Source organism: Quercus lobata, chromosome 2 (assembly GCF_001633185.2).
Source record: "Quercus lobata isolate SW786 chromosome 2, ValleyOak3.0 Primary Assembly, whole genome shotgun sequence".
Lineage (NCBI taxonomy): Eukaryota > Viridiplantae > Streptophyta > Magnoliopsida > Fagales > Fagaceae > Quercus > Quercus lobata.
Genome location: NC_044905.1, coordinates 66,237,798 through 66,309,886, shown reverse-complemented (window position 1 = coordinate 66,309,886; position 72,089 = coordinate 66,237,798). Strand labels below are relative to the sequence as shown.

Below are 72,089 nucleotides of genomic sequence, written 5' to 3'. Positions count from 1 at the left end.
TTACACATAAGGACTTCTTGGGACCAAATTTCATCATGGTTCTGTTGATACTTCAAAGATTGACTCCCCTCTCTCTCTCTCTCTCTCTCTCTCTCTCTCTCAATTTAAAGCCTATTTGGATTGAGGGAGGGAGGGGAAGTGGAAGAAAGTAAAATAGAGTTAGATGAAAATAGACTAATTTTAGGTCAATTATTCTCTACTCTACTCTAGGGATTTAGTGCTGATTTGGGATTTTGACCCGTTTTCTAACAGGTTTGATATGTATAACACATATATAGAACCCAAATAACCCATTTTTTATGTGTAATTTGTGACATGTAATTTTTTAATATAAAAGGATTGTCACTTCACTTAAAGCATGCCATATTACTATATCATTAGAAACAGGCACAAAATCTAATAGATGAACTAATTATGCTCATTTTTTAAATTTCACAGACCAATAGTACTCACTTGAGACTTTAGGGTAGACATGGAAAAACGGACGGGTCGGGTCGGATTCGGGTTAGGTCAATCAGGTTTGCGGGTCAAACGGGTCACAAATCAAAACGAGTCATTTTTAAATGGGTTAATCAGGTCATGGGTCAATCGAGTTGCGAGTCGGGTCAGTTGACCCATATTTTTCAAACAAGTTTTTTTTTTTTTTTTTGAAATAGATGCAATTTGTCAATTGTTTATGAGTTCCTCAACTGTGATTAGATTCTCACTGGTGATACTGTTACCAATTACCACTAGACGCTTGATACCTAAATTTGGTTCAACTCTTGTTCCAGTTTTCTAGAAACTAATCTTGGTATAATTTTCAATTTGTTTAAAGGAAGAAGATAAAATGAAGGTTGACCCGTATTTTTCAAACAAGTTTCTTTTTTTTTGAAATAGATACAATTTGTCAATTGTTTATGAATTCCTCAACTATGATTAGATTCTCATAGTTTGAGACTGAAAAAGTGTGGAAGTGTGAAATGAAGGGCAGAGGGCCAGAGGCGCAGCGCAAGAGACGAGTAGAGGAAGTGAGGAACTAACTCACTGAGGAGGCTTTGACGCTTTGGCCCTTGTGGATGTGGCTGTCACGTTTCAGACTTCAGTGTTTCACACTTTCACTCTTTCATGTTTGTGAGTCTATGACTGAATTGTGCCTTTGGTAGTTCCGTAATTGGCTTTGGAAGTTTGGACTACAGCTAAGCTAGTCAAGCTCATTAGATTTTTTTCTTTTTTTTAATGGTTGTGTTGTGTAACACTGTAACTTGTGTTGTCTTGTCTAGAGACTAGTTGTCTCATTCTCTCTTGTCAATTTGTCATGGCTGTGGAGGCAGTGGAGAGCTGAAGCTTTAATGCTTTTATTGGTTGTGATTCGTGAAGCTTTAATGCTTTGTTGACTATTGCATTGGTTTGGTTCTAGTGTTTTGTGCTTTATGTACTTAGTATTAGTATCAGGGCGTAATTTAAATATTTTTTTAGCAAAATTTTTTTAACGGGTCGAGTCGGATTAACTCGTTAAAAATCAGGTTGGGTCAGAAAATTCTGACCCGTTTTATCATGTCTACTTTAGGAGACCAAAAGCAATCAATAGACAAACTATAAGTACTAATAGTGTAGTTTTGCCTTTTTTTCATTTGCAAAATCACAACTTTAGCGAATTTCTAACAAAAGAATTTAATAAAAAGAGAGAATATTTTCTTAAACTCATTTTATCTCTATTGTTTTATGTAAAAACAAGAATGGGGTTTTCTTTTCCAACATCCAACTCATTAGGTGAAAGTTTATAAAACTATTCATGTGTATCATGAAGGCTTGGTGGGTATTGGTGTAGTGATCTGTGATCATGAAGGCTTCATGATAGCAGCTATGAGTCCCTGGGTCCATTGGAGGTTAAGATGAAAGCTATGGATGAAGCAATGCTTTTTGCATAGGATATGGGGGTCCATGATGTTATCTTTGAAGGTGATTCATGCATTGTCTCCCATGCTCTCTCTGGCTCTACCTCCCCACCGAGCTCTATTGCCAACATTATCTTAGATACCCACCATAAATTCCATGGGTTTAAATCTCTTCAGATCGCTCATGTGAAGCGCCTAGGAAATAATCCAGCACATACCTTGGCAAAATATGCTAAATGAATTGATTCTTTGTAACTTAGATAGAGGAAAATCCATCCATAATTGAATCTCTAGTGATTCAAAACGTTATGTATTTATCTTCTTCTTAATAAAGTTACTATATTTCCCATAAAAGGAAAAAAAAAAAAAAAAAACATAGAAAATCATTTTTAAATGGACATCTTTTTTTTTTTCGATACTCACAATCGATCACTTCAAAATTTGAGGTCCCTAAACTTATTGTACTATATAAGCACAGTGCACAGATTCCTCATGGGTCCCTTTGCCTCCCATTTTTCTCAAAATTGTAAGAAAATGGCAAGATTTAAATACAATACCTTAGGTATAGTATCTTAGGCACCCCTTTTAAAATTAAAACACCTATCCACTTACTTAACAATGAAACTACCGTTTTCTTCTCCGTTTATTTCTTTTTCTTTCCCTTGTTTTTGTCTTTCTGACTCTTGAACTCCCGCCAAAAACTCTTTGCTAGTTGCTGGGTTTGTGATATTTTGAAGTTTGGTAAAGTTTTTCTTTGTTGATTATGATCTAGGTATCAATTTTTGTTATTGGGTCTATGTTATTAATGCTTTGGTTTGTTTTGATTTGGGTTTTCAATTCTAGCTACTCTTGGTTTTCAATTTTCTAGTTAAATTAGGATTTTAATAGTTTTTGTTTAATAGTTAAATTATCTTTCCTTTCTCAAGTAAAAGTAGGTTTATTATTTTTTTTCCTAAAAGGATTAGGGTAAGTTTTATTCATATATATAAATATATATATATATATATATATATATATATATTTATATAAAAGGAGGTGGATTATTGTTATGTGTTTCCTCTATTATTTTGCTTATTAATTACTAGCTTCTACACGCCTAGGCCGTGTCAGTTTTTCTCTATATCTATATATGTGAGAGTGGTATTTGGGTTTGGAATAGGGTTAGGATTAGGGTTATTAATTATTGTGAGAGTACATATAATAACCACAACCACAACAACTAAGTCTAAGTGGTGAAATTTGAATCAATGTCTTCAAGTCCAAAGTCGGCAATGGGAGCACTAAAGTCTCTTTGGAGGCTAGAGAAGGCATTTGCTAAATATTTCATCAAGAGGGTGCTTTTGGATCTCTTGCTCTCTCTTTTTTGCTGGACAGAGCTAAACTACGCCTTTGGTTGGTTCGACCGTGTCCCTGATGATGTTAATGTTGGGGTTCTACTTTGTCGTGCTTCATTGTGGCCGCTTATGTTTTACCTCATCAGGTGGTTAAGGTTGCGGATTTTTAAGCTTGGCGTTCCAAACAAAAATATTGACGACAAGGATTATTTGCCCAGAATATATCAATTGGTTTAATAGAGATTATTATCTTCCGCATGCACGTCTTTTTTCATAGATTTATGAACGACTGACTTTGTGTCTAGTTCATGTATATTGTTCGAGGTCAACATATTTAATTATTATATTCATTCTGAATTTCTTTTGGATAGTGTTATTCCTTTTTTTCTTTTTCTTTTTCTTTTTTAATTTTAATTTCTTCTTCATTGCTTTCGTTTTATGTATTCTTAATTCCTTGCATTCAGTGAACGGTAAAAATAGAGACAGTTTATGTTTAACGAATGCGATGAAGCAGGCGTGGGCATTGTGATTTGAGATTCAGGAGGTATGGTGGTGGCTGCGATGGCAGAAAAAATCAAAAAACCCCATTCAGTGTAGTGTTTAGAGTTGTTGGAAGCAAGGTGTGTTGTACTTTTCGCAAAGGAAATCGGGTTACAACAGTCCCACTTCGAAGGAGACTCCTAAATGGTTACGAATAGGGGTGTCAATTCAGGTTAGCGTGTCGGGTTCGTGTCGTGTCGAGGTAGGAGTATTCGACTAAATGACTCAACTCTAACCCGACCTGTTAATAAGGCGGATTGACCTGACCCAACCCATTTGACATACTTAACAAACGAGTCGTGTTGGGTTGACACAAATGTAACACAAACCATTTCAACCTACATAATATTAAATATAATATCTATCTAGAAATAATTTTTTTTACATCCTAAAAGCAATGCATACACTTCAAGTCTTCAACCCACATTCAAAATAATATAGTTCAACAGAAATATAACATTCATCTAGAAATAAGTTCTTTACACTCCAAAAGAAGTGTATACACTTCAATCCAAATTCAAAATAACAAAGTTTAACAAAAATAAAATAACATAGTTTAACAAAAATATAATATCCTTGAAACTCGTCAAATGCTAAGTACCAATTTTAAAAGAATTTGAGTAAACAGTAGACTAATCCTGACTATGACCACAATTATAATCTATAGATTCTTTATTGATGTTCAAATTCATAACATTTTCCACATGCTCATCCAATTTTATTTGTGCAAGTTTTATGCCAAAAAAAAAAAAAAAGTATTAGTAGTTCTAGGGTTTGAAGGTTTCAATTTTCAATTATATCCCTTGTAAATTTTTATAATTACTCACTTTTCTTTCTAAATTTAAAATATATGTTGGATATAAAAGGTATTTGACAAATCTAAAATAAAATAAATATTTATTTGTTATACGAGTTAAACGGATTGTGTTAAGTAAGTCATTTCAGGTTACACAAATAAATTGGTGTGTCAAATGTGTCTATTGCAGGTTACGCAGGTTGACCTGCTTATGACACGTTTCTTATCGTGTCGCTTTCGGGTCAATCCGTTTATGACCCAAACCCATTAAAGCCCAACCCTAACTCGAAAAAACTCGTGTTGGGTTCGTGTCGTGTTCACGGGTTGGGTCGAACATTGACACCCCTAGTTACAAAGGGGTTGGCAGGCACTTCTCATCTCTTGGTCAGTTGTTTAGAGACACTTTATTTCATGTTAACTCCATTTGGAGTTTCTCTTTCGCTCGGGCAATGTAATGCTATGATACATGCTTTAAACCAAAAAGCAAGATTATCATTTTCTTTTTTTGCTTAGATGGAGTTTGTTCCATCTAACATTGACACTTTTGTATGGGCTAATTTTCAAGCTGCAAAATAATAAAACAAGTATGATGTCACTTACCTAAAAAAAAAAAAAAAGTCCCCAGCCCTTTTTGGTTAATTGAAAAAAATAACAGTAAAAACAGATTTTTTATCTTTTTTTTTTTTTTTAAGATATCAGTAATCATTTACAATCTAAACGAATGAGGGAAATGAAAGAGGGGGAAGCATTTACCCTTATTCATTATTTTGAGATGAGAAAGTCTAAAAATGCTTCTTTTTTTTATGAGATACAGTTGGATGTTGATGATCAAATAACTAATATATATTAGGCAGATCCTAAAATGGTTGTGGATTATGATTTATTTGGTGATGTAGTTTGTTTTGATACTACATATCAAGCCAATAAAAATCATTGTCCATTGGCACCTATAATTGGAGTGAATCATCATGGACAAACTGTGGTCTTTGGTGCTGCATTGTTTTATGATGAAACAGTTGAAATTTTTTCACAGTTATTTCGAACCCTCTTAAAGCCACTTGTGGAAAGAAGCCAATTACAATTTTTATTGATCAAGATCCAGCAATGGCTAAAGCAATTGCAGAAGTGTTACCAGAATCTCATCATCGTTTATGCTGATGGCATATATATCAAAATGCTCTCAAAAAACTTAACAGGTATTTCAGAGTTCAAATTCATTTTTTGCAGAATTTAAAAGTTGTATGTGTGATCATGAGTATGAGGATGATTTTTTTTCAAGCATGGGAATCAATGTTAGATAAACATGGTCTTCAAGAAAATAGCTGGTTGAAATTCATTTTTGAAGTTAGAGAAAAATGGGCGATAGTATATGGCAGAAATCATTTTTGTGCAAATATAACAACCACACAATTGAGTGAAAGCTTCAATAGTCGCTTGAGACATTATCTAAAGTCAACCAATAATGTGCTAGAATTTTTTAGTCATTTTGAAAAGTTACTTGAAGACCTACGCCACAATGAGTTGGAATCCAATTACAACATGAGCCAGCATTTGCCAGTTTTGAGAGTGGAAGTGCTTTTATTGAAGAACTCAAGGGATGTTTACACACCCAAAATCTTTAATTTCTTTCAAGAAGAGTATAAGAAGTCTTTGGACATGGTTGTTAATACATGCTATGATATTTCACCATTGTTTGAGTACAAGGTTTGCATGTATGGGCGTACTTGAGAACATAAGGTTATCTTCGATTGTATAGACCAAACAGTTGTTTGCAGTTGTAACAAATTTGAGTTTGCTAGGTTTTTATGTAGTCATACATTAAAGGTGCTAGATATTCAAAATATAAAACTAATTCCTTCTCGATACATTTTAAAGCGGTGGACTAAGCAAGTGAGAGTTGGATGTGTACTAGATAGCTATGGTTGCATTGTGAAAGAAGATCCTAAGTTGGATATAACAAATCGATACAAAGATTGTGTCGTAATGCAATTAACATTGCAAGTAAGGCTACCAAAAGTGAAGAAGCATCTATGTTTTTAGCTAGGAAAATGGTTGAATTAAATCTAGATGTGGTAAGGATTTAAAAAAAAAAAAACCAGATTTACCTTCCAATAAAATTGGAATGGATCCTTCTCATAATGAACATGTAGATGTTGCATCTATCGTAAGTTGTAACAGCTTATAAAGCAAATGGGATTAAGAAAAAAATAGGCACATCTTGTGTTAAAGGTCAACCTAAAAGTTTTATTGAAAAATGATCAAGGAAAAGGAGGCATCCTAGTGGAGAAACTCCTGTGACAAGTACTACTGTCAACATCCCAACTTCTTTATCTATTGACTATACATAAGTAACATAGGTAATTTTCTTGCATATATATATATTCTATTTTATACCTTTAAATGTTATTTTCATACTTGGAGTTGTTTTCATATTTTGTTTTATTGAAGGAAAGAATCTAAGCGGTGCTTATTTCTTTTGGAAGTTACTCTTATTTTGTTTTTGCTTAGTGCTTATTCTATTTCAGTTTTACTAGGAAATGGTAGGCATCAAGCATTGCGTCTGATTATTCTGCAAGGGATGGTGGTACTGGTAGTCATTAGATTCCATGGATGTGTACTTAGTGTGGTGGTAGTATCTACAGCTTACCATTAAGAAGGTATTTTATGCATATCTATATTTTTTAGTATAAATGAAAATTTCAAGAATTAGGCTATAGACTATCTATTGGTGTGATTTATAAATCATAAATTTTTTTTTTTGGCAAACCACTATGTTCTATAGCATGGGCAAGGAGTTTAGCGTGCAAGAAGTTTAGTGTGGCTTTGGATGAATCAATAAATTTTTGGCACTAGCAAGGAATTTAGTGTGGCAGACCACTATGTTCTGTACCATGTGATCAATAATTTGTTTACTGATTGCTACAAGTAACATTACTTTGTTTTGTTGTCGCATATTAGTTTATTTACTGATGCATGCTTTGGGTACTTTTATTGTTATAACTTATCAGGTGTAACTTTTTTAATATTGGATACTTTTTCTGGTCCAAATTCACTACTAGCCTTTTGATAATTTGAACCGTTTTTGCCTTACTTTATTTATTACAATCATCTCAAACTTGAATTGTTTTTGCCCATACTTCAAGCACTGCCATATTTTTCTTGATACACAATGTTGGGTCCTACTGCTGCCTGCAGTGGGGTACTGTTGTTTTTTCCCTTTGCACTGGGTAGCTGTTGGATTTCTGCACTGGATAGTTGCTGCTTGTAGCGTGTGGGCTATTGTTTTCTTATTCACTACTAATTTCCCTCTCGGCACTAGGTTTAGTTGGCAGCACTGGTTTTAGTTTTGTTGTAGTTTAGCTCCAGCCACATGTACTGTTTTGTTTCCCTTGATTGACCCCAGGACTACTTTGTATACAAACTATATCAATAATATATCTATCTTTACATCAAAAAAAAAAAAAAAATGTCACTGATTTGTAGAACCTGTAAAATTAATATAACCAATGTGTGACACATGTGCATACCTGACAATAAAAGGTGGGAAATTATTGTGTACTCCCGGAGTACTATAAATGCATACTCTCTCCTCTCACATGAATGGTGGGTCCCACTAATTAAATTCATGGTGAGACCCACCATTCATGTGAGAGAGGGGACTATGCATTTATGGTACTTCAAGAGTACCTAATAATTCTCCATAAAATGTTTATACAATTCACCAAAAACAGTTAAAAACCGATATATTTCTCAGCTTAACAACATGTCCAACCAATACTAAACTAACAATATCATTTCACATCACGGAAAATTATTCTCATATACACAAATATGCACTTCCACACATAAATGTACTGCACATCTATACACACAGCCCTTAGTTCTCACTATTATCTTTAAGTGTAGGCAAATGAAGGTTGGTGTGGACTCTTTTTATAAAGGATGAGGCAACCTGCGGTGAAGATAGAGCCAAAACTCACAATAAATTCAAATAAAATGGCGTAAATGCCCCACTTATAACTCAAAAGGAAAAAAAAAAAAAAAAAGGAACTTAGCAGCAGTAACTAATAGTTAATTATTAATTAAGCCAATGAATGACTGAACAAGATAAAACTTAAAAAAATTACCAACCCATTTCACAGAGGAAACAAAGAAAAGTTAGTTCCATTCAGCATTGATGTCTAAACAAACAAACAAACAAAAAAGACTAAGCAAACCCGAACACTTCCTTCATTAAAACCATAGACTTCATATAAATAGAGACCTAAACTTTTTTCTAAAAACAAACACCACTTATTTTTATCTAATTTCTACAGACTCAAGCAATGGCCCTCTTGGCTCTTTTAGCAGCAGGAGACTTAATCGATTTGGGCTATTTAGGCTTAGCAAGAGTTGATTTCTTCATCCTTTTAGGCCCAACTTTCTTCATGACCTTCTTCACAACCTTTCTAGCAGCCTTAGGTTGTCAGGGAGATAAACACCTTGGGGAGCTTCCTTGAATAATTAATATAACATATAGAGATATACTTTAACCCAAAAGGCCTAAGTCTGATGGGTATGTGCTCAATTATGTTATATTAACCACTCATTCTTCTCATATTTATACAATGTGGGACTTCACTCACACGTGTAACCCAACACAGGTTTCCTCACAACTTTAGTTATTGTCGTTGCTCTGGTTTTCCTTGGCTTTTTCTCTGTGTTAACCTTTGCAGCCTTGGTTGTTGTAGTTGTAAAGTTCTCCTTTTTAGCCATTTTAGATAGCTTATATGAAGCCTTGATTTTGATAAGCTTTCCTCTCATAGCAAAGTTCTCCAATTGGAGACCCAAAATCTTCTTCTAATTCAAAGGAAGCACATCCTTGTGCTTCTCTTCCATGTACTTCACTATAGCATATGGACTCGACCCATTTCTCTCATTCAAAGCCAACAAAGCTTCCTTGATCATCTGCAAAATCCCATAAAAAATCCAAAATCTTCATGTTTTATTAAAATGAAGTAAACGGTGTTTTATTAAATTGTGAACTCACAATACAAATATCACATGGCATATTGCAAAAGAGAATTCACTAAAGTAAAAACAAAATTCACCTTATGTCTCAAGATGTTTGAAATGGTTGAGCTGCAATAATGAAAAGTTACCAATCAATGCCATTTCACATTTAAAAATCAAGCTACAATGTTAATGACCAGTCACCATAGTAGTCTTAGAAGATATGACAAATGAACCAAAAAAATTCACTAGCCATTAAAATATCTCAAGGTATTACAAATATCAATCCAACAACTAGAATAACACAAACCCAGTAGCTAGAATTGAAAACCCAAATCAAAACAAACCAAAACAATAATAACATAGACCCAATAACAAAAATTGATACCCAGATCATAATCAATAAAGAAAAACTCTACCAAACCTCAAAATAACACAAACCTGGCAACTAGAATTGAAAACCTATAATGAGATTCAGCTAACACATACCAACGAATTTTCTTAGTGCTAGCCAACCAATCTACGAAAACAGAGCAAGATACAGAATTCAGAGAGCTAGATTCATCTATTTTATCCAATTTGAGCGAGAGAGAAGGAAAGAGAGAGAGAAAGAGAGCGTTGTAGAGAAATCTAAGAGCCAGTGAGTTTTGGGGTTTTCTCACGGGAAGTCTTAGTTTAAAACAGGGGAAAAATAAAAGAAGAAAAAGAAATAAACAAAGAAGAATACGACAATTTCACTATCAAGCAAGTGGACAAGTGTTTTAATTTTAAAAGGGGTACCTAAGGTACTGTACTTAAGATACTGTATCTAAGTTTTGCCCTTAAGAAAAATAGTTACTCTTATTTGACTGTAAACAATTCAATGAAGTCTAGAGGCTTAGGATGTGATTTGTAACACCAGAATGCATTTTGTAAATTGTATTCTAAAGAAATTTATTTTTCTTACTTGATTTGCAAATAATTGAATGAACTCTAGAGTCTTAGGTTGTGTTCGGTAATTGGTAGCATTTCTGAGGAATACATTTTACAAAATGTATTCCGATGGAATATATCTTTATAAACAATTGCGTTTAGTATTATGTTGAAAATTTTACTAAAAAGTATGTTGAATGATTTTTTTTTTTTATTTGAAGAAAAGTAAAATGCCTTTTTTTTCACATTAAATCAATTTTAAATGGACAACTATAGTAACAAATTTTTTTTTTAATAAAAACGGTTTGCTGTTCTTATAAAAGCCACGGCATGTTGTTTGTTTAGAGCAAAGCTACAAGAAGTTGTTGAAGTCTTTAATATTGAGTGGCTCAAATGGCACATTGCTCACAAAGTTATTCTTTCTCTCGTGTTTATCGGCAAGGCAACGCTGTAGCACATGCCTTTATTAGAAAAGCAATTTTTTCTTCCACTCTTAAAGTTTGGAATCTTGGATAGAGGATGTTCCTTTCGACTGCTTTTCATTTGTAATGGTTGATTTACCAGCATATTAATAATACTTCAATGGTATTTTTCTAAAAAAAAAAAAAATTAAAACTTAAAAATATCGATCCTAGTCATTAGTTTGTAACTAGTCGCAGACCCACGTGTTGTGCGTGATAATTTTTTAGATAAAATACTATTTTAGTCCCCTAGACTTTATAAAGAGTTTTTTTTTTTTTTTTTTTTTTTTTTTTTTTTTTTTTTTAAATAGTTTTATCATATTTTTCATAATCTTGTCTATAACATTTTTTACCATTATCATATATTTATTGGTTGATGATTTGCATAACATGGACATTAAATAAGAGGTTGAACTATTCATTAATTTTTTTTTTTTAAGTCATGGTATATGAAGATTATGATTTTATATATATATATATATAGATGGGTTCAAGTTACATCTGGTTTAATTTTAAAAGAGTTACACCTTTTTGTAGCCTTTGATTTTTATAAGATCTAATGGTGATAAAGAGAGCAATTTCTACTATCATTAATATTCTAGAAATTAATAACTTAGCTCTCTCCACAGTAAATTTATATTATTTTATTCTTTATTTTATCAATTTCCCTTCTCTTTTTGGCGTCACCTCTACCACAGCTCCATCCTCTTCACCATAAAACCAGTTGGGTTTCAGATGGAGACCCACCCTCACAAATACTAGTTATAAGTATTGATTGTCTCTTTAGACTTCATGGTTAAAGATTGAAAAAGGAAGTATTGATTTTGTTTGCCCTTTAGAAGTAGATGGTACACACAGAGAAAACTGGATCAATAATTTACAGAGTCTCCTTTATTAAGCTCTCACCAATGTCTTTATGTATATGAACACAAACCAAGCCTGAAATGGTGAAATCATCAAGTTTTATCTCTAACAATAACTTCTTTGTTGTAAACTTTGGACACCAATTTTGCCACACAGTGACATTCCCCGCACATTTTAAGGTTCTTTATGATTCTAATTGATAGCTGCATATGTATTACAAAGTGATAATGGGTTTAGACCAAAACCATCATTTTTAACCAAGGACCAAGCCTTTCTTGCCACCGTCGAGTTTTACTGAGACCCACCCTTTTTGAAAAACCCAACTCGTTTAAGAATTAAAAACCACCTCCAAAAAAATTTTGTTTTTGAGAAAAACAACCTCCAAAACTTGGTTAAGTATGTTTTGTTCCTTTGCTGGTTTTGTGGCCAACATAATAAGGTGGAGCCATGGGAGAGATGAATTAGAGAGTGAAGGTGCATAGTTTTTGTAAAAAAATGAATAATAAAGTGATGTACATTAATTTTGGGGACAGTTATGTAATTAAATTTTAATATATTAATGATGTGAAAATTAGTGTCTTTCTCACCATTAGATCTTATAAGAATCAAAGGCTATAAAAATGTGTAACTCTTTTCAAGTTACACCAAGTGTAACTTGAACCCATCTCATATATATATATATATATATATATATAATATATAATTTCCCTAGTTAGAGTTTGATTAGTTTTAAGTTTAAATTTTGTATTATTATATTTAATTTTGATTTTATTGCACTATAAAGTTTTCAATATCCTCTATATAGCTATCTCTATTTTATATCTTACTCTTCTTGACCACCTATTTATTTTCCAAATAGCGGCTATTAATAGACGTTTGATTTCATTTCTTTTTTTCTTCCTTCATTTATTATTTTGTATGTTCTCTTGCTAATTGTAAATTTTATGGTTATCAATAAGAAATAGATATCATGAATGGCTTAAATGGTTATAGATGTAGTTACTTTAGTTGAATGTCAAAGGTTTTTTTTTTTTTTTTTTTTTTTCTTTATGAATTTTCAAAAAAATATAAAAGGCATTTCTCTAGTTTGGTCTCAATCAATTAAGATATCTATAATATATTAATAATGAGCCTTAAATTTTTTTAATGTATGAAGTGGTTAGATTAGTGGTATGTCAGCAAAGGTTTTATAAAAAAATTTTAAAAAATAATTCCAAGAAAATGTAAAAGGCCTTTTTTTGAAAAAAGAAATTGTGACTTTTTGAATTGTAGAAATATGATTGTTTTAATTACCTTGTGTATAGATTTCATTATTAAGTTATAAACATCTAAATTAAAGTAGATGAATATATAAATACAAAATTATATGTAAAGTTACAACCGCACAAGATAAATATGCATAGATAATTTTTTTTTTTTTTGATTATTCATGAGTCATTATTTCATTGTTTACTTATAAACATCTAAATTAATTTTTTTTAAATCTAAATTAAAATAGATGAATATGTAAAGGTAAAATTATATGAAAAGTTAAAAGTACCCAAAATGAGTGTTTAACTACTTGTAGATGTGTGTTTTTGGAAGACTAAAAGTATACACAATTGCTTTAGTTGGAACCATATAACCATACAAATATTGTTGCAAGTGGTTCTATCATTTGCAAATTATCAAGTTTGGTGGCTTTACAAAACAGAAATTTCATTTTGCAAAAAACTTTACATGAACTCCTCTTTTGTGACAACCTTTTTTTTTTTTTTTTCCTTTTTGCCAAAACAACTTAAAAATATTAAGACTTAAGTTAAAACATGTGGTAATTGTAAAATACGTCAGTGATATGAAAAATAGAAAGATTTAAATATTTAAAAAAACATTTTTAGTAGATTGTAATATAAAACATTTTTTTCTTAATATTTTATGTAACTTTTCCCATAAGATCAATATTGTTGGCATCCTTTAAAAATAATACATAATATTTTTGAGAAGAAGAAGAAGAAGCAGAGACAATGCTAACACATAACATAAAATTATTAAGTTTGCGTGATTTAAATTTGTGGCAAAAAAATATTAATGTATCTATGATAAAAGTTTTTATATAAATGATATATAGTAGTTCATACTTTTTTAGACTTGATTCAAAAAGTTCATTCTCAATAGCCTTTTAAGTCTACGAATTGCTCAATGTATTGGCCTAGACACATTTAAAGTGTGCTATCTAAATTATAAATTATATGACCCTTTATCACACAAATATATTGATTCCCCCAATGTATGGTAAAGGAATGCAGGTTTGCGTTTAGCCATTTTCTTGATTTGTGCTACATAACTTAATAGTATGGAGGATGTAACTGGACTTAAATGTTGAATAAAATAAGATGAGGAAAAAAGAGTAAAAATAAAATATATAGCAATAAACATCAAATTATCCAAGTCATTCTATGTAATATAATAACATTATATTATTATATATTATATGTATAATGCAGTAGGATAATATTTAATTAAAAAGCATATAAAGGATAGCAACTTAAAACACAAAACTAAATTACATCGACCCAAAGAAGAATTCTAATTAACACAAAAATTCATCAACCTCAAGAATTGATGCAATAAAAAAAATCAAACAAAAAATGAAAAACAAATTGAGAGAGAGAGAGAGAGAGAGAGAGAGAGAGAGAGAGAGAGAGAGAGAGAGAGAGAGAAGTAACATTTTTTTGTGAGAAAACTATACATAGAATGAAAAAGAAAATTTATAGTAAGATTTTGAGAATAAGAAGAGTCAAAATAAAAGAAGATAAAAAGGTAAAGAAAGAATGATATTAAGATAAAATAAAAGAAGATAAAAAGATAAAGAAAGAATGATATTAAGATAGAAAGTAGTGGAGAGATAAAGAGGTAAAAGGGAGAGAGAGTTTTGGAAAATTAATAATAAAAATAATGGTTAAAAGAAAATTTAATTTTTAGATAATGGAGTTTTTAAGTCACCTTAAATGAGAAAATGTTTAAAAAAATATATAAGAAAAATTAGAAATAAAAAATGATGATGTGACTCAACATGAGCGTAACAACATTAAATACTAGGATTCAGTTTTTAATAATATAAATATAAATATAAGATTCGATGAACTATGATGACCTCCCAAGCTTTGTTTCTTATAATATATATAAAACAGAGTATTGTTGTAATATTCATTCAATCAAGATAATCAACTAAATCTTGACCAGTCTCTCCAAAACTAATAGAATGCATTGAAGTTTCTTCATGGTATCAGAGCCTATAATGGCGTCCTTCACTGCAAACACATATCTATCATTAAATTTTTCATCACAAGCACCAATCTTGTTACTATCAGACATGCCAAACCTAATGTCCATCAGATTCTATTGATTGCAAAAACTTAGTTGATGTTTGAATATATCCGGTTCAGTTTCTTCACGATGATGAAGGAAACACTACTATCAAGAATATGGATTTTCAGGCTTGGATTCACAGAGATCAAGCATTACCTATCATTATTTCAACCCTCACTATGTCTGCTCTTTCACAAGCGTTTGGGTTATCTTTAGCAAGGAAGTGTAGAATGCTCTCAGGAAGACGTACACCTTAATTTCCAGATACAATCTTTCGAATCTCAAAGCTAAAATGTAGCATATCAGGAATAGAAATGATATATTCTATTGTTACCTACTTGCACAAGCTCAAAGAAGCAAGAATAGTCTTGTAGCTGTTGGTGTCAACCTCGATGATGAAGAGCTGTTATAGTTTTCTCTAAAAGGATTGCCTCACGAGTGTTGAGAAAAATTCTATATAAATGTGAATAAATTTCAGCGAGCACAATGGAAACACAATCACACAATGCAATATCATGTTATAATTTTTTAAAAATTACTTGTGTCATCATATCGTACTTATACTTGTACCATGTCTATATCCATGTTTGTGAATCCTAGAATAAATTATGTATACAAGATCTTCCAACATGAAAAATCATTTACAAAGGGCCCTTAGGATGGCTTATATCCCATACCCAACTAATACCTCTGGTCTTCACTGCGCTTTTTCAGCACCCTATCTATCAAACACATGGCATTTATGGCATCAATGCCTTGGGAATCCCAATAATAGAGTCTTAGGGTCCGTTTGATTTGGTTGGGTGAATTTTAGGTATGATGGAAAAAATGGAGAGAAAAAGGGGAGGAAAAGAAATTTATCAAGGTGTTTGGTTGGGTGAATTTGTAGAAAGAAAGCTAGTAGAGCTCGGATGTTTTCTCCACAAGCTCACCATAATGTTTTCTTCCCAAATTGTGGAGAAAACTGAAGAGGAAAACCAAGAGAAAGAAATGGACCAAAAAATGTGCAACATGTGTTTTCTTCGTTGAGTACTTTTTTTATTTCTTTATTTTTATTATTCCATCTATTTCTGTTTTCTGTTTTCTTTTTTTGGTTTTCTTATTTAAAAGGAAAGATGAAAAAAATGAGAGAAAATGTTTTTTGGAGTGTTTGATTTGATGGATTTTAAAGAGAGAAAACTAGTGGGATTTAGGAGTTTTTTCTTTGGACCCACTAAAAATGAACTTCCCTAATTTGGAGAAAAAATTGAAGAGAAAAGAAGCCTCAGGAGGAAAAGTCTATTTTTACAAGGTGACTGCCCTGTACCCAACCACAACTCAATTTATTTTGTCCTTTTCAAATGCTTTTCTTCCTTTTGATTTAATCCGCTATTAGCGCACTAGCAAGGAATCAAGTTCCACTCTCCACGCAGTTGTTTTTGTTGTTTGGGTTTTCTCTCTCTTCTTCTTCTTTCTTCTTTTTTTTTTTTTTTTTAATATGCTATTTTAATCAATTTAATTAATCACATCTTACACACACACATATAGAGATAATTTTGTTGTGCCACTTTTATAATGTGTGAAATTATTTTAAATATTTTTTTTAAATAATATATGTAAGGGCTCAATTTGTAACGATCCCAATACGAGCACATTAAAGGCCCAAACAATAAATTTGTAGAGAGTGGGCTAAAAGGCTAGGTTTTGGTGAACAGACAGTCGTTAGTCATGGTGTTCAAGATGATTGCCCAGAGGTGAACCTCCTGCCTCATCCAAGAAGACTTTCTCCTTTTATACTAGCTTTTTTCCTTCACACAAACGTCCACGTGTAGGTTCATCCTTTTAGGGTTGATACTTGTCCCATCAGCCCATACCCAAAGTGGTTGGGGGTGGTTGTAAAAGCTGAAAACCATGGCTCTGTCAGGTGCAGAGTACTTAATTGCAGTAATGGTAGCCTTTCCCTTGTTCTTTGTCGTTTTAGTACTTTTCCTGTTTGGCGAAATGACTCGGAATGTTGTCACCAAGACTTAGTTGCTCCCTTTTGCCATCGGCTATATTTATGGTCGAGGAAGGTCCTTCTCATGGGCGAGGGGTGGGCCTTACTCGGATCGGGCCCTTCCTTGGCCATAAATATAGCCGAGGGCAAAAGGGAGCAACTAAGTCCTGGTGACAACATTCCGAGTCATTTCGCCGAATAGGAAAAGTACTAAAACGACAAAGAACAAGGGAAAGACTACCATTACTGTAATTAAGTACTCTGCACCTGACAGAGTCATACTTTTCAACTTTTACAACCACCCCCAACCACTTTGGGTATGGGCTGATGGGACAAGTATCAGCCCTAAAAGGATGAACCTACACATGGACGTTCGTGGGAAGGAAAAAGGCTAGTATAAAAGGAGAAACCCTTCTTGGATGAGGCAGGAGGTTCACCTCTGGGCAATCATCTTGAACACCATGACTAATGACTGTCTGTTCACCAAACCCTAACCTTTTAGCCCACTCTCTACAAATTTATTGTTTGGGCCTTTAACGTGCTCATATTGGGATCGTTACAAATCGAGCCCTTACACCAACGTTCATAGAAAATTCAATTAATTTCCAAATAAAATTTCAATTGTGGGCTCATTTTGTGTCATATGTCTAATCAAGTTTTTAAAATTTTTGTCTTAAGTGAGTTAATTAGTGCAAAATACTAAGAGTCTAATATTAATTAACTACAAAATAAAAATAAAAAACCAATCATATACTCTATCTACTACTGCCATATAAAATAAAATTAAAAAACCAATCATATATCTACTCAACAAAAATCACCACTCCTTCTATCTTATTAAAAATTAGAATAAAAATTATTATAAGTAGTATTAAATTTAGGCATGAATTTTAACATGCATCTAATTATGTTTATTTTTTCTAATAATTTGATTAATTAAGTATTATTTTTATAATAAAAAATGTGTTTATTTTTAAATGCATCAATGCATATGCATGGGTTACAAGCTAGTAGGGGTATAAGAATAAATTCATGCAAACTACATTTCTTATTCTCTCATTTTTCTTCTTAACCAAACAAATTTTTTTTTTTTTTTTTTTTTTTTTTTTTTTTTTTTTTCACTTTTCCATCATTCCAACCAAATAGACCCTTAAAGTCAACTCTTACTTCTTTGTTTTCTAATCTTCAACCAAATAATGTACATGAATGTTGTATTCACTGCCTCAAAGTAAAATGCATTAATTGTATTATTTAAATAAGTCACACGATTTATTAAAAATATCATGTGACTATAAGTACACATGGATGAATTTTTTAACCACCACATAGTGGGTTGTATAAAAATTCCTACAACCCAGGTTGCATAATTTTTTTTTCCTTTGTTAAATAAATGAACATAAATAAGTTTTGTCCTAAGCTGAATTCAAGTGATTTGGGGTTTCAAATAGGACGGTAAATGAACAAATGTATAATTTAATACAATTGTGAGCATATGTGGACAAATGCGCACATGTACAATTTGAGCCTTAAAGTTTGGGGTTTTTCCTAATTTTGGTTTTTCGTGTTTGATTCGTTTTTACTTGCCATCATTTTCATTAGTAATTTGACAAATATGGTTTTTTTGCCTATAACAATAAAATTCTTAGATTTTATAGCATTCTAGAACTAGTATTTCATGGAATAGTTAAACGTTATGAGCACTTAATTATTTTATGGAAATAGATGGCCAGACAAATATGAAAACATAATCAACCATACAGGACCAATATATATATATATATATATATATATAATCCTAAACTTTAATGATCAAAAGCATAATTAAAATTAAAAAAAAAAAAAAAAAAAAGCGAGAGAACCTAGTTATTCATTTCCAAATAAGTACAATATTGAAGATTTTGGATAATCCCAAATTATTTATAGATTAAAGTACGCATCTAACAGTAAATATAAAAAAATACTTAATTAAATTATATATTTAGACCTCCATCTTGATATTTGTTTTAAATTGTACTTATATATTAAATTGTTTGAAAGGATTTTATTCTTATCTTTATAAATGAAAAACATGAACCTAGCAAGTGAAAATCAATGGCATGGAGCTCTCTAACATGGCATCAATATATTTTATTCATAAGTATATATATATATATATATATTAAAAATTTTATAATATAAAAATTAAAGTGAAACATATAAAGACAAATTTGAAATAAAAGTTTAAAGGTCGGTTACATAAAATGTGACCTTCTTCACAACCTCTAGCAGCCTCAGGTTTCCTCACAGCCTTAGTTATTGTTGTTGCTCTAGTTTTCCTAGGCTTTTTCTCTGTGTTAATCTTTGCAGCCTTGGTTGTTGTAGTTGTAACCTTCTCCATTTTAGCCATTTCAAAAGCTTATACGAAGCCTTGATTTTGATAAGCTTTCCTCTCACAACAGAGTTCTTCAATTGGAGACCCAAAATCTTCTTGTAATTCAAAGGAAGCACATCCTTGTGCTTCTCTTCCATGTACTTCGCTATAGCATATGGACTTGACCCATTTCTCTCATTCAAAGCCAACAGAGCTTCCTTGATCATCTGCAAAATCCCATAAAAAATTCAAAATCATTGAGTTTTATTAAAATGAAGTAAACGGTGTTTTATTAAATTGTGAACTCACAATACAAATATCACATGGCATATTGCAAAAGAGAATTCACTAAAGTAAAAATAGAATTCACTTTATGTCTCAAGACATTTGAAATGGTTGAGCTGGAATAATGAAAAGTTACCAATCAATGCCGTATCACATTTAAAAATCAAGCTACAATGTTAATGACTAGTCACCATAGTAGTCTTAGAAGATATGACAACTAAACCAAAAAAATTCACTAGCCATTAAAACATCTCAAGGTATTGCTAATATCAATCCAGCAACTAGAATAACATAAACCCAATACCTAGAATTGAAAACCCAAATCAAAACAAACCAAAGCAATAATAACACAAACCCAATAACAAAAATTGATGCCCAGATCATAATCAACAAAGAAAAAACTCTACCAAACCTCAAAATAACATAAACCCAGCAACTAGAATTGAAAGTCTATTCTGAGATTCAACTAACACATATCAATGAATTTTCTTAGTGATAGCCAACCAATCTGCGAAAATAGAGCGAGATAGAGAATTCAAAGAGCTGGATTCGTCTATTTCATCCAATCTAAGTGAGAGAGAAGGAAAGAGAGAGAGAAAGAGAAGAAAAGAGACGTAGAGAAATCTAAGAGCTAGTGAGTTTTGGTGTTTTCTCGCGAGAAGTCTTAGTTTGAAATAGGGGAAAAATAAAAGAAGAAAAAGAAATAAACGGAGAAGAAAACGCTAGTTTCACTATCAAGTAAGTGGATAGGTGTTTTAATTTTAAAAAGGGTACCTAAGGTACTGTACCTAAGATACTGTATCTAAATTTTGCCCATAAGAAAAATACTTACTCTTATTTGACTGTAAACAATTCAATGAACTCTAGAGGCTTAGGATGTGATTTGTAACACTAGAATGCATTTTGTAAATTGTATTCTAATGAAATTTGTTGGCACTGACGAACCCTTTTGCCTAGACGAACTAATCAGACATCTCCGTCTACATCTCCCCGTCACTGACAAATGGAGGAAAGCCATTTAATGTAGTAGACAATACCTCGGACGGTTACAAGACCAGCTGTATAGACCGTTGGAGGCCCATCAAAGCCTACATTACTGAGCATGGAAGCGTTACCAAGAGAGGCATTAAAGCCACAATGGCTAGATGCTGCGGAACCATATATAAACACTCCACAGAACCAATACAAGGTACACACAATCAAAAAATACGACATAACTCTAATCTCTGATATTCTCTTAAAACTTCCATATGCTGACTTTATCATTGGAGATTCTTTGGCAGGCACCACACCGATGACCATCTAAAGAAGGCTTTGTGCAGCATTTTCAAGTACAAGGACGAGGTTGCTGGCTCATCTGGATGAGTCCACTTGACTGAAGATTTCTGCTTCATCAAAATTTATTTTTCTTACTTGATTTGTGAATAGTTGAATGAACTCTAGAATCTTAGGTTGTGTTTGGTAATTGGTTGCAATTCTGAGGAATACATTTTACAAAATGTATTCTGATGGAATATATCTTTATAAACAATTGTGTTCGGTATTATGCTGAAAATTTTACTAAAAAGTATGTTGAGTGAATTTTTTTTTATTTGAAGAAAAGTAAAATGCCTTTTTTTTTTCACATTAAATCAATTTTAAATGGACAACTATAGTAACAATTTTTTTTTTTTTAATAAAAACGGTTTGTTGTTCTTATACAAGCCACGACATGTTTGTTTAGAGCAAAGCTACAAGAAGTTGTTGAAGTCTTTAATATTGAGTGGCTCAAATGGCACGTCGCTCACAGAGTTATTCTTTCTCTCGTGTTTATTGGCAAGGCAACATTGTAGTACATGCCTTTATTAGAAAAGAAATTTTTTCTTCCCTCTTTTAGTTTGGAATCTTGGATAGAGGATGTTCCATCCGACTGCTTTTCATTTGTAATGGCCGATTTACCAGCAGATTAATAATACTTCAATGGTATTTTTCTCCAAAAAAAAAAAAAAAAACTTAAAACTTAAAAATATTGATACTAGTCATTAGTTTGTAATTAGTCGCAGACCCACATGTTGCACGTGATAATTTTTTAGATAAAATACTATTTTAGTCCCTAGATTATATAAAGAGTTTTTTTTTTTAATTAAATAATTTTATCATATTTTTCATAATCTTGTCTATAACATTTTTTACCATTATCATATATTTATTAGTTGATGATTTGCATAACATAGACATTAAATAAGAGGTAGAACTATTCATTAAATTTTTTTTTTTTGTTAAATCATGGTGTATGAAGATTATGATTATATATATATATATATATACACACACATAAATATAATTTCCCTAGTTAGAGTTTGATTAGTTTTAAGTTTAAATTTTGTATTATTATATTTAATTGTTGATTTTATTGCACTATAAAGTTTTCAATGTCCTCTATATAGCCATCTCTATTTTATTTTACTCCTCTTGACAACCTTTTTATTTTCCAAATAATGGTTATTAATAGATGTTTGATTTCATTTCTTTTTTGCTTCCTTCATTTATTCTTTATTATTTTGTATGTTCTCTTGCTAGTTGTAAAGTTTATGGTTATCAATAAGAAATAGATATCATGAATGGCTTAAATAGTTATAGATGTAGTTACTTTAGTGATATGTCAAAGGTTTTTATTTTATTTATTTATTTTTCCTTCTGAATTTTCAAGGAAATATGAAAGGGCATTTCTCTAGTTTGGTCTTAATCAATTAAGATATCTATAATATATTCATAATGAGTCTTAAATTGTTTTTAATGTATGAAGTGGTTAGATTAGTGGTATGTCAAAGGTTTTATAAAAAAAAAAAAATTTTAAATAATTTGAAGGAAATGTAAAAGGCCTTTTTTTGAAAAAAGAAATTGTGACATTTTGAATTGTAGAATATGATTGTTTTAATTACCTTGTGTATAGATTTCATTATTAAGTTATAAACATCGAAATTAAAGTAGATTAATATATAAATGCAAAATTATATGTAAAGTTACAACCGCACAAGATAAATATGCATAGATAAATTTTTTTTTTTTTATTATTCATAAATCATTATTTCATTGTTTACTTATAAATATCTAAATTAAAGTTTTTTTTTTTTTTTGAAAAAAAAAATCTGAATTAAAATAGATGAATATGTAAAGGTAAAATTATATGAAAAGTTAGAACTATCCAAGATGAACATTTAACTACTTGTAGATGTGTATTTTTGGAAGACTAAAAATATACACAATTGCTTTAATTGGAACTATATAACTATGCAAATATTGTTGCAAGTGGTTCTATCATTTGCAAATTATCAAGTTTGGTGGCTTTACAAAACATATATTTCATTTTGCAAAAAACTTTACATGAACTCTTCTTTTGTGACAACCTCTTTTTTTTTTTTTTTTTTTGCCAAAACAACTTAAAAATATTAAGACTTAAGTTAAAATGTGTGGTAATTGTAAAACACGTTAGTGATATGAAAAATAGAAAGATTTAAATATTTAAAAAACACTTTTAGTAGATTGTAATATAAAACATTTTTTTCTTAATATTTTATGTAACTTTTCCCATAAGATCAATATTGTTGGCATCCTTTAAAGATAATACATAATATTTTTGAGAAAAATTAGAGACAATGCTAATACATAATATAAAATTATTAAGTTTGCGTGATTTAAATTTGTGGCAAAAAAATATTAATGTATCTATGATAAAAGTTTTTATCTAAATGATATATAGTAGTTCATATTTTTTTAGACTTGATTAAAAGAGTTCATTCTCAATAGCCTTTTAAGTCTACAAATTGTTCAATCTATGGGCCTAGACACATTCAAAGTGTGCTATCTAAATTATAAATTATATGACCATTTATCACACAAATATATTGATTCCTTCAATATATGGTAAATGAATGTAGGTTTGTGTCTAACCATTTTCTTGATTTGTGCTACATAACTTAATAGTACGGGGAATGTAACTGGACTTAAATATTAAATAAAATAAGATGAGAGAAAAAAAGAATAAAAATAAAATATATAGCAATAAACATCAAATTATCCAAGTCATTCTTCGTTGAGTACTTTTTTATTTCTTTTTTTTATCATACCATCTATTTCTGTTTTCTTTTTCTTTTTTTGGTTTTCTTATTTAAAAGGAAAGATGAAAAAAAATGAGAGAAAATGTTTTTTGGAGTATTTGATTTGATTTGATGGATTTTAAAGAGAGAAAACTGGTGGGATTTTGGAGTTTTTTCTTTGGACTCACTAAAAATGAACTTCCCTAATTTGGAGAAAAAATTGAAGAGAAAAGAAGCCTCAGGAGGAAAAGTCTATTTTTACAAGGTGACTGCCCAGTACCCAGCCACAACTCAATTTGTTTTGTCCTTTTCAAATGCTTTTCTTCCTTTTGACTTAATCCGCTATTAGCGCACTAGCAAGGAATCGAGTTCCTCCATCCACGCAATTGTTTTTGTTTTTTGGGTTTTTTCTCTCTTTTTTTTCTTCTTTAATATGTTATTTTAATCAATTTAATTAATCACATCTTACACACACATATAGAGATAATTTTGTTGTGCCACTTTTATAATGTGTGCAATTATTTTAAATATATATTTTTTAAAATTATATACTTCTTAAAAAAAATTGTTTCTTATATATTATGTAATATATATATATATATATATATATATATTGATGGTATCACAAAAAACATCAACTCCTGAACTCGTCCATATGTCTTATCCAACGAAAGACAAGCTAGGACAAACCAAATAGGCGAAGTGATCGTCCCAAACGTCCTGGCTAACCTCGTCCGTCTTTGGACGGACGAGATCCCATGAGAACTTACCAATCATCATTTGGACAAGGGCAAGCCGTCCTAGGTGGTCTCGTCTGTCTTTAATAAAAGATGGACGAGTTTACCATGGAACGGGCCGTCCAACCTAGGTAACTTCCATAGCGGTTATGAAAGTTACCCCTAATTCTCCGGACTCCTCAACATTAGGAACGGTTATTCAACAGATAACCATTCCACACATACTATATAAGAATTCTTTGATGAAGGGTAAGTCATTCAGACATTTTTATTTAAGAGAATACTCCTTCCTTACAGAGAATTCCAAGTTCACTAACTTTATCATCGGAGGACTTTTGGCTGGTCCCCACCGGCCTCCTCTGATTCAGTGTTGTTATTTCACAGGATATAGCCCAAAAATCATCATCGTTCGAGACTTGTCAACCTACTGGTCTTCAAGGAATTATCATATATATATAAAGCCAACGGTTTAGGAAAAATTCAATTAAATTCCAAATTAAATTTCCATTGTGGGCTAATTTTGTGTCATGTATCTAATCAAGTTTTTTTTAAAAAAAAATTGTCTTAAGTGAGTTAATTAGTGCAAAATACTAAGAGTCTAATATTAATTAACTAAAAAATAAAAATAAAAAACCAATCATATACTCTAACTACTGCTATCGTATAAAATAAAATTAAAAATCCAATCATATATCTACTCAACAAAAATCACCACTCCTTCTATCTTATTAAAAATTAGAATAAAAATTATTATAAGTAGTATTAAATTTAGACATGAATTTTAACATGCAACTAATTATGTTTATTTTTTCTAATAATTTGATTAATTAAGTATTGTTTTTATGATAAAAAATGTGTTTATTTTTAAATGCACCCATGCATATGCATGGGTTACAAGCTAGTAGGGTTATAAGAATAAATTCATGCAAACTACATTTTTTATTCTCTTATTTTTCTTCTTAACCAACAAATAAGTTTTATATTTTTTCACTTTTCCATCATTCCAACCAAATAGACCCTTAAAGTCAACTCTTACTTCTTTGTTTTCTAATCTTCAACTAAATAATGTACATGAATGTTATACTCACTGCCTCAAAGTAAAATGCATCAATTGTATTATTTAAATAAGTCACATTATTTATTAAAAATATCATGCAACTATAAGTGCACATGGATGAATTTTTTAACCACCACATAGTGGGTTGTATAAAAATTCCTACAACCCAGGTTGCAGGGATGGAGCCAGAACTTTGAGTTAAGAGGAACGGTTTTACTGTTGGCTGTGTACGGCGGTTTCAATCTTTGATTCTGCTACTTAGTTGCTGAGATTTTTATTTATTTATTTGTGGGTAAGAACAAAATAATTTTTGTTTAGAATTTTTTAAAAGGCAGGGTTATTTATTTTGGATAAAAATAGTTAATTTTTAGTTTTAATGGTAATTTTTCTTATTGAGCTATTTTTTTAAGGCTTGTATATTTTTTTTTAGATTTTAGATCTATAAATTTTTTTTTATGGTCATTAAAATGAGGAAAATGCTAGAGCTACAAGTTTTTTTTTTTTTTATAAATTATTGATGTGATAAGTGATTACTAGTAAGTAAAAAAATGATGTGAGTGGTGTGCCTGTATGCGAACCAATAAGAATTTGCTACCATAACAATTTGTAAAAATGTTATACAAAAGTTTGTGAGTATAGCATTAATCTTAAAAGAATCAATGATATTGCTAAAGGGAAATAAAATGTAATTTTATAAAATAAATTTGCTAAAATTAGTATACACATATATATAATAATATATTTTAAAAAAAAATTAGGGGGTTGGGGGGGGGGGGGGGCGGCCATTGCCCCCCCCCCCTAGTCCAAGTGTGGTTCCATCCCTACCAGATTGCATAATTTTTTTCTCCTTTTTTAAATAAATGAACATAAATAAGTTTTGTCCTAAGCCGAATTCAAGCGATTTGGGGTTTCAAATAGGACGGTAAATGAACAAATGTATAATTTAATACAATTGTGAGCATATGTGGACAAATGCGCACATGTACAATTGTGAGCCTTAAAGTTTGGGGTTTTTCTTAATTTTGGTCTTTTGTGTTTGATTCGTTTTTACTTGCCATCATTTTCGTTAGTAATTTGACAAATATGGTTTTTTTTCCTATAACAATAAAATTCTTAGATTTTATAGCATTCTAGAACTAGTATTTCATGGAATAGTTAAACGTTATGAGCACTTAATGGTCTTATTATTTTATGGAAATAGATGGCTAGACAAATATAAAAACATAATCAACCATACAGGACCAATATATATATATATACTTTCTCAAAAAAAAAAAAAAATATATATATATATATATATATATATATACAATCCTAAACTTTAATGATCAAAAGCATAATTTAATATTAAAAAAAGAAAAAAGAAAAAGAGAGAACCTAGTTATTCATTTCCAAATAAGTACAATATTGAAGATTTTGGATAATCCCAAATTATTTCTAGATTAAAGTACGCATCTAACAGTAAATATAAAAAATACTTAATTAAATTATATATTTAGACCTCCATCTTGATATTTGTTTTAAATTGTACTTATATATTAAATTGTCTGAAAGGATTTTATTCTTATCTTTATAAATGAAAAACATGAACCTAGCAAGTGAAAATCAATGGCATGGAGCTCTCTAACATGGCATCAATATATTTTATTCATAAGTATATATATATATATATATATATTAAAAATTTTATAATATAAAAATTAAAGTGAAACATATAAAGACAAATTTGAAATAAAAGTTTAAAGGTCGGTTACATAAAATGTGATTTTTTTTTTTTTTTTGAGGGAATAATATGTGCACTTAAAAAAATTATACGCGGAAGCAACTAACGTTGTTGTTATATTTTTTATATTCAAATATGAATTGACAAAAAAAATTTCGGTGGGCAAAGTCAAAAGTGAATTTTCGTAAACTGCTTGCCAAGTGAGCAAAAGCCAGCTTCCCACGCGTTCTTTCTTTTTTCTCTCGAGACTCCAAAGTTCAGTCTTCTCTCTGTTTCTGTGTTGAGCACTCTGACACTCATTGAAACCAGAAGAGAAAATCGGCTTTGGCTTCTCACCCATGATGAGCATCATCTTCAAATTCATCATTTCGCTTCTTTTTTTCCTTTCATGCAATAGCTTCACTTCAACAGGTGAGGTTGGCACACTCTTTTTTTTTCTTTTTTCATTCAGTCTTTCCAAATATAGAATCTTTACCTGTTTTCTTATTTTCGTTAATGATTTTTTCTTTGATCTTTAATCTTTTAAAAAAAGCAGTAGTTTTGTCTTTAAAGAATTCCATTCTTGGGGTGTGGTTGACTGATTGGAGTAACGTTTGTGGAATTTGGGAAGCTTTGTTTATTAAATTTGATAAATGAGAAAGTGGGTTTTACTTTGTTTATCAAACAGTTTAAGCATGTATGATCTTTTGCTCTCCTTGTTAGGTTGATTATGAAACATGAGCTATTTTCAGTTCTTTCCATAATCGGTTGGAAAATAAAGCTTTATAGAATTCATTTATGTTGCTCTTTAGATGATAGTTCACCTTGCTTTAACTGCAGAAAATAGTAGCATGAAAAAAGTTTTTCTTTTTTCATTTAGTCTTTCCAAATATAGATTCTTCACCCTGTTTTCTTATTTTCGTTAATGATTTTTTCTTTGATTTTTAATCTGATTAAAAAGCGGGGGTCTTGTTTTTGAAGAATTATATTCTTGGGGTGTGGTTGACTAACTGGAGTAACGTTTGTAGAATTTGGGAAGCTTTGTTTATTAAATTTGAGAAATGAGAAAGTGGGTTTTACTTTGTTAATCAAAAAAGCTTTATAGAATTCATTTATGTTGTTCTTTATGTGATATTTCACATTGCTTTACTACAGAAAATAGTAGCATGAAAAAAGGGATTAAAAAAATTGGCGATGTAAGCTGAATTATATCTTCTTTGTTATTGGGACTAGGAAATGATCGGTATATGGGTATTGACTATTGAGTAGTATTGGGGAGATAACACCTACGGGGACTATAATTGAGGGCGTAATATAATATATAATGACACTGCTTAAGGTAAAAGTTTAAGCCTATGGGGGCCCAACTATGTTATATTAATTCTTAAACTTCTTTAATTTTTCTCCATTTGGGATTTACACTCGCACCTGTATATCAACAAGTAGTCATGTAATATTACTAGAGGTTACTTCACAAATATATATATATACACACATATATATTACTAGAGGCCGTCGGTTACATTCCAATAGAAAATTTTGTCAAAAAGAGTTTTAATCTTACAATTTGAAGTTTTAGGTTCAACTACTATGTAATAATAATTTTAAAAAAAGAAATACAAATCTTATCATCTTGCCATCTAGGTTATTAATTAGCCAAACTAATTACTTTTTTAATTTTTTTGGCTTTGTTACTACTTGAACAAGCTTAGGTATTCTCTCTATTTCTTAGTTTCTGTTATGCTTTTCTTTTTGCAATTCTCATTTTCCAAAGAACTAAAAAATGATGCTCTGTTTTGGCTGGTTGTTTCTGTTTCAGAAGCCTATGACGCACTTGACCCAAATGGAAATATCACAATCAAATGGGATATAATTAGCTGGACTCCTGATGGCTATGTTGTGAGTATTAGTTTATTGATAGAGTCTCTGTCTTTTGTGCACATTCTCTGTCATTTTAGTGCATGTTCAAGTTAGAGATCTCTCATATTTCATTGCTTACTCAAGTAACTTCGCCTATTTTGTTGCATGGACTAAGTTTGTGGCTAGCTAAGAGAGATCATAGAACTAGGCATTATAATATGATTGAAAACTCAAAAAGGTTCTGAATTTTGAATCTTACACTTTGAGCTGCTTGTTCAGTACTTAAATCATTTAATCTAATTTTTTTGAGCAATGGAGTTATTTTCTGTTCATGTTGCTAATGTGCATCTTGACTAGAGTGATGGGGGTTTGCCTATACGAGAAGAAATTCTCTCAATTTCCTTCACCAATTCAGTAGCTATAATGTCTACCATATCTATCCAAAATGCAACATCGAGGTTTTCTTAATACTGTTGTTTTTCAATCCAGTATCCCTAGTTGAGATATTTATGATGAGCAACTGTTTTACATTTTCTTAGTTAAGAGGATGAATTGTAGGGCTTTATTCCATTAGAAGTGATTGATTATGCAAACGGCCATCATTATCTACAGTCGTGAAGTATTTCTCTGTTGAGCATATTAAACTCATCTCTTTTGTCTGCTGGCAGAGGCATTATAAATCATCAAATGTCATTTCTGTTAGCTAATCAGCATCTATGTTGAATGGACAGGCAGTAGTCACAATATACAACTTCCAGGCATATCGTCACATTCAAACACCGGGGTGGACACTGGGGTGGACGTGGGCAAAGAAGGAGATAATATGGAGCATGACAGGAGGCCAAGCCACAGACCAAGGGGATTGTTCTCGATTTAAAACGAACATCCCACATTGCTGTAAGAAAACCCCAAAGATTGTGGATCTATTGCCTGGAACACCTTACAACCAGCAGATTGCAAATTGTTGCAAAGGGGGTGTACTCAGCTCATGGGTGCAAGATCCAGCTAATGCAGCAGGTTCATTTCAGCTCAGTGTTGGTTCAGCTGGAACCTCCAACAAAACAGTCAGAGTGCCTAAAAACTTCACTCTGAAAGCGCCAGGACCTGGTTATACATGTGGACCTGCAAAAGTTGTTAGACCCACTAAATTTATTACAGCAGATAAAAGGAGAGCCACACAAGCTTTGAGTAAGTTAATGAAGATTACATCTATATATGCTCTTTTTCAGCTTTGAGGATCATACCAGCACTGTGATAGTTTCATTTTCACAGCAGATGATATGCATAAATTTTTCAGTTGGTATTTTGCTTATTTGTTGGGTTTCAAACATGTCTCTCTTTCATGGCAGTGACATGGAATGTTACATGCACATATTCGCAATTTCTAGCTCAAAAAGCTCCTACTTGCTGTGTCTCACTCTCAGCCTTCTATAATGACACAATAGTACAGTGCCCAAAATGTGCATGTGGTTGCCAAAACAACATAACCCAGCCAGGGAGCTGTGTTGAGTAAGTTCTCTTAATCAGAACAACTTAACTCTTTCTTCTAACTTCTAACTTCTTTCTGGATGATATTTTCCTCTGTGGATTACAGGGCAGGTTCGCCATATCTAGCTTCAGTTGTTTCCGGTTCTAGCAAGAACAGCTATACGCCTCTGGTTCAATGTACAAGTCATATGTGCCCAATCCGAGTCCACTGGCATGTTAAGCTTAACTATAAAGAATACTGGCGGGTGAAGATCACAGTTACAAACTTCGATTACAGGATGAACTATTCAGATTGGAACATAGTTGTTCAACACCCCAATTTTAGCAATTTGACCCAGACTTTCAGCTTTGACTACAAGTCATTAACACCTTATGGAGATATCAGTAAGTGATATCCTAATATGCAGATGGTCTGTTTTTATTATTTTAGTTGGGGTGGGGGGGTTGGGGCACATTATCTGTTGTTCTGAATTGGAAGTTTCTGCTGTCACGTATAGAGTGAATTACTAGTTGTCATCATTTTTCTGAAAACAATTGCGTTTTTTACTTTTTACTTGTAATACAAATTGGAAGTTGACAAAATGTATTTAATGTATTCTTCTTTCCAATAGATGATACTGCCATGCTATGGGGAATTAAGTTCTACAACGATTTTCTCATGCAAGCTGGCCCTCTTGGTAATGTTCAGTCAGAGGTACTTTTTCGGAAGGATGCGACTTTCACTTTTGACAAGGGTTGGGCTTTCCCTCGAAGGGTTTATTTCAACGGTGATAATTGCGTCATGCCACCTCCTGATGCCTATCCATGGTCGCCAAATGCTAGTTCCCAGCAACACATCTCCTTGCTTACTATAGTCATGACCCTCTTGTCAACCTTGACATTCATGTTTGCATATGCCTAAAGCTTCTAATCTCTGGTATACTTAAAAGTGATACTATAAAATTTTCAGCCAGATCAAAGAGACTCCAGTACTCAGGCAAACTGACTGAAGTTTCATGCATTTGGGCTATTACTTCCAGCCGCAGTTAAATGTGATCTTGTGAGTGCTATGATCTGTTACCAAAATATTCTGTTGTACCAGATAGGGGTGGGTGAATTAACGACCTTTTTGTTGCTTCTAGCTGTTGTATTTATGTTCACTTACTGAATCATCTTGTTTGTATGATATCCACATCCATTTTGTAAAAGTGATTGTAATAACAGGAACTAGTAACTAGGACTGTGTTGCCCAAAGAAACAAGGACATGAAGCTACTTTCTCATTTTGATCACAGTATTGTTTTTACTCTTACTCGTATTTTTATTAATCACGTGCGCATGTTGATTCAATTAAATCTCATCCCTTGATGAATCAAAGGGTGATTTTGCATGTGAATGAAACATCTTATTTATAAGGTGCTTACTTGATTCTACAAGGAGTATATTTTGTCCAGTAACCTTCGAAGTATATCTGCCTATTTTGTAAGAAGAAACATAGATGAAGAATTAATATCACATTGCAGTATTAGGAATCAAAACACAAATAGATTTCTCTATTCACAAGCTCATGTATCATAGAATACAATTCCATCTCCATAAGTCAAGTTTGGCTCTTTCAAAAGAATATTGAATTGTTATACCATTTCTCTCTTTTATCTGTGTCAAAGTAACTTAAGCTTCAAAATTTTCCATAACATTTCTTGAGTCCAAGAAGCTCATCACCAGATAGATATCAACAAGAAAATCAATGAAGAAATCAATGTTGATAAGGCAAGTAGGCTTTTAGGGGCAGAATTAGGCAGATGTGGGTATGTATCGGGTGGGGGCAGCATGCACTCATCACCATTGAAGTAAACTTTGCGAGGAAATGCCCATCCTTGCTTGAAGGTGAAAGTGTTCTTGTCCTTTTGAAGAAGCACCTCTGACTGAATGTTACCAAATGGTCCAGCTTCCATGAGTAAGTCATTATAGTATTTCATGCCGTAGAACATACCTGTGTCATCTGCATATAAAGTGACATTGAATATTGTCACACACCTGAACCGAAATTCAATCCTGTAATAGTGTAAAAAATGGAAATTTATTGCACTTACTTATAGATTCGTAGGGAACAAGAGGTTTGTAATCAAAGCTGAAAACTTGTGTCACATTGTTGAGATTTGGATGCTGAACAACTAGACTCCAAAGCGTGTAGTTCATCCGATAGTTGAAGTTTGTAACAGCAAGCTTCACACGCCAATAGTCCTTATAATTTTGCTTCACATGCCAATGCACCCGGACAGGGCACATGTGGTGTGTGCATTGCAACAGTGGTGTGTTGTCTTTCTTCGGAGTGTTTATTCCCTTCATTTGAAGAATTTTAGAGTCGCTCCTGTAAAACCAACATTCATCATTTGATATGATGTTGCAACTTGATAGATGCCTCGAAGTCAAGATATTAAAAAGGAGAGACTTACTTGACACACTTGTTCTTGTTCTGGCAACCACAAGCACAAGAGGGGCAAGGAGTGATTGTGTCATTGTAGAAGGATGAGAAAGAAACACAACAACTTGGGTTTTTCCTGGCAAGAAACTGGGAATAAGTGCAGGTCACGTTCCATGTCACTGCATGAGATGAGAGGAAAGATGTTAACCATTGTATTTGTATAGCAGATCATAATGACAAATTTAGGACTAAAAATTACTTTGCCCATAATCTGAAGCCTTAAATACTACCATTTATCCTAAAAGTTAGGCCATTGGTGATTTTAATTCTTGAAGTTTAAAGTGTTTGCTTTTAGCAGTCCCTTTGAATCCTAAATGACATGGCCAAACTAAAAACTGTTGCGTCATTATTTCATTTAGGACTAAGCTTTCAAGGAATTAAAAATGATCACTTTAAACTTTAGGAACTAAAATTGATCATGGGTTAAAGGTTGGGTACCAGCAGTAAATTTTGGCCTAATCTGAATCAAAAGATTAAAATAACTGGAAAAACATCATTTATTTATAGTAAAATCAAATTCTGCAAGACAGAAGTAATCTTTCAAACAAGAAAGGTGTTTTAGAAAATGAATTGTGGAACACAGATTCATCTGGAGTAGTTGACAAACTTCAATATATGTGAAGAAGGGACAATGTAACTTACTGAGTGCCTGAGTCTTACGGCGGCGGTCTGGTGTGAGGAAAGCGGTGGAAGGCACAACCTTAGCAGGGCCACAGGTGTACCCTGGCCCTGGACCTAACAAGGTGAAGTTCTTGGGAAGTTTCACTGTCTTGTTTGAAGTACCCGCTAGCCCAACACTCAATTGGAAGGCTGAGACAGCAGCAGTTGGATCTTGACCCCATGCTGCCACCACACCACCTTTGCAGCAATTTGTGAATTGCTGGTTGTAAGGGACACCAGGGAGCAGATCTACAACTGTTGGAATTTTCTTGCAACAATGAGGTATGTCACCTTTGAATTTGGAACAGTCTCCTTGTTCAGTGGCTTGAGCCCCTACCATGGACCATATCACTTCCTTCTTAGCCCATGTCCATCCTAAGGTCCAACCTGGACTCATTATGTGGCGGTACATTTGGAAATTGTTCAATGTTACAACCGCCTGCCAAATATTGGAAAAGAAGCATAGTCATCCATACAATTCTAAATTCAGTAAGATTCATAACAACCCTTTTCGGGGTTGATTTGAATCTTCAATAGATTAGTCAAGGTCGGCAACATATATTCTTTTCCAGACATTTTTTTTTTTTTTTTGACATGTATGTTAATTTTGATATTGGAAAATTTGCTATAAGCTTTTACTCACCACATAGCCATCTGGGGTCCAAGACATGATATCCCATTTAATTGTAACGTTCCCATTTGGATCCAAGGGATCATATGCAGCTACAATTACAAAACAGAATGAAGGGAATTGAGAAAGAGAATAATACAGAGAGAGAAAGAAGGAAGTAAGTAAATCCAATTAGCATTTAGGGAACTATAAGCTTACCTGTATAAGTAAGCAACACAAGGAAGAAGAAAGCGGAGACAAAAAATCTCATTGTCTCAAGCTTCTAGTATTGTTGTTAAATTCAGTACCCTGAAATTTCCAGTATCAAAGTGGGGATGGCTACTGGCTAATGTTTGTATATAAGAAAAGAGAGACTGTTGGAAGGAAATGTCGGTTATAGAGATGGCTTACCAAAAGGTTGTTAGATACATAAAAAATAAAATAAAAATGGTAAAGTCGGTGTCACTCTTTTTCTCATGGGGTTTCTGGAGTTTTCTGATTGGCTTCCCATATCTTGAAGCAAGGACTAACGAGGGAGAGAATAGGCGGGAGACACAAAGACTATACTATATTGCGAGTGCAACACTCCAACGGTCCTGGTTGAATTGAAGGTGACATGATGTGTTGGGACTCTACTCTAATAACCCCAATGAGGAATGAACCATCTTTGTGTTTAGGAGTTAGGACTAAGGCATATGATTGAATGAGGTATACTTGTTAAATTCTTTCTATATAGTCTCCCTAATTTTTTTCTTCTTTTGGGTGTTTTCTTTGTATTGAATTTTAGTGTGCGTTTGGCTTAACTGTTGCAAAATGATATTTTGGGTTTAAAATATATGATTGTAATAAAAAATTATAAAGAGTTTCTGTTGCAAAATGAAGTTATGGGTTTTAAAAACACGTTTTTAGGCTCCAAAACACCTAACTAAATGGACGCCTAATTGGTTAAGTTCCTTTTTTTTTTCTTTTTTGTATGAGCAAGCTGTTAATCCATTCTACCTTCTAGCAACTTGGTTTTGGAACTTGGTTATGGAATTCTGATTAACATATATCACTTGTTCATTTTCATATCCAATTCCAAAACCAAAACGTGAACATTCATAAACCAAAAATGTGACCAATATCAGCAATATTAATATATTATTCACAGACATAGGCAAACAGTTCACGGAAATGTGGTAGGTTAGGTATCATGGTCATTTTGCCGAGGCCATATTGACAAATATGTAGTCATAGAACTTGTTGCCAACTAAATTCGGATTTCGTCCGTTAAAACCTTGCTTTCATATGCATGTTTTCAGCCAGAAGCAAGAGTTTTCGGCCAGCAGACTGTGTAGGGACAAGTGATGAGTCCCTTTTCTCAGAAAAAAAAGACACCCCAACTTTATGCATTTTTTAGAAGACTCGAATGCTTCTCTCTGCAAAGTAGCAAACCAACCCCAAAATAGAAGACTTGGATGCTTCAACAGTAAAAATTCTCAAATATCCCTTTTTGTAGTCTTTTTTGTCACTCAGCCTATGGCCCTCAGTCAGTTAGGATCCTTTAGATGAATTAAAACCTCTTTCTTTACTTAGCCCAAAGAAAAAATTACAATTAGAAAAATCAATTTGAAAGACAAAGTAAAAGATTTTTTTTTTTTTTTTTTTTTCATTTTCTCACATATCTCTCTATTTGGCTATTTAAATAGAATAGTGGTAGAGTATTGAGATTAATATAATTTATGAATCATAGATTAATTAAAGTAACAAAAGTGAGTTTTTAGACCAAATTTGACTATAAGTGCATTGATATATGAAGCATGCCACTTTTGGGACATGGTCAGGATTAATTACTATGCTGGCATTTGTTGTGTTATGGGGTAGCATGGTCATTTTCTGTGTATTTAATAAAACTTGGATTAGTTGGAGTGTGAACATTTGTAAGACCCAATAGTAGATAGTGATCACCACATTGTTGATAGTGGACCATTTTATTGCAACTTATGATTAGTAGTATGGATTTTATTAGTATATTTTATTTGTTCATACGCGACACTTAATGGGACGGGCTTGCATTTTGGATTAACACACAATGAAAAAGTCCCTAACCTCTACTTCTTAAAGTATTGGTTTAGCCCATTAAAAGCAATACATTATGATACTCTCTCACCCATATAAATATATTATATATTGGGTTGGTGTTCAAGTGTGACTTGTATGTCTAGAGAGTAGAGAGAGAAAACAAGTGAGAAATATGGTATAGACGTATGGTAGCTCCCCTTCCTCTCACACCGTACAGTTGATTTTTGCAGAGGATCTATCACATTCCATGCATCTCCTTCTATAATTATTTTGTTAAATCCCTTAGCTGCTGCTCTACGAATAGCACACCAAGCTGCCTCAGCTTCACCTCGAATAGAACTTCCTGGACTAATTTTCTCAGTCCACGCTTTTATAAGATTCCCATCATGGTCCTTGCTTACCATAGCCACACAGCTATATCCTTCTCTTCTAGCTACATCAAAGTTCAATTTAATCCAATCTGCAGGTGGAGGATACCATTTGGGTCTCTAGATGATTTCTTGATTAGTTCTCTCCCTGCTTATTTGTGCTCTTCAAAAGCTCTTAATATTTGTCTTGCAATCTCCATAGGGTTGCTTTTGACTCCCTCTACCCTTACTTTGTTTCTAATCATCCATAGGTGATCACATACAATTGCAGCAAAAAACTGGAAATTTATGGATTTTTCACTTTTTAGCCTAGCAAGTCTTCAGGGTACAAAATCCTTTTCACCCAATTTGAAATTGAGAGGTTATTTAATCTATCCAAATTAATTGGCCAAGGTGACATTAGCTAAATTTGGGCAGCCCAATCACATTGAATAAAAAGATGCTCAATAGACTCAACAGCATTGTTGCACAAATAACACTTAACAGAAGAGAGAACAAACCTGTTATTGAGGATTGAGCAAGTAGGTAGGATGTTCCAAACCATGTTCCAGAGGAGGTTTTTGAACTTGGCATTAAGTTTCAATTTCCAAAGATTCTTCCGGTCTTTGTTTTGCAAGTTGGGATGGTTGGCTGAGTTTGTGATCCTCAATGCAACATAAGCCGATTTAACTGAGTATTCCCCATTTGCATTCAAGCTCCAATTCTATGGCAAAGCCCATTTTTCAATACATCTCTACAACCAAATATACTTTGTCAAGACCATGATGCAGATTTCAGCATAAGGACCTTCATGAAATTTTTGTTTTTCACATATTTATTTTGGAAAACTTTCACCCACACTTTATCAACATTGCTAACAATTTCTCAGGACATCTTTGCCACTAATGTTCTATTCATATCTTCTGTCTTTTTAATAATCAAACCTCCCATACTTTTTGGTGTGCAAATGGATTCCTAACTCTTAAGGCAACATCCCGGTTTATTATCATCTTTCTTACCCCACCAAAATTTTTGATTAAGAGCATCTAACTTGGAACACACTTGCTTTGGTAGGAGTAAGGAGGCTACTTGGTATGAAGGGATTGAATTCGCCATTGATGTGATAGAGGTAGCTCTGCCTGCCTGTGGTAAAGTTTTCATTTTCGATCCTTGAAGCTCTGACTTTACTTTTTCTATAATCTCCTTTAATGCTACCTTTTTATCCTTACCAGAGGCCATAGGAATGCCCAAATATTTTTCTTTTCTATTTGAGGCTTTTATTCCTATTAACCTAACTAGGTGATTTTTCACCCCATGAGAAAGGTTTTTACTGAAAATTATCAGAAACTTCAAAATGTTTACTTTCTGTCCAAACTAGCTAGAGTAAGTTTCAAGGATTACCTTAATTCTCTCCATGTTTTCATCGTCTGCTTAAGCAAAAATAAACAGATCATTTGCAAATTGGAGATGAGTGATTGGCATAAGGTCAGGGGCAAGCTTAAATCCCTTGATTTTGTGTTGACTTGCTTCTCTGTTTATGAGCCTAGCCAGAACTTCTGTTGCTAATATAAAGAGAAAAAGGGAAAGGGGATTTCCTTGGCGAATTCCTCTTTCTGGTCTAAAAAAACCATAAGGACTACCATTTATTAGGATGAAAAATGAAGGAGTGGTCACACACTACATGACCCATTGAATCCACATGCTAGGGAATCCAAAGAATTTGAGCACATTCAATAGAAAGTTCCATTCTAGCCTATCATAGGCTTTCTCCATATCTATCTTTAAACCCATCCACCCCTTGAGCTAGAAAGGTGTTTTCTTGAATTTTGTGGACCAGGACAAAGGCTGTTTACCAAGGGGAAATCAATTTTGGGAGAACTTTCTTCAATATGTTGGCCAGCAACTTGGAGATAATTTTGTACAAGACATTACACAAGTTTATTGGCCTATATTGTGACATAGATGCTACATTACTACCTTTGGGAATGAGGACAATAAAAGAATGAGTTATTTCCCTTAACATATGACCCCTTGTAAAAAAAACTTGTGATTGCTTCAATTATATCACCTCCAAAGATATTCCAGTAGAACTTGTAAAAGTGGGCTGATATGCTATCTGGGCCTAGCCCCTTGTTTGAACCAAAACTGAATAGCACTTCTTTAATCTCTTCTGCCATAGGCATCTATGAAAGCATAGCTAGATCTTCTTCAGACAAAATTGGTGAAATGAGATCATCAAGAGTATCAGGGATAGAAGGGCTAGAAGAGGAAAATAAATTAATAAAGAACTCCTCAAAACATTTACCAATTTCCTCTCTACTCGACACCCAAATGCCTTGTTAATTCTTAAGGAAGTCTATGGCATTCCTCCTCCTTCTTATTATCGTTGAAAGGTGAAAGAATTTAGTATTCAAATCTGTTGCTGCCAGCTTTATATTTCTGGATTTTTGTCTCCATAATGTTTCCTCCCTTTGAAACCATTCATAGAGATTTAAATAAATGCTTGCCTCTTTACTCAGATTCTCCTATGTTGGATCTTCCCTTTGGATTTTTTCTAGCTACTTCCAACATTCTTTGATATTGGATTGAATGTTCCCAAGTACTCATCGTTCCATATTTTGAATTCATTCTTTATTTCTTTAAGTTTCTTACAAACTTTGAACATCAGGGTTCCTCTCATCCAAGCCTTCTCTACAACAAAATGGCTTGATTCATCCCTAGTCCACGCCTCTTTGAATTTGAAAGGTCTTTTATTACAACGTTGTTCCCCTTCCGTAAAGAGTAAAATTGGTGAGTGGTATGATGATGCAGCTGGTAAATTGTGAACAGCAGCTCTAGGAAAGATAAGCCTTCATCTATCATTTGCAAAGGCTCTGTCAAGCCTTTCTTTTATATTCGCTAGGCCCTCCCTCCTATTAGACCAAGTGAAAGGGTTGCTAGAAAATTGGAGATTGATGAGTCCACTTTTATCTATCACTTCATTAGGACCTCCGTTGGATGGATTAGCCACCGGTTTCCCACCTTTCTTATTTGCCTGTGAAAAAACATGGTTAGTCCCTAATGCAAAGCCACCCTTTACTAAAGGCTTCTCTCACCTTCTCTACTGCTTCCCAAAAAAGGCCTCTATCACTACACTTTAGAGGGCCATACATAAAAGACATAACCAAGGCTCATTAATAGGATTAGAGAAAATTAGAACATTTATCATATTACTGCATTTATATGTGACTTCCAAATCCACCCCTATTTTCCAACAGACAATAAGACCTCCTTTTTTACCCTTTGGATCAACATACTCAATTTTATAAAATCCCAACGACTCCAGCAATTTTCTACTTCTATTTATGGGAATTTTAGTTTCGGATAAAAATACTATATCCAGACCAATATCCCTTATTAAGGCTTTAAGAGTTCTTTTTGCCGAAACCCAAGCCAAGTCCTGGCAATTCCAAGATAAGGTAATCATGGTTGAGGTGGGGGCATAATAAGGCCCGCCTCCTTAGCCTTTTTGGATGTAAGGGACTCAACATTAATCAAATTTCTAGAGTTCACATGGGTTACCTCTTTTATTGGCAAACATGGAGGATGTTTAGCTTTCTCTCTGGCCAAAAATTTTATTTTCTCTTCTTATCTTGTTGCAACTTCAGTGAGCTTAGACAAATGAGTTGCAATTCCAGTTTAAGTAAACCAAAGCCCACCTTGGTTAGTTTGAGGGCTCTACAATGGGTTGGGCTCTCCTCCTCCTCCAACTTCCTCTTTGCTCCAATACTTACCACATATTGGGCTTTAGATGGGCTGATAATGGCTTGTTGCATTGCCTTGGTCATTAACTTTGATGGGTCTGAGCAATCAAACCTAATTAAGTGGGGTGGGTCTGCAAGGTTTAGGTTAGTCAAAGGAATGAGGATATGGTCTTGTGCTACTGATGTGTGTTTGGAGGTGTTATTTGTGGTGGGTATATTTAGTGGAGATGTGGTGTGATGTTCTAGAGATTTGGTTGTGAGGGATCTAGATGTTTCCATAAGGGTTATGGAGTTGAGGGCTGTTAGGTTTAAGAGTTGGTTAAAAGTCTTTTGATTTTTAAGACTTAGTTGGATATCTGGTTGGGATTGGATGGGGATATTGGCTAAGTTTCCAATATCGGTTTGTTTTGACATGACATGAGCAGCCAATTCTTCAAAATTTGACAGAGTTTTCCTCGAGACACTTACCTGGGTCTCACTGGAATCACACTCATTCTCATTCTCTGAATCACCCAATGCATGAAGATTACGCACCTCGTCTCTCTGACCCATGTCCTTACTCTGCCCTTTTCCATCCTCATCTGATGTTTGAGCAGCTTTTGCAATAAATTCAACCCATCTGGTTGTTCTTTTATTGATTAGTTCTACTTTCATCCATGGACCAAATCCAGATGGTTCTTTGCACATTAATTTTTCATCAGAAGAATTCCACCATGTACATTTAGCTTTTAAGTGCTCTAGCCTGCCACATTGAAAACAAAACTCAACTATTCTGTCATATTTAAATTGAATCCATAAGTCTGATTGAGGCTTTCTATCTAGAAAAAAACCACTCTAGAGAGGATTTTCTACTTTTATCTCCACCTTCACCCTTAGGAACTTGCTCATGCATATCTTCCCATCTCCCATCAGATTAACATTTAGAACCTCACCCACAAGAGCCCTAATCTCTTCTGCATTTTCCTTTGACATATACTCAATGGGGAGATCATGAACTTGGATCCAGAGTGGAATACTAGAGAAATCCATATCTTCAATAGCTAAATTATTTTGCCACTATTTCAAAATTAGTGGGAATCCTTCAATATTCCAAGGCCCCAGTTCTAAGATGCGTTTTTTATCCCCTTCATAGGCAAATTTGAACAAAAAACACATTCTCCCTTAGATCAACAATCTGAATCCCTTTTGTTGTTCTCCAAGCTTTTAAGATGATGGCCTTGATTACGATTTTGTTGATGATTTTATCCGCCAAAAGTTTACCCACCAGGCCTGTATTGCATAGATCATCAATTGCCTTCTTACTTGCTTTCGATTTTAAAGATTTGCCTGAGCACCTGAGTTTGCTGGTATCCACAGTAAACACTTCTACCAACTTATTTTGTTTGTCCATTTGGATTTGCACTAAGTGGTTAGGGGCAGGACCCTTGGACCACAACGAGGTGGGTCAATTAGGATGGGTTTTGTCAAAACTATGTTGGTTGAAGGAATCGGTTTAGGATGGGTTTGATGGAAAATATGATGGTTGAAGGAGTCAGAGTAGATGGGAAATGCTGTACAACTTTAAAAGGAAACTTGAGAACCAAACTTAGTGAGATTGAGGAACCTCGAGTAAAGCTCAGGTTAGGGAAACCTTGGTTCAGACCCAAGGAGAGAACAGCTGCCAAAGCAACGAGTTTTTGAGGACTCTAACTAACGGTGCGCTCTTATATATTTATCTTTCCTTTTGTATATGCATGATTATATATGTCATATATCATGTTGTTACTGAATTAGTACAATCTAAACAAGTGAACCATCCATAAGCCACTTGAATATCACTTATGGAGGAATTCATAATGGTAAGATTAACCAACCCAAAATAGGCAATGTGAATACCCGCTTGTAAATTAACATGCGACAAGACCTAATTATTTGTACCAATTCATGCCCTTTTGTAGCATTTTGGCTAGCTTGGAGGCCTACTCATGCGACGTGTGAATATCACTCGTCCATGGGTCTCCTGGTGTGAGGCAAGTATATAAACAACAAGATGTGTGAATACCACATGTATGAATATGTGAATCAAACATACTTTCCAAAATGTTGCAACATGTCATGCATACGCTCCTTCATGCCCTCATTGACCAAACCTAGAACTCTTATCAATTTTTCAATTTTCCTTATCAAAAGTTCTTTCAAATTGTTTTCAAAAACAAAATACAACCAAGTTGACAAATGAGAGTTGTGGTGGGGGTAATAGGAAAGGCTTGCCCCTAAGTAGGGTCTGGCCCGTTAGGATTTGGCTATGAGAATATGGTCCATAAAGCTAATTCCACTAAGGCCCCCACTGATAGGAATGGCAACGGGTCGGGTTCGGGCCAGGTTTCTTTATACCCAGACCCAACCCATGGGTCTATACCCGTTACTCGAACCCGTTTTTTTTTGTTGCACCCAAACCCGCCCCATCGAAGCCCACGGGGCTCACGGGCCCCGGCCCAAAATCACAAACAAAGAAATTGGTACAAACCCAAAATCACAAATCATCACAGAACATTTTCTTGGCATCCAAACGGATGCCAAGATCTAACAAACCAATCTGCACAAAAAATCCAACAAATCCCAGAAATTTTGCAAATCCAGAAATAAAATTAGCAAATCTAAAAATCCCACCAACAAAACACAAAAAAAAAAAAAAAAAAAAAAAAAAAAACCAACAAATTTGGCTCACAAAAACAAAACCCAAAACCAAATTTTGCTCACAAAAACACGAAAAGAAAAAAACCCAAATCCATCCGGTTGTGGATCTGTAACGAGTGAGGGGTAGTTCACGATGGTTGAGAGTTTCATGATGGTGGCTAGGCTTGTCGGCGAGGTGCTTGATACTTGATTGTAGCTGGGCTTGTCGGCAAGGATTGTCTTGGTCGCTTGAGGGAGGGCTTGCATGAGGCTTGAATGCTTGAGTTGAGATTGAGAGTGGAAACTGAGTAAGGTTGATGTGTGAGAGGGTAAGCTGAAGAGATAAGACTTGAAAGGCGGCTAAAGAGATGAGAGTGTGAGGTGAGACTGCGAAAATTTTAGGGTTATAACTATATATACATTTAGGGTATTTTAGTAACTATGTATATATATAATCGGGTTGGTCCGGGTTTTTGTAAAAATCCAGACTCGCTTCGAGTTTTTTTTTTTTTTTTTAACCCAAACCCAACCCTATTTTTTATTAGACCGAGTAAAATCTGACCCATTAGGGTTAGACTGGGTATCCGCAGGCTGGGCAAAAATTGCCATCCCTACCCACCAAGGATGATTAGCCATGTCGAGGACAAAGAATAACACAAGTATGGATGCATTGCCGAGTACAAAATTGGTGTCGGGTACAAATTACTAGGTGATCTTTCCAATGTCAGGATTTAGGGTCTCACCCTTGATGAATGATTTGATAGGCCGAAATAGTATTACAGACTCAAAGATCCACTTAAACCCTAAAAACGATAGGACCCACAACATGTGTGGAATATTTTGTTATCAAGGGATCCAACAAAGGGAGGGTATAAAAGAGGGAAGGAAAATCAAATTGGGGGTTGGAATAAAAATTGGGGGAGAATTACACGAGAGAAAGTGAGAACATAGTTTAGGGTTCAGAGATCTTGCTCGGATCTCAAAAGGGTAATTCAGCAGTTAGGAATCTCCTTAGCTGGGCCCAATACAAAGCAATCTAACGACAAATTGGGCTAGGGTACAATCCACCATTGAGAAAACCACTCCAGGGGTCTCCCATTGTAGGTTGTACCCAATCAAGAACACAAATAAATTTAGGGGGACAAATCCTAGGAAGCCCAAGGGTTTTTTTTGGAGTGGAGCCTCCACAAGAGCTTAAGGGGGCCAGTTTGGTTAGAGAGATGGAAAAGTTGAAGGATAGAAAATGGAGAGAGGATGGAAAAGTAGAAGGATATAAGAGATTTTAATTTCATTCATTTGTGTTTGGTTGGAGTGGTGAAAAAGTGGAGGAATGAAAAAAAAATTTGTTTGGTTGAGAAGAAAAATGGGAAAATAGAAAATATAGTTAGTATATATTTACTCTTACATCCTTATTTAATTATATATGAAATAATTTTTTAATAAAATATTACTTATTTTATCAATTAAAATTTATAAAATATTATATAAAAATTAAAACATTATACATATTCTTTTTTTTCTCTTTGTTATTAAATTTATTACATTTTTTTTAATAAACCAATAGGGATAAAAAGGAAAGCACAAAGATTGATACTAAACAAACACAAAGAAAGAAAAATAAATAAACAACATAAAATAAAATAAACAAAAGAAAGAAAGTGAAAACTGAAAGAGAACAAACCACAAAGAAAGCAAAAAACGAAAAGGACGAAAAAAGTTATAAAAAAATAAATAAATAAACATTGAAAATATGCATGTTTAACGTTTAAGACGGGTAGAAAAGTAACTGACATGGTTGCATTTAAATCACTTGTGTTTCCCCTCCGAAATGAAGAGATCAATTTTTGGTAGATCAAGGGAGAAAATGTCTGAGCGTCACCAAAATTTTTTCATCCTTTCTCTTCTTACCAAACAACACTCACTCCTATGAGTCCAAATTTTCTATCACACTCTTCCTACTTCACTATATACTCTACAAATATAAAACATGTCACATGTTCATCTAATTTATTAAATGCTAAATTTATGCATTCTATTATTTCAATTTCCTAAAATAAATAAATAAATAAATAACTCATCATATTTAGGTAATTGAAATAATAGAAAACATAAATTTAGCATTTAATAAATTAGATGGACATGTGGCATATTTTTATTTGTGGAGTATATAGTAGAGCAGGAAGGACTCCACTCCTATTTTCTCTCCTTAAATTTTCATCCACTCTATTCCACCTCCAACCAAAGATTCCCTAAAGAATATCTTGTTGATTAAGTTAAACCCCAAAACGTGACCGCACAAAGTTACGTCAAGATTTTGAGTGCATCATGACATTTGCTATTTGTGGGTACAAAGATTTTCAAAATGTTTTCCACATGTCACTCTTGATGTCTTGATGCATGTATGATATCATGGAATGCAGTAAAAAATTATAGAAGGGCCCAAATATATGATCATAATTAGGTAGTGATTTCGGCTGGCCTTCATAGGTTGCAAGTCCTAACACATTTTCCACGAGTAACTGAACTCCCAAATTTTTGTTATTGGTTTGAGACATTGTTTGACCTATTGTAAGTTAGAGGACTCAAGGATTCTTATAATAGGACCTAAGGAAAAACCAATTAAATACAGATACTAAATATAGATAACTTCATACACACTACAAGAGTTACCAACTTTTGTAGTGGGTAAGTTGTGTGATATTATGCCTTTGTCCCCATTTCTTGTGTGATCCTAGCAATTGGTGGTAACTAGATACACTTTACACGTGCACTACGTATTTGGGCACAAGTCATGACAACCCTGAAAGTAAAAGTAGTGTGGATCCGATGTTTGATATTTATAGTATAAATACATTTGTAGGTTTTTTCCTGTTTCTATCCAATATATTTGGGCATACATGAGATTATAGACCCTAACCAATAATGAAAGTGATAATTTCTTACCATCAAAAACAAATTATTGCTATGATGCTGTCACTAGTCTCATATAATAGCTTTCACAACAACAATTAAAGCTCAAAACATTTATAGGCAGCCAGTAATATAAAATACTTTGTTTGATTGGGGAGAAATAAAAATGGAGTGAGTGGTGTTCCACCGGGTCCCCTATTTTTTTCACCTCCCAAATTAAAGTGAATTGAGAGAGAAGAGAGAGTTCTCCCTTGAAATTTGCAAACCAAAGGCTTTGAAAGAAAAACTCTTTGCCTCTGTCACTCTCTCCACTTTGTCAAGCATGGTGTAAGTTAGGAGTTGATCCAAAAAATTGAATTAAAAAAACGTTTAGATAGAATATAAGATAAGTGTAGAGAATTTAGACCCAACCCTCCAAAAGAAGATAAGTATTAGAGTATTATATAGACATAAATGGGTTGCAACTTGCAATGTTTATTCCACATTAATTCCTTATTATTCAACCAAAAATAAATTAAAGAAGCGCAGAACTTGTCGTTAATTATGACCAGTGTAGGTTTGATGTAATTTAAGGCTTTAAGGAGAAAAATTCAAGCGATCGATGTAAAAAAAAAAAAAAAATTAATAAAGTCTTCTTGTTTATAGAGATGTAAAACTATTAATTAAATTTTTATATGTACGTTTTGCTCTCATCTCTTTTTGAAATCAACCAAATATTTTTCCTAATGTTTTATCAATTTTAATACTAAAAAAATATTACAATGAGAGGGCCTTAGGCCTAAGCTTAGAGTTGGCGTTGTTGTGGCAGGTAATGGGCAAAGTTTTGTTATAAATACAATAAATTTCATAATTTTTTAGCAACTTGTTGAAGTAATAGATTTTGATAAGTTAACATCACTTTTTTTTGTTAAAATAATTGCGAATTTTGTTAAAATAATTCGATAATTACAAAAGAAAGAGAATATTTGAATCTTAAATATCTTGAGAATATAAGACTCATGGCTTATTATGCTATTATTTTTATTCTTTTTGATCGCCAACTACGTTAATATTTTTAAAGAAAAATTCACAAGCTTAAGATAAATTTAAAATAAAGATAAAAGTCAATTCACAAGAAAAGTCCAATCCATCCACGAAATAAATTTTTGTTTTTTTGGATGTGTTACACGGTTATTGCTTTGAATGTGTCCTAGCGGGAAAGAATTTTGTCATTACCATACATAGCATACATAGCTGTCAATTTGGATGTGCTCCATAGGATTGGATCATTGGAATATTCTGGTCATAAGTGTCAATGCTCGAAATTACACGGTTATTGCTTTGACTATAAATTAGTTTCCAATTAAGTTCCAGATATGGAAAACAAGAGGCTTAGAGCACCTGGTTTTTGGGTGAAGTCAACTGTTTAATGCAGCCCACAGTAATTTTTTTCCGGCAGTTCATATCTTGCTGGTCTCATCTCTCCTCCTGGGCTGAGTTTTCAAGTTTATCTCCCCCTATATATATACACAGGCATAGTCATAGATATTCAATTCAGTACACTGTTTGGTAAAAATTACATAATCTTCCTGGAAATACAAACCTTTAGAGTAGCTAGCATTGCAACACATTTTGAAGGGAATAGAGAAGAAAGAAAATATTTCTAATGGGGCGTTGGATGAGGCCAGAGGTAAGTATTTAATACAATCATGTCATGGCCAATAATTAAATCTCAAATCATGGCTATTATTATTAATATTATTTTGATTTCATTGAGTTGATTTGACCCCTTGACCTCATAGGCTAAACCTGATTGCTGTAAATTGTAATGGCTAATACGAAACTTTTTATGTTCTCTTTTTGTTGTAATTTTTTAAAATATTTTATTATATATATATATATATATATATATAATGATGGTGTGAGTGAGATAAATAAATTTTCATGGCCACTAAACATCAATGCTGAAAGGTCCATTTTATGAGTTTTTGTATTGAAATTTTAATTTTAAATACATAAATATCACTTGATTCAAAAATATATTTTTGAAATTTAGAGTATATAGTATATAACATCAATCTATTCCTTGTCTAAAGAAAAAGAACCAACTTACCGGTCTGTTTCTTCTATTATTTGTAGTACTTTTGATTTAAGTTTATCTTTTGTTGGCTGTGTGAGTTTTGTTGGATTAAGAGATCTTTAAAATAACCTAGCACTTATTGTTGATCTTAAAGTAGGTTTCTCTTGTAATAATTGCTACCTCGTGTTTTGGAAGCTTGTAGACGTGATTATTATACTGTTCATAATCTTCTAAAACACTATGCATCCTAAATTTATTCTTTTAATTTTTTTTGACAATTCAATAGTTACAAATTAATAGAGAAATAGAGAAGATTTGAATTTTAAATATCTTTATTATAAATATTTGGAGATGTGAATTTCAATTAAAAAGTTCTTGAATATGCACGTGCTAATAATTGATCCTACAAGCCCTTGTACGAGGTTGACTGTCACGTCGATGTAGTCTATTCGTAGGCTATTCCCAAGCTTATTTTTATAGCTTTTTTCAGATGTGTATATTAACCTAAGGTAAAAATTAATAATATTGGTTTGTTTGTGGATTCAGGTTTATCCACTATTGGCTGCAATGACCTTCGTAACTAGTCTGTGCACCTTCCAGCTTGTAAGGAACGTATTGCAAAACCCTGATGTCAGGTACAACATAAATTTTAATTTGCAAGAAATTGATATCAGCCCCTCAGAATTTTTTACTATAGGATTAAAAAAAAAAAAAAAATTGTTATGCAGGATTATCTATTTTCTTATGGCTTTGTTAATTTGCAGAGTGAACAAAGCTCACCGTAAAATGGCAGTGCTTGATAACAGAGAGGAAGGAATGAGATATGCCGAGCATGGCTTCCGCAAGTTCCTTCGTACCCGCCCGCCGGAAGTCATGCCTACCATTAACAACTTCTTCTCCCAAGATAACTGAACACACATACATTAATACATACATACATACATACAGATGAAAGAAAACAATTCAAGGGGAGATTGGATTTATTTGTTTTTGATGCTGATCATTTATACCTCTCTATATTGCTTTGAGTGTGTGCTTTAGTTCTTTGGGATTCTATGGCTATGGCCAACCTTTGTACTCGACTCACTCTATAAATAAAATTGAGTCCTTTTTTTTTTTTTTGGGAAAGGAATGAGCCCCTGTTTAATTTCTTCATTTAATTTCTTTCTTTAAGCAAGCCGGCTCCACATAATAGTCTAAGACAAAAATTTAAGGGGACATTTTTTATACCTAAATATTAACTAATTAAATTTATTTATTGAAAACCAAATCAAAGTTAATTTGATGCATTAAATATATAATTTGATGAATTAATATTAACTAAAAAAATTTAATTATATATATATATAAAATTAAATTTCATGGTTGAAGCATTAAATTGAACGCAAAAAAAGATAATTTATTATTTTATAAAAAGAGGCTTACTTTATCTTAGATATAAGATGATGCATATTTAAGTACAATTGTAATATAATTTTGAATTTTATATCTTGGTGTTAAGAGGGAGAGAGAGAGGGATAAAATTTATTTGGTATGTGTTTATTTGAGAGATAGATAAATAACGTTGAAATCATTTAGGATATTGATTTACAAAATTAAAATTTCAAACTATTAGGGAGATTAGTCATCATTGATGATCTAACACATGTACAATATATTTTCAATTGGATTAGGTTTTTATTAATCTTGTATTTTGGAGGCTTTATTAGAACTAAGAAAGAAAATGCTAAACCTATAACAAAATAGTCACAAATTGATATGGTACATGATTATGATTGATCAACTTCAACAATTTCATTAATGAATATTTTTTTTTAAGAAGATAATTAATGATTTGAATTATTCTATTTTGTCATTGGTAGCACGTCAATTTGTAAACTTATGGTAAAATTTGTAGAATTCCTAGCATTACTTATGAGAGAAAAAAAAGTGCGCAACCATTTTTTTTAATTATTCTTATCAAATTTTGGGGTTTTTTTTTTTTTTATTTTAATTTTATATTTTTTTTATAATGAGGACTTATAGCCTTCTTTTTTTTTTTTTCTTTCTGAAGGAGTATAAACTTTTTGTGGAGGGGGTTGCCTTGGGTTGACCCTGTCTTTAAAAATGTTTTTTTACTCCGAATGGAGGAGTGAAATTCAAATAATGGTTCTCTACGTAAAAGAAAAAATACAATAACAATGTAAGGCTCTTAGCACACAAATTCGATTTTTCATAACTTTTTTTTTTCCTTTAAGTCAAAATTTTTTATTTTTATATTGATAATTTCGAAATTCCTTAGAGTTTTGGTTTTGAATAGACTGCAGGACTGAATTATATTATACAAAAAAAAATTATATATCGAATTATTTAAAATAAATAATCAACTAGATAATTGTTTGATTTAGGAGCTTTGTAATTTTAATGGTACATTTTTCAGTGTTCAAATCCCTATTATTTTAATGGCAAAAAAAAAAAAAAAAAAAAAAAAAAAAACAGGATCGTCAACATTTAGGGGTATTTTTGGTTTGGTCCAGTCAAGAGTAAGAGCATTTTTGGACCAAATGAGTTCGGTTGGTTTTGCATATTGACACCCAAAGCCCACCAAAAAGGTAGGACCCCACGACGAACTAGTCTGAGACGGGGTTCTTGATTTGGGCCTTTTTTTTGGACCTGAATGATAGAACGGATTATCCAAAAAAAACAAAAAAAAAAAGATAGAATGGGTATTTTTGTTTCGATCTCTTTTTCTAGGGGCGTAAATGGTAAATGCAAAATTAAAACCTACTAAAAAATCTTCTTCTTTTTTTAACCCATTAAAATGGGCCTATAGAATAAATCTCCACAAATTTTGAACCTAGAAGGCATAAAAAAAATCTATTACAACTCACAAATTTATTACAATAAATTCAAAATGACATAAATTTCACAAATTTTACTTGGAATTGGTTGGGGGTTTAGACAATTGTTTGCAACTTAAAATTCACAATAATGACAGGGTATTTGCCAAGATTTTTGTAGTTCAATTTACTAGTGGTTCTACATGCAAACCAAGGTGGTCACAAGACCACCTTGACTTGCAAAAAATGGCATATATACCCTTGCCCAAAAAATAAAAAATTTATATGTTAAACTAACCTATTGTGACTACCCTAATAAAAATGAATACCCTAATTTGAGAATTACAAAATGTTAGGTTCAACAAAAATAAGAATAATGCTATATTCAAAATATATTATAACAAATCCAATGTGATAAGCTGTTATTGATTCTAATTTGGGTTTAATACTGATATTATTTTTTTACCTACCAATAACAGCTTTTTGCATAAGATTTATTGTAAAAATATTGTGGACGTAGCATTATTCCAAAATTAATTATGCCTCCTAACATAATCCTTAATCCCTTTTAAAAAAAAAAAACTTAAATAACAACAATAAATATTAGCCCAAATTGAAATGACAACAAACATAAACCAAACAAAAACAAGATAAGACCAAATAACAACAAGTGATCTAATTATTCAACAAAAAGCCTATTATAAAACAAAAAGATAAAAATAGCTAAACATTCAAATTTATAGTTCGTTCAACCTATTCAATAAAAATAATCTCTAATTTCATTTTTACTTAAAAAATGGTACAAAAAAATATTGTAGTTGTCAGTTCTCCTTGATGATGACAATAATTATATTCTTTTTAGTTTTGAAGTCACAACAATTTTACTTTCCTTAGTGCCTTGACTCATAATTGTAGCAAATATTCAAGTTATTACTTTATTAAATTTTGTATAATTTAAATTTCTTAGTAATCACTGTAAAAAAAAAAATTCCTAGAGCTGTTACTAGTTCAATTTATACCGTTTGTTTCAACTGGAGAAATCATAGATTCAAATCCACAGAAATAAAAGATAAAAAGATTAATAAATAAATCTATGATAAATGGGTCGACTTAGGTGAGAGAAAAGGAGAGTGAGCCATAAAGAGATAAGAGCTAAAGGATAAATAAAAGAACAGTATGAAGATTTGGCTGTGTTTGGGCATCACCTTTGAAACACAGGGAGTCAGATATCCGGAATTTATGGCCTTGATTGGTACTTAGTCTACGTGCAGCACTTTGGAGATGAACTATTAGAACTAATCTTTACCATTGTATGGAGTATGTAGCATAATAGAAATGCCACTAGACATGGTAGCTCGCGCTAACCTGCAACAACGATTGTGCAGAAAGCTAGAACAATGCTTGACAAGTTTCAGATTGCCAACCATACAATCAAACAACCCCCAGGTAGTGTTGGATGACCATTGGTCGTGACCACCGGCGCCAAGTTATAAAGTTAAGGTAGTGGGGTGGTTTTTACCCAAGCTAAGGGGGACTGATGTTTGCGTGGTGATTACGGACCATGGAGGGAGCGTTACAGCAGCTATGAGTAAGAAGATTAATCAACCACAAAGACCTTTAGACATTGAAGCGAATGCTATGGAGGAAGGTGTTATTTTTGCTTAGGAGGTGGGTATACGATATGTAATATTTGAATGTGATTCTAAGATTATTTAAGATTGCCAAATGGGGTCCTGTACCTCCTCTATTGCCAAGTCCAATATTTTTTCCAAGATAAAAAATTTCAAGACAATTCAAGTCTTCCACATGAAGCGACAAGAGAGAATAGGTCAGCATGCCTCTTGGCAAAATATGCCAAAAAAAAGTAAATGTTTTGGATAACTTTGTAAATTGGATAGAGAAAAATGCACTATTGACTGCGTTGGCTTTGACTCAAAATGTACTAAATTTATCTTCTTTTTAATCAAGTTTTGACTAAAATGCAAATTGCATTCTTCAAAAAAAATTCGGACTCAATAAAAAATTTCAAGATTTTAAAACAGTTCAACTTCAAGTCTCCCACATGAAACGACAAGAGGGAATATATCAGCACACATTTTGGCAAAATATGCCAAAAAAGTAAATGTTTTGGATAACTTTGTAGCTTAGATAAAGAAAAATCCACCACTGATTGAGTTAAATTTGACTTAAAATGTACTAAATTTATCTTATTTTTAATAAAGTTTTGGTTAAAATGCAAATTTCACCCTTTAAGTTTGGATGAAATTCATTTCAGTTATCTAATTTTACTTTCATTCAATTGAATCTTCTAAGTTTAAAATTTATTTAATTCAAGTCTTTTGTCCAATTTTGTTAAAAATTTGTCATTAAAAAAAGAAATTATTTTCACATTAAAAAAAAATCTATAAAATTAACAAGATAACAATACTTTTTTACTTCACCAACGCATTAGAGTTTTACCTATGCACCTGAAAGTGCCCTTAAACTTAACAAACCAAAAAAAATCTTAGTATGTACTCTATGACTGGACAAATTTTGTTTTCTAGTTCTCACCTGCACCAAATTTACTTCACCAACGCATTAGAGTTTTACCTATGTATATATGACTTTAATTGCAATTCTTTGGTAGACAAGAAGTACCTTTCTTGGTATACAAGGAATATAAGATAACAATACTTTTTTTATATATAAAATATATAATTTTTCTTCCAAACTCATAAAACTCAATTTGGAAAAAGAAAAAGCAAGTTGATAAGAAGGAAATGATCGTGCAACGGATGTATTACTATTAATAAATTCATAAGTTCTAGTGCCTATTAGAAATTTCAGCAATCCAACCTTTATTTAATGTAATGAAGATAGGAACATTGAAAAACAAACTATTTAGAACCGTAGGTATAGAACTCAAGATTGAATTTTAACACCCATACCTACCCTTCCTACAAGAATTGCTTTGAAAGAATAAGATTTAAGCGGATTATTACTGCACATACTTCCAGTAATACAACAATCAACATAATTAAAACTAAGTTTAGTGTTGGTTTATACCTATAACATTACCGGGGACTATAATACATAGTACCAAAACAATAATAAAAATCTATACAAACTCACAAGATATTCATGTTCATTAAGTATATTTACAGTATCACATATCCTAGATACAAACAAAAATATTCAAATTACATTCCTAACTAACATATATGGTGTGTTGAACATATTCATTTATTGTTCATTAGAAAAATCTCAATTATTTGTCTTTTCCAACCTCACCGTGCAAAGATGAATCATGTATGGCTTTGTTTTGGAACTCTGCTCAACCTTGCCTCCTAGCTCTAAAGCTTAGCATTGAATTATCTCTTGAATTTGCTGCAAAAAGTGCGAAAGAGAGAGACACACAAACAGAGAGAGAGGGAGAGAGATGTATGTGTCACTTATAGAATGAAATCAGGACTGTAGAATCCTAGAGCTAATTAAGTGCCCTTGATTGAGTTCTTGAGTTCCCAATTAAACCAATAGAAGATTCATCTTGCTTAAGAATGTCAATGGAAGACGATATAAAAAATTGAGTTGCTGTGGCATACTGTAGGCACATCGATTACTGCATTTGAAAAAGCTGGCTACTAGGAATAAACCCCAAAGAGAACCGATGGAAAGAGAACCCATTGAGTTGAATCTTCACAAGTTTTAATGGGATTTCAAAACATGGGATTTCAACATGACGAATTTCATTCTTCTGCGGTATATGAGCTTGCAAGATGCAAGATGACATTCCTTCAATTTTCACGTGATGAGTCCAAGATAAAAATGTCTTTGATGTGTACCCCACCCCCAGATGAAATTATTATATTCAGTAACATCTAGTTTAAGTTCATATCAATATTTATACTCCAGAACTATTGGAAAGTACCTACGCGTGTATTGTCTTGATGGTGGAAGTTAAAACTCCAAACTATTAAATGCTTTTTCCCTTGAGAATTTTGATTTCCAAATGGGACTCTCAATGTGATATGGAGAAGGCAACATATTTTGGTGGTTGCACTTGGGAAAAATATTTAAGCGGGAGTTTTTTCAGGTATATAACATTAAGTTGGGAAATTTATAGAATTCAAAGAAATGGATATCACTGGATAAAAGGAGCTCAATGGAAATTTCCTACTACCGAAGAGGTAGTTTTAAATTCTGTAAAATACACACGAGGGAGCAAGCTGTTGCTTTCCATGAGGAGATGGAAGTTGAGTTGGCATTTGAGTTTCAAAAATGGATTAGAGGATATTTTAGGCAATCAGGCTGGCTTTAAATTTTGGTTTGTACTTTGTAGTTCAATAAATAAGCTCTGAAGTTCCCCAAGTTGTAGCCTGTTCAATAAACAATCAGTCAACTATAGAGAGTTTTTATAGTGCTCACTACTCTACTTGCATGTGATTGTTCATTTTATTCTAATTTGAATTCGATTTGCCAAACAGACCCCTAGATCTCTGGAATTTCGGCACCATGCTTTTCTAAAATCTAATATTTTTCATTAAAATAAAATCCATCATCATGGGTAGCAATAAATTAACAAATGGACGAAATCCAATTTCCACGGAAAAGTTCTTCCAGGAAAACTTTTTAGAACTGACTTTACGCAGTCTGTGTCTGTGACATAAATTTGTTTTCTTCACCATAATCACGTTGAAAATAAAGAAGAAGAAAAAATGAGAGAGAGAGTGTGTGGAAAACCTTAATGGCAGTGGCGACAGCTTCGCTGACGAGGCCAGGGTCAGATTGCCACGTACCCAAAGCGACCGAAGGGATCTTAGCGCCGGTGTTCAGTTGAAAGAATGAAATTGGGTTCGCCATTTTTCGGAGTTTTTTGCTATGAAGTGCGTTGATTCCACGCTGATAGTATGTATTGTAATGAAGCAGAGAGACGAGACGAAATGAAACGACGAGAATGTGAGTAAACAAAGAGTGAAAGTGTGCGAAAATGAAGTCTAGTTGACTAAAATGAACAATCAAATGCAAGTAGAGTAGTGAGCACCATACAAACTCTCTATAGTTGACTGATTGTTTATTGAACAGGCTACAACTTGGGGAACTTCAGAGCTTATTTATTGAACTACAATGTACAAACCAAAATTTAAAGCCAGCCTGATTGCCTAAAATATCCTCTAATCCATTTTTGAAACTTAAATGCCAATTCAACTTCCATCTCCTCATGGAAAGCAACAGCTTGCTCCCTCGTGTGTATTTTACAGAATTTAAAACTACCTCTTCGGTAGTAGGAAATTTCCATTGAGCTCCTTTTATCCAGTGATATCCAAATAGCAAAATAGGAAGAATCTTCCCCCATCGGCTACCTCGTCAGCCCCTCTCTCTCTCTCTCTCTCTATATTTTGTTCAGACCTCTTTTCTCATTTCTCTCTCTCTCTTTCAAAATGGCTTCTTTTCCTCAACACCAGTTTCAACCACACTACCAACCCCAACAACAACAACATCAACAACACCATCAACAACAACAACAACAACAATCCAAATCCTTCACGTAATTAATTTCCTCTTCAAAACTCATAACATAAAACCATTTTATTTTCGCTCTCTATATATGTTTTTTTTTTTTTTTTTTAATTTTTATTAATCATTCGCTTTGATTTTTGAATTTCAGGAACTTGTACACAATCGACGGTCAGATATCACAGCCAGTGTCCTATTACAACCCCACTACTCTTCCTTCAAGGATATCTTGGGTTCAGTTATTTGCCCTGACAAAACTCAGTAGTCAACAACTACTAAATACATTCATTTCAACAAAAACAATTACTATGACACAAATTAAACCAATAATCATCACAACAACCCAAATGAAATTACCTCTATTTATAACAACAGGATCTGAGTAGTAACCACACACAAGACATCTAAATATTGCTTCTCTAATCTCGGGAATTATGGAGCTACTTCGAATAATCATACCCTTTAGAGATACCATCCTCTCAACATCTAATCAAAACACAACCCAAATCAGTACAAATATCCCAAAAGTCAAATATGGGTTTAAAAAATTGTATAAGAAGCAAAAAGAGAAACTAACCAGATGGGTTAAGATTTCTCATTGAAGTGGAGCTCTTGAGATTGAAAATCCGAGCCCTCACCTCCCTCGGATCATCGGTGGACGTGGGAGTGGAAACCATATATTGTTTAACGTCAATGCTAGCCTCCCTTAACATTGATGCCTCCACCATATTTGAGAAAATGCTTGAACAAAGTTTCTTCAACCATAATTACATAACCCAATCCCCAAGTCCCTCAACTTCCACTTCGTTGGTCTCTCAAACTCCCACAGACACAGTCCCACCTCACTACAACTAAAACCCTCATCACGTGTACAACTACAACTGACCTGGTATCATGGTATGTAATGAATAAAATTCTAGCCACTCTCCATAGGACACGTGGAAATGCCGCCGCCTTTAGGAAAGAAAATTAATTAAACCCAATTCGAAAAAAGACAAAACAAATTACATTGATTAACTTTCCACAGCTGTTCTGAGTTCTGACCGTTGGAGGGCTATTATATCTAATTACCATTTTGCCCCACATCACACAACTTGTCTCTCTTTTTATATATAAATACATATAACCTTCCTTAACCCTAAACCTCCATTAATAACTCAGACCCTAAGCTTTCCTTTCTGCAATCATTATTATTTCTTCTCTTCTCTTCTCTTCTCTGTAGCTATAAAAACATTCAGTACTGCGTGCTCTTCACTTCAAACCCACTTGAAGAAATTTTCTTTTACGCAAACTCCATTCATCATCTTCAAACCCTTTGAAGATTCTCGGTTAGTTTCAACTCCAGTGATCTTTTGAGCACTCAATGTCGACACAACAACAAGATTCATCATCAGATCAGTGCCGGTGCAGAAAGTTACATATGGAGTTGCCACTTGGTCTCAAGTTTAGACCCAATGACCAAGAAATTGTTCTCTACTATCTTCTCAACAAGGTCCAAGGGAACCCAATCTTGGAGGACTCGATGAATGTTATCGTCGACTGTGATGTTTTTGGGGATCCAAGCGCGTGGATGAAGATTTTTCAAGAAACCCATATGGACCGTCTCTATTTTTACACCAAACTGAAGAAGAAAAATAAGCACATTGAGAGATCTACACATTCTGCAACCTGGAGAAGTCAAAAGGACCAAGAGCTTTACGATGATAGCAAAACAATACACTATGGGTCTAAGCGAAGTTTCAGTTTTGTCGCTAAGAATGGCTTCAATGGCACGGGAAGGTGGACCATGAATGAATACCGACTTGACGGGGAGTTTGCAAACACGGCTAATCATGTAAGTGTTTTTTTTTTTTCTTCTTCTTGATATTATATAATTATAATCCATATTGCTCTGTTTCTTGAGTTTCTTTGAAATATCATTTGGTTGCTATAACGGTGACTCAGTTTTGGTTTTTTTAATGATGCTTGCTTTATACTTTTGCATATATATATATTGCTCAAATTAAGTTATTGGGTCACCCTCAAAAAAAAAAAAAAAAAAGTTATTGGGTGAGATTTATGGATGCGCATGTGTGTGTGACAGAACATTCATGACTTCTTTTGATGCATGTATCTGATTAGAATGTCTAGCAAAGGATGCAACTGAGAATATATGAGGGTGAACTTTAACATATTCTAGGAAGTGGGTGTTGACACATAAGTTCTATACATAATTAATTCTATGATCTAGTCCGACTTTAAATGCTTATTCTCTCCCATTTTATTTGGCTACAATTATGGTGACCCACTTTTTTTTTTTTCTTAATGATGCTGAATTGCTTAATGTTGTATATTGTCCAAAGTTATTTGATTTTATTTATTATGGAATAAACAGCCATGGATTTTTTGCCGATTTCCTAATTTTCATGTTTAATAATTTAAAAAGTAAAAAAATACACAATGCAAAATTTTCAATATGGGTTAAACGTCTCCCTAAATGGTTTTATTGATGTTGTTATTGCAGGATAATTATGTCATTTGCTGCATTTCAAAGAAGGAGAATATCTAGAAGAGCAACATCTAAGACATCGTTGGGCAAGAGATGGAGCTTCTCCAATCTAGATTAACCTTTTTTTTTAATAGAAAGTAAAAAAACACTAATTTCACAGTATTTCATTTTTATCATTTCTTTATTAGTGCTATTTCATTCTTTGGGTCATTTTCTGAATGATTTACATGCAACATTTTTTTTATTGATTTTTTCAAACTATAAGATTAATCATGTTAATATCAATTCTGATGTATTTGTTCCTAATTTGACCTTGCTTATCTTGAGCATGTATACGACGTTAGTAATTAACACTAATTTCACAGTATTTCATTTTTATTATTTCTTAGTACTAGTACTATTTCATTTTTCTGTCATTTTTTGAATGAGTGTTTCTTACAACATTTTTTCTTATGGTTTTTTCAAATTTATTTTAGATTAATTGTGTTAATAGCTTATTATTATTATGATGTAATTAATTGTTCCTATATTTGACCTTTGCTTTATCTTAGGCCATGCCATGCCATGCCATTTCGAATCATGAGAGAGAGAGAGAGAGGGAGAGAGAGAGAGAGAGATGTATGTATGTATGTATTACAAGATGAACGACATTTTTTTTTTTTGAGAAAGGCATGATGAACGAGTTAACTAACTGTACCATAGGATCTTTTTGACTCTTATTTAGACTCTAGAGTGATACCGGTAAACTTGTTCAAAAGTTATATTAACTAGACTTAAGTGTATTAGACTATTAGTTGCAAAGTCATTCAATTTTCCCTATTCCCTTTTGCTTTTAAAAAAATAATAATAATAATAATAATAATAATTTCCTGTTGGTATTAGCAGATAGGTAAGAAAATAAAATTCAAACAAAATAGTAGACAGTTTTTCAAACACTAGATATAGTTTGCTTACGTGCTGAAACCAAGTGCCGGTACATGCAATGATACAAACACTAAAAATGCATGCAAGCCAATATTTAGTTTACTTAGTTGAACTCTGAACTAAGGACGACCTGCACAAAGAAAATATTCAAATATTATTCTGCAATAATCAACTCTCTTATCAGATCACATCATATATTAAACGAAAATAAAAATCAAATTACAAAACAAGAAATAAAGAAGTAAAATCAAATGTTAAAAGTAGCTTAAATCAATAAGGTCTAACAAGTAATAGGCCTCTTTCGTCCAAACCCAAAGACAACGGATGGGGTATCCTCCTCTGTTGAGGTCCAAAAACACTTGTGGGCAAAGGCTTGTAAATAAACACATTAATTGTTTAGCTAGTAAGACCGTTTTATGCTTAATTGAAAAAAAATCAATTAGATTCTTAATTTTGCATTCTGTGTTTTATCTAATTTTTAATTTTTTGCAAATTGAATTATTGAGTGTAAAAATCGACGAATCTAAATCCAATTAGATTCTAAATTGGATTTCAATTGAAATCCAATTTTGCGCCACGTATCCATCATCTAATTTTTTAATTTTTGTGACAAGTAAATTATTGAGTGTAAAAACTGAAGAGTTTAAATCCAATTAAATTCTAAATCATAGGCCTTGTGCTATCTTTTTGAAGGGAAATTCATTATCTTTAAAATGGATAAATATTTATTTTAATTGGACGGTTGGATCAAAACTTCAAACTTAGCAAAAAAATGGCAAGCTTGGGATTTTGAACTCTTGGATCATTAGAATGATTAAATCAATGTAATTCCTCGTTTTCTTACATTTTAAAAATGTGGTTTTCATTTTTTAGGACTTAAATCAATATTTTGGCATGTTAATTGAGGCCTTACAAAATACGGTATTAATAAATAAGAGGTTCCAAAAACAAAAAAAAAATACTCATTAAGATTGGCCACACACCTCACAAGGGCATACTCTTTTGATAGCAATCTCATACTTCCCTTCCCTGAGCAACCCATCTTCCGGAAACGCTTCAAAAATTGATAAATCACATCCTCGACGCTTATGTTCGTGCCCCAAACAAACGTCGGCCGAGCATCATCGGTGTCGTAGCCCTCACCTCCCTCGGATCGTCGGTGGACGTGGGAGTGGAAACCATATATTGTCTAACACCAATGCTAGCCTCCCTTAACATTAATGCCTCCACCATGTTTGAGAAAATGCCTGAACAAAGTTTCTTCAACCATAACCACAGAACCCAATCCCCAAGTCCCTCAACTTCCACTCCGTTGGTCTCTCAAACTCCCACAGACACAGTCCCACCTCACTACAACTAAAACCCTCATCACGTGTACAACTACAACTGACCTGGTATGTAATGAATAAAATTCTAGCCACTCTCCATAGGACACGTGGAAATGCCGCCGCCTTTAGGAAAGAAAATTAATTAAACCCAATTCGAGAAAAGACAAAACAAATTACATTGATTAACTTTCCACAGCTGTTCTGAGTTCTGACCGTTGGAGGGCTATTATATCTAATTACCATTTTGCCCCACATCACACAACTTGTCTCTCTTTTTATATATAAATACATATAACCTTCCTTAACCCTAAACCTCCATTAATAACTCAGACCCTAAGCTTTCCTTTCTGCAATCATTATTATTTCTTCTCTTCTCTTCTCTTCTCTGTAGCTATAAAAACATTCAGTACTGCGTGCTCTTCACTTCAAACCCACTTGAAGAAATTTTCTTTTACGCAAACTCCATTCATCATCTTCAAACCCTTTGAAGATTCTCGGTTAGTTTCAACTCCAGTGATCTTTTGAGCACTCAATGTCGACACAACAACAAGATTCATCATCAGATCAGTGCTGGTGCAGAAAGTTACATATGGAGTTGCCACCTGGTGTCAAGTTTAGACCCAATGACCAAGAAATTGTTCTCTACTATCTTCTCAACAAGGTCCAAGGGAACCCAATCTTCGAGGACTCGATGAATGTTATCGTCGACTGTGATGTTTTTGGGGATCCAAGCGCGTGGATGAAGATTTTTCAAGAAACCCATATGGACCGTCTCTATTTTTACACCAAACTGAAGAAGAAAAATAAGCACATTGAGAGATCTACACATTCTGCAACCTGGAGAAGTCAAAAAGACCAAGAGCTTTACGATGATAGCAAAACAATACACTATGGGTCTAAGCGAAGTTTCAGTTTTGTCGCTAAGAATGGCTTCAATGGCACGGGAAGGTGGACCATGAATGAATACCGACTTGACGGGGAGTTTGCAAACACGGCTAATCATGTAAGTGTTTTTTTTTTTTCTTCTTCTTGATATTATATAATTATAATCCATATTGCTCTGTTTCTTGAGTTTCTTTGAAATATCATTTGGTTGCTATAACGGTGACTCAGTTTTGGTTTTTTTAATGATGCTTGCTTTATACTTTTGCATATATATATATTGCTCAAATTAAGTTATTGGGTCACCCTCAAAAAAAAAAAAAAAAAAGTTATTGGGTGAGATTTATGGATGCGCATGTGTGTGTGACAGAACATTCATGACTTCTTTTGATGCATGTATCTGATTAGAATGTCTAGCAAAGGATGCAACTGAGAATATATGAGGGTGAACTTTAACATATTCTAGGAAGTGGGTGTTGACACATAAGTTCTATACATAATTAATTCTATGATCTAGTCCGACTTTAAATGCTTATTCTCTCCCATTTTATTTGGCTACAATTATGGTGACCCACTTTTTTTTTTTTCTTAATGATGCTGAATTGCTTAATGTTGTATATTGTCCAAAGTTATTTGATTTTATTTATTATGGAATAAACAGCCATGGATTTTTTGCCGATTTCCTAATTTTCATGTTTAATAATTTAAAAAGTAAAAAAATACACAATGCAAAATTTTCAATATGGGTTAAACGTCTCCCTAAATGGTTTTATTGATGTTGTTATTGCAGGATAATTATGTCATTTGCTGCATTTCAAAGAAGGAGAATATCTAGAAGAGCAACATCTAAGACATCGTTGGGCAAGAGATGGAGCTTCTCCAATCTAGATTAACCTTTTTTTTTAATAGAAAGTAAAAAAACACTAATTTCACAGTATTTCATTTTTATCATTTCTTTATTAGTGCTATTTCATTCTTTGGGTCATTTTCTGAATGATTTACATGCAACATTTTTTTTATTGATTTTTTCAAACTATAAGATTAATCATGTTAATATCAATTCTGATGTATTTGTTCCTAATTTGACCTTGCTTATCTTGAGCATGTATACGACGTTAGTAATTAACACTAATTTCACAGTATTTCATTTTTATTATTTCTTAGTACTAGTACTATTTCATTTTTCTGTCATTTTTTGAATGAGTGTTTCTTACAACATTTTTTCTTATGGTTTTTTCAAATTTATTTTAGATTAATTGTGTTAATAGCTTATTATTATTATGATGTAATTAATTGTTCCTATATTTGACCTTTGCTTTATCTTAGGCCATGCCATGCCATGCCATTTCGAATCATGAGAGAGAGAGAGAGAGGGAGAGAGAGAGAGAGAGATGTATGTATGTATGTATTACAAGATGAACGACATTTTTTTTTTTTGAGAAAGGCATGATGAACGAGTTAACTAACTGTACCATAGGATCTTTTTGACTCTTATTTAGACTCTAGAGTGATACCGGTAAACTTGTTCAAAAGTTATATTAACTAGACTTAAGTGTATTAGACTATTAGTTGCAAAGTCATTCAATTTTCCCTATTCCCTTTTGCTTTTAAAAAAATAATAATAATAATAATAATAATAATTTCCTGTTGGTATTAGCAGATAGGTAAGAAAATAAAATTCAAACAAAATAGTAGACAGTTTTTCAAACACTAGATATAGTTTGCTTACGTGCTGAAACCAAGTGCCGGTACATGCAATGATACAAACACTAAAAATGCATGCAAGCCAATATTTAGTTTACTTAGTTGAACTCTGAACTAAGGACGACCTGCACAAAGAAAATATTCAAATATTATTCTGCAATAATCAACTCTCTTATCAGATCACATCATATATTAAACGAAAATAAAAATCAAATTACAAAACAAGAAATAAAGAAGTAAAATCAAATGTTAAAAGTAGCTTAAATCAATAAGGTCTAACAAGTAATAGGCCTCTTTCGTCCAAACCCAAAGACAACGGATGGGGTATCCTCCTCTGTTGAGGTCCAAAAACACTTGTGGGCAAAGGCTTGTAAATAAACACATTAATTGTTTAGCTAGTAAGACCGTTTTATGCTTAATTGAAAAAAAATCAATTAGATTCTTAATTTTGCATTCTGTGTTTTATCTAATTTTTAATTTTTTGCAAATTGAATTATTGAGTGTAAAAATCGACGAATCTAAATCCAATTAGATTCTAAATTGGATTTCAATTGAAATCCAATTTTGCGCCACGTATCCATCATCTAATTTTTTAATTTTTGTGACAAGTAAATTATTGAGTGTAAAAACTGAAGAGTTTAAATCCAATTAAATTCTAAATCATAGGCCTTGTGCTATCTTTTTGAAGGGAAATTCATTATCTTTAAAATGGATAAATATTTATTTTAATTGGACGGTTGGATCAAAACTTCAAACTTAGCAAAAAAATGGCAAGCTTGGGATTTTGAACTCTTGGATCATTAGAATGATTAAATCAATGTAATTCCTCGTTTTCTTACATTTTAAAAATGTGGTTTTCATTTTTTAGGACTTAAATCAATATTTTGGCATGTTAATTGAGGCCTTACAAAATACGGTATTAATAAATAAGAGGTTCCAAAAACAAAACAAAATCCTCGTTAAGATTGGCCACACACCTCAGAAGGGCATCGGCACATTTGTTCACTTCCCTATAAAAGTGTTGATTTTTTTACTAAAGGGATTTGCTTCAAACCATCCTTGCTGTGCTAAAATTGAATCATTTGCATTGGAAGGCTCATTTGTTTTGCTGAGTCAAAAACCAAATTGGCATCTAGCTCAATTTCTACGGCAAGAAGATTTAAGGAGATGCAAAGGTTAATCCCATCTCTTAAAAGCTCAAAGCTCGACTGTTACTAAAATTGTTGTCTATATATAGAATCTATACTATAACCTTAAACTTCCTATTATATTTAGGGTCCATTTGGGATCCACTTCTTTTACTGAAATTGAAATTTTTTTTGCTAAAAGTACTGTAGATAAAAATAAAAGTTAGCTAAAATAGTACAGTAACACCTATGAATAGTACCAAAGAATACAGTGAGACCCATAAATAGTAGCAAAAATAAGTTGAATAGTAAAAAAAGTTGGCAAAAATGATCTTTGCCAAACGTACACTTACCATGGTTTGTTATTGAAAATTAATATATTAAAGGAAACTTACACTTACACTCAATTTACTGATCCCATCTCCATCACCCTTTTGGCAAATAGAGAAGGACACCGAGGAGATGGAGAGCTTTCCCATAAAAAATAAAAAACAAAAAAATACAGGTGGCTCGATTAGGTAAGTTATGAGCCAAAAATTGGCTTCCCTTACAACATGCCTCTTTTTTCATCATCTTTCTTTCTTTCCAAGGTAAAAAAAGGGTAAAATCATTTAGTTGAAACTGAAAACTTTTTGTTGAAAAAAATACTGTAGATAAGGATAAAAAGTAGCTAAAATAATACAGTAAGACCCATGAATAATATCAAAAAGTGCAATGGGACCTATGAATAGTAGCAAAAATAAGTTGAATAATAACAAAAATAAGCTAAATAGTAAAAAAAAAACTAACTTTTTAAGTCAATGTCAAACACCTTAGTGTGTTTCATAATTGAAAACAAAAGTTAATTTATGTTTTCATATATCATGTCAAAATAGTGGAGCACAAATACAAATTATTGTGTAAAAATATTTCATAACAACAAGGTGAAAAGTTGTTATTGGTAGAAGATAAAGTAATAAGTGAGAAACACTCTTGCCTAGTTGCTTTGTCTTTCTCACCAGTGCGGTTTCTCATGTCGTCCTATTGTAGTTGTTATAATAAAAGTTGATGTTTTCAACTAACAATGTTGGATCTAAAGGCTCCAGCCCTTGGCTCATATCATTAGCTATTCAAATCAATGCATAACATGTAGCAGCATATAGTACAAAGTTTTGTGATTCCACTGCTTGTTGGATAGAAAAGCTTTGTATGTATTCAACATAATTTTAACTCACTAACTTGAGCTTTGAATATTAAGAGATGATATCTTAAGTGACCACTATCCGCTAAATCATAGACCAAACAATTTGTGCTAACAGATCGAGTAATCGACAATAGGTAAAGAGATGAACACTTGTTTCGTTGTTAGGATATTCCAAGCTATCTCTAGATAAAACCCTTAAGTCACATATAAATAAACTATCGATTATTTAAATGTGAGAATAGCACTTTTTAATTTAAGCATAAGTGGTTTTCAGAGACTTTTGCTTGACAAAAAAATATAGAGACTATGAAGTAAATAATAATAATGGTAAATTATATTTTGGCTCTTTTAGTTTTGGGGTTATTACCCATCTGGTCTCTAATTAAAGTTTCATTTTCTAATACTTTAGTACCTGAAGTTGTCTTTATTATTAATGTAGACCTTCCAAATAAGTCTAACCACGATCCCTTAAATATTACATGCAAGCTTAAAAACAACATTAAGTTCCTAAAAACTTCTATCTCAAAAAACAAAACAAAAAAATAAATAAAAGTTCCTTAAAATTTCATCCATATTAGCAAGATAGCAACTTTGAATTTTTTTTTTTTTTTTTTTTGATTAAAAACATATTCAGTCCAAGGGGTTAAAATGAACCCCTTGAATTGGTAATATATATAATACAAAGCACATTTTTCGCTCTTTACTTTGCACATGCTGGTTTGAAATACACTTCTTTCACTGTCTTCTTTGTATTTGTTTGGAATCTTTCTCTTGGTATGAGCTAGGTTTGAAACTCCACATTTTGGTCTACCTCCTGAGTAATGCTCAAGACACAGAAAAGTGCACAACTTTGTGCCACAACTCACCACGTGGGGTGTTTGTGATTGGTGTAAGTGTGATGGTGGGCCATGTGGGGACATAGCTGCACCAATCACAACTCGCCACGTGGCGAGTTGTGGCACAAAGTTGTGCACTTTTCTATGTCCTAAGCATTACTCCAACTACCTCCTCGCCAAACCTTTTCCCAATCGGTCATTTGTTACACTCTCATTTCCTAACTTTGACTCCAATGTGTGGTTAAATCATCTCACTAGGAAAGACAATCTAGGCATATCGAGAGAACTAGAAGCTCTCAATTAAACAACCTAAGGGAGGTCCTTTCTTGGCTTAGGTGTGAAGATACTTGTGACATTCGTAGAGTGGGTCTCTTGAGAAGAAGAGACATTGGACCCTGATCTTTTGCTAAGGTAGGATTGGTTTTGGTTTTTTTTTTTTTTTACTTTTGACTCCCTACAATAGAAATTTGAACACCTTGACCCTAAGTTTTTTTTTTTTAAACCTACTTGAAATAAGTTTGAATATGATCCTTTTAACATCTTGACCTTTTTAAACACACACACAAAAAAGCCCAACAACAATGCAACAGTGCGAATCATTTACTACAAGAAAAAAAACCCTGTTACAACGGGGAAAATCGTTGCAATAACTACAAAGTCATTGGGAGCCGTTGTAATAAACTTCGAGGCAATAGGTCTACGCAACACAAAGATCTCGTTGCAATAAACTCTACATATTGCAACAAATAGGTTGATGCAATAACTTCTTTATTACAACAAATAATTTGGTGGTAATAGTAGTCATAAGGGAGACTACTATTGATACCATCCAATGTTGCAGACAGACTTTGGCCAATGTAGGACCACGGAATAGTAGTCATAAGGGAGACCTAGGAGAGGGGTGAGGTTTGGTGGTTGGGAAGCAGCTTTGACCACCATAGCTGCTAGGAACAGGAAATGGAGCACATTCATTTTCATTTTGGATTATGTGGAGAATGAGGCAGGTGCTTGGAGAATGAGAATGAGGCAGGGGTTTATATAGAAGTTAAGATAGGTGATAAAACATATATTACATGAAGAAATAATCAATGAGAATGGAGGGCATCGTTGTGCATTAAAATCGATTTTTTGTTTCTTTCAAAATGTATGTTCAAGTGCCTAGTGGTTATCACAACAAGAAAAAAGGCTTGCTACAACGGGAAAAATCATTGCAATAATAACAAATTCGTTGCAATAAGGTGTTATTGTAACGTCGAAAAAGTTATTACGAGTCGTTGTAATAAACTTCGAGGTAATAGGTTTACGCAGCAAAAGATCTTGTTGCAATAAATTCTACATATTGCAACAAACAGGTTGATGCAATAACTTCTTTATTACAACAAATAATTTTGTGGCAATAGTTTACTGCTTCAAAGGTTTTGTTGTAATACATGAAAAATGTCATAGCTTATTACAAACAACTTTATTACAATAGGTTGAGTTTTTATTATTATTATTAATTTGTTTATTACTTTGTCTTGCAATATACACATTATAAGAAAATATAAACATTATATTGAGGAACTACAATAATAAATTAAACATACAAATTAAAAAATGCAAAAGTCAAAGTACTCCATCAAATTAATATGTCCAAAAATACAAATATATACATAATATGTTGAGTTTACAATCAAACACATGTAACAAGTCTTTTTTCACCTATTACAACAATATATTTTGATGTGAAATAAGTGGTTACTTATTGCAACAACATATTTCAAAATAAAATAAGGTTTAGATATTACAACAACACATTTAGATGTAACAAGGTAATTCTTGCAACAATCTTAATTGATGTAATAAATTTAAGCTACTATTACAACAAAAGACAACCCACATACGTTATAGTATATATATATTACCCCAATTATTTTTGCTGTTGCAATATTACTTGTTGTAACAGGTCTTTTTTCTTGTAGTGATTCATGATTCTCATCTCAAACAATCTTGTACATAGCCAAACAAATGTGATGTAGCTTTTAAAAGTCAAAATGTTACACATTTTTCTAAAAATGTCAAGATTCTATGTGTTTGGTACACATCAATTTTAAAAATAAGAAACCATTTGATTAAAAAAGAATGACTATAACTAGGAAATTAACTATTGCAGGATTATTCCTGATTACAGTGAGTACACGTGCTTGATAAGGTAAGCAGAAAATATGCATCTTAAGTAAACAAATCAGATCAATAAAACATATGTATAAAAACCTACTATCCAATAATGAAAACTAGATTGACCTCTCATCCAAGGTGGAGGAAATTTTGGGCCTAATACTGACTCCAACACCAACTATCACAATTAACTATCACAACTAACTCCAATACCAACTATAACCCCAGTCTACAACTACAAAAGTTAGGCTCTTTTGTAGTTGTACTCTGATTATGTAATATATTATAAACCCTATTTAAAACACTATTATTACTGTTTTCATGTGTGTTCTAATAAGTATTACTGTTTATTAAAAAAAAATCAGTTAACACAAAATAAATTTTTGAGTAATTGAAAAGTCTATATTAATAAACCAACTATGGATGAGCCTCTTAATTGAGAGAGAGAGAGAGAGAGAGAGTGAGAGTGACAAAAGGCATCAAATGATAAAGAAACTAGATGGAAACAATAGAGGAGAAAACAATCTCAATGTAATTCTTTGATGGAGACATATTTCTTCAAAGTTCAATCAAAATATCCTTTTTTTTCTTTGATGGTGGAAAGAAATTGAATTTGGAGTCATCATTTACACAGTCATGTTCCATTGAAGTTGAGCCCAAATGAAATCCATCTTTACAAAGGTTAAGACAAAACGCATATTTGGTCTACCCAAGGCTAAGTCGGATCCATTTGTTGTATCCATTGGAATCCTCACTTGTTTTTCTCCTCAAGAAAGTGGAAGGAAATCTCTAGGCAAGCAAGCACTAAGGTCTAAGGGCCTCAGTCTATGATAATTACTAGTGCTAAAGCTATTCCACCATAGCATAGCCTAGTAAACATTTATAAAAATAATTTTAATTGGCATTTATTGAACAATCATTTATGCATAAATAAAAAAGACATTCACACAAATAGTATAGTCCGACAAGCTAACATAGATTTTTCTAAAATTATCAACAACAAAAAAAATGGAATTGTCTAAATTGATTAAGTAAATCATTGAGTATTATTGGCAGGATCAATATTCACATGCAAAATTAATATTATACATGCATGATATTTTAAACCAATCATTGGTTATGATATAAATAAATTTTTTTGATGAATCAATCAATTTTATTAAATACAAACCAGAGTACACAAAGCCCAAAAGGCAACTACACTAGACAAAGCAATAATTTGTAAGCACCGAAAACACAAGCATAACAGTGTCACCTCAACACAAGCTAACAGACTAAGTCAGCCTATCCTTTAAAAACAAAATAATAAACCTACATAGCAAATAGAAATACAACCAAGGGATGATCCATGTGAACAAACCAACAGTTGTGACTACATCAAGACACCAAAATGCACCATTTTGCACAAGACTAGAAATAGCAACCATCATCATAGCCATATTATGTCTTCTTAAATGGCATACAAGGATTCAAGCCCCATTTGCCATATAATATCCTGTTCAAATTGAGTCATTGGCTTTGCAATTACAAGAATACATGTTCATGTAGGATATAAAATCATTACTATTTTACTCATAAACATTTTTACCTTCTTTTGTACTGGGTATTCCAATAACTAGTTCAATTGATATTTATTAAAAAAAAAGGTTAATTTTCAAGTTAATACAATTAAGTAACCACACTTTTTTTTTTTCAAAGTTTTGTACTGATCAATAATTCAACAACAAATTACTATAATCAAACTCAAAACAATAATTCAACAACAACAGCAATGCTCAATCCCAAACATTTGGGGTAAATTATGGATTCTCAACAAATTAGTCAAAATCAGACACATATATTCTTTTCCTTCAAAAATTGAACACAACATAGTAATTGAATTAACTATGATCTAACAAAGCTTCAAACAAACTATTTGGAATAGTGGAAGTAATACAATTAATTTATTTTGAGAGATATGCAAGTAGGCAAGAGATAAAAAAAAATAAAAAAATAAAAAAAAGGATGTCCATGGCATCTAAATTACACTCAAAGAATTTGAATAAGTAGGTAATTCATAAGATATCTAAGATTCATAACTATAATCTTCAAAGGAACAGGAAAAAAAAAAGTTCTTAGTTGCTAATAATAATAAAAACCTTATGTTTTCTGGTATAGAGATTCATTCTAAAGTCTAAAAAATAAGAACATCACATACCTTAGAAATAGTTATCTTCTTCCACCACATTTGTGGACATTCTTCTTCAATCTTCTATGCATGATATGCTACACCAATTTGACCATCCTCACAAGCCACTTTGGTTTTTCAATTTCAAACATAAGATATCCCATAAAATTCCAAATATTGTTCCACATGCATAACCTATGGATACAGCTTGCCAATTAAACCCATTTTCATGCTCTAAATTGTCATCTTGTTGCAAGATCGGTGGTGGTGGTTGCTTTGCCTCATGGTTGTCGCATGTTCTTGACAATGGAAGCCCATACAATCCCAAGTTTTCAGTGTACAAATCATTGTTGAATGTATTGAATTGATTTCCTGAAGGTATGTGTCCTATGAGTTTGTAATGTGATAGCTTTAAGACTTCAAGCATCGTTAGATCTGCCAATTGACTAGGAATCTCCCCATTGAACTTGTTGAAAGAGAGGTCTAACTATTCAAGATTGGTCAAATTTCCAAATGATGATAGAATATAACATATAAGGTTACTATAAGAAAAGTTGAGCCCCTTGAGTGATTTAAGCCTTACAATCATCTTTGGCATCTCTCCTCTGAAACTATTGTTTGAAAAATCAATGCTTGTTAAGCCGGTTAAGACTCTCTCAATCTCAATATACTGCCCTTTAACCATAACATGACCCATTGCATTTTGGATTATGGACCTATATATATATATATATATATATATTTTCTATTCTTCTCCAAAAAAAAAAAAAGTCGGATTTTCTAAGGTATCATCCTAATTAAAATTTTATGTTTCAA

At 32.7% G+C, this 72,089-nt stretch overlaps 5 protein-coding genes and 1 pseudogene across 6 annotated transcripts; 5 read left to right on the top strand and 1 right to left on the bottom strand.

The window, feature by feature from the left end:
• Window positions 1-27,542: 27,542 nt before the first annotated feature.
• On the top strand, window positions 27,543-31,944 carry LOC115976261 (COBRA-like protein 1). 2 transcript variants are annotated; one of them, XM_031097438.1, is made up of 6 exons: window positions 27,543-27,738; window positions 29,129-29,205; window positions 29,898-30,354; window positions 30,516-30,675; window positions 30,761-31,038; window positions 31,266-31,944. In XM_031097438.1, the coding sequence occupies exons 1-6, from the start codon at window positions 27,666-27,668 to the stop codon at window positions 31,553-31,555; spliced, it is 1,335 nt and encodes a 444-aa protein (XP_030953298.1). In that variant the 5' UTR covers window positions 27,543-27,665; the 3' UTR covers window positions 31,556-31,944. The 2 variants fall into 2 exon arrangements, with proteins under 2 accessions (XP_030953298.1, XP_030953297.1); XM_031097437.1 differs by having other exon boundaries at window positions 27,544-27,738; window positions 29,126-29,205.
• A 185-nt stretch (window positions 31,945-32,129) lies between these two features.
• Window positions 32,130-34,799, bottom strand: LOC115976263 (COBRA-like protein 4). The gene is made up of 6 exons (XM_031097439.1): window positions 34,607-34,799; window positions 34,421-34,500; window positions 33,760-34,216; window positions 33,089-33,236; window positions 32,726-33,003; window positions 32,130-32,634 (listed from the first exon to the last, which is right to left on the bottom strand). The coding sequence occupies exons 1-6, from the start codon at window positions 34,656-34,658 to the stop codon at window positions 32,351-32,353; spliced, it is 1,299 nt and encodes a 432-aa protein (XP_030953299.1). The 5' UTR covers window positions 34,659-34,799; the 3' UTR covers window positions 32,130-32,350.
• Window positions 34,800-47,484: 12,685 nt separating this feature from the next.
• On the top strand, window positions 47,485-49,277 carry LOC115964300. The gene is made up of 3 exons (XM_031083641.1): window positions 47,485-47,772; window positions 48,709-48,797; window positions 48,927-49,277. The coding sequence occupies exons 1-3, from the start codon at window positions 47,749-47,751 to the stop codon at window positions 49,072-49,074; spliced, it is 261 nt and encodes an 86-aa protein (XP_030939501.1). The 5' UTR covers window positions 47,485-47,748; the 3' UTR covers window positions 49,075-49,277.
• Window positions 49,278-57,620: 8,343 nt separating this feature from the next.
• Window positions 57,621-59,164, top strand: LOC115974583 (NAC domain containing protein 50-like). Its single transcript, XM_031094995.1, has 2 exons — window positions 57,621-58,311; window positions 58,981-59,164. Exons 1-2 carry the CDS (start codon window positions 57,841-57,843, stop codon window positions 59,023-59,025), a joined length of 516 nt encoding a protein of 171 aa, XP_030950855.1. The 5' UTR covers window positions 57,621-57,840; the 3' UTR covers window positions 59,026-59,164.
• Window positions 59,165-61,529: 2,365 nt separating this feature from the next.
• LOC115974396 (NAC domain containing protein 50-like) lies at window positions 61,530-63,073 on the top strand. Its single transcript, XM_031094744.1, has 2 exons — window positions 61,530-62,220; window positions 62,890-63,073. The coding sequence occupies exons 1-2, from the start codon at window positions 61,750-61,752 to the stop codon at window positions 62,932-62,934; spliced, it is 516 nt and encodes a 171-aa protein (XP_030950604.1). The 5' UTR covers window positions 61,530-61,749; the 3' UTR covers window positions 62,935-63,073.
• Window positions 63,074-71,470: 8,397 nt separating this feature from the next.
• LOC115968629 overlaps window positions 71,471-72,089 on the top strand; it is a 9,504-nt pseudogene continuing 8,885 nt past the window's right edge.

Coding starts and splice junctions, on each gene's coding strand:
- LOC115976261 (XM_031097437.1), top strand. CDS start 27,666: ATGATGAGCATCATCTTCAAATTCATCATTTCGCTTCTTTTTTTCCTT. Junction 29,206..29,897: donor GGACTCCTGATGGCTATGTT/GTGAGTATTAGT, acceptor TTGAATGGACAG/GCAGTAGTCACAATATACAA. Junction 31,039..31,265: donor AACACCTTATGGAGATATCA/GTAAGTGATATC, acceptor TCTTTCCAATAG/ATGATACTGCCATGCTATGG.
- LOC115974583 (XM_031094995.1), top strand. CDS start 57,841: ATGTCGACACAACAACAAGATTCATCATCAGATCAGTGCCGGTGCAGA. Junction 58,312..58,980: donor TTGCAAACACGGCTAATCAT/GTAAGTGTTTTT, acceptor TTGTTATTGCAG/GATAATTATGTCATTTGCTG.
- LOC115976263 (XM_031097439.1), bottom strand. CDS start 34,658: ATGAGATTTTTTGTCTCCGCTTTCTTCTTCCTTGTGTTGCTTACTTAT. Junction 33,237..33,759: donor CCGTAAGACTCAGGCACTCA/GTAAGTTACATT, acceptor CATCTCATGCAG/TGACATGGAACGTGACCTGC. Junction 32,635..32,725: donor TGTTCCCTACGAATCTATAA/GTAAGTGCAATA, acceptor CTTTATATGCAG/ATGACACAGGTATGTTCTAC.
- LOC115974396 (XM_031094744.1), top strand. CDS start 61,750: ATGTCGACACAACAACAAGATTCATCATCAGATCAGTGCTGGTGCAGA. Junction 62,221..62,889: donor TTGCAAACACGGCTAATCAT/GTAAGTGTTTTT, acceptor TTGTTATTGCAG/GATAATTATGTCATTTGCTG.
- LOC115964300 (XM_031083641.1), top strand. CDS start 47,749: ATGGGGCGTTGGATGAGGCCAGAG. Junction 47,773..48,708: donor GGCGTTGGATGAGGCCAGAG/GTAAGTATTTAA, acceptor TTGTGGATTCAG/GTTTATCCACTATTGGCTGC. Junction 48,798..48,926: donor TTGCAAAACCCTGATGTCAG/GTACAACATAAA, acceptor GTTAATTTGCAG/AGTGAACAAAGCTCACCGTA.